This window comes from Ochotona princeps, chromosome 5, assembly GCF_030435755.1.
Source record: "Ochotona princeps isolate mOchPri1 chromosome 5, mOchPri1.hap1, whole genome shotgun sequence".
In the NCBI taxonomy this organism is placed as follows: domain Eukaryota; kingdom Metazoa; phylum Chordata; class Mammalia; order Lagomorpha; family Ochotonidae; genus Ochotona; species Ochotona princeps.
The window spans coordinates 89,362,166-89,432,583 of NC_080836.1; the positions used below are offsets into that span (position 1 = coordinate 89,362,166).

Sequence of the window (70,418 nt, forward strand, 5' to 3'; positions counted from 1 at the left end):
AGCAGAATAGCTCGGCTTGAATCACGCACCTCAAATGGAATCCAGGCATCCCACACGATGACTTCAGCACCTGGCCAAATGCCAGCCTCAGTATTTTCAAGTTCTGAATCTGTGGATTCAAACAAGTACAGAGCAAATGTATATGTGTACATATAAACTTTTGAAAGATCTTGCATCTGCTAGTTCACTCCTCAAATGGTCTCAATGGCTGGAGATAAACCAATCCAAAAACAGGAATCAGCAGCTTCCTTCAGGTCTCTCGTGAGAGTGCAGGGGCCCAAGGACTTGAGCCATCCTCTGCTACTTTCCCAGGCTGGGATCAGGAAGCTGGATTGGAAGTGGAGCAGCAGGGACTAGAACCGACGCCCATATATGGGATGCTGGTGCTGCAAGATGGGGGATTAACCTGTTAAATCACTACTCCAGCCTTGAAAATAATTTTCAAACTGCAATATGGGGCCCTGCGGTGTGGCCTAGCAGCTAAAGTCCTCACCTTGAATGCCCGGGATCCCATATGCCCACCGGTTCTAATCCCGGCAGCTCCACTTCCCATCCAACTCCCTGCTTGTGGCATGGGGAAGCAGTCGAGGATGGCCAAATGCGTTGGGACCCTGCACCCTCGTGGGAGACCTGAAAGAGGTTCCAGGTTCCCGGCTTCGGATCGGCACGCACCGGCCCGTTGCGGCTCACTTGGGGAGTGAATCATCGGACGGAAGATCTTCCTCTCTATCTCTCCTCCTCTCTGTATATCTGACTTTGTAATAAATAAAATAACTCTTTAAAAAAAAACTGCAATATGGATCCCTGGGAGGAAGCAGTTACGGAGCAAATAGTTGACTTCCTGTTACTCACAAGGCCAATTAGATTGAGTTTCCAGGTCCTAGTTCTGGCCCTGGCCCAGCCCTGATTGTTGTGGGGCATTGGGAGAATGAACGAATCAATCAATGAGAGAATCTGTCTCTCTCTTGCTCTTTCTTTCACTTTTGCTCTCCCTCAATAAGTAAACAATTAAAAGATGTCATTACTCACCAACACATAGAACCTTTTTTTATGTCAGGTTTCCCTAAAGAAGACAGCATAAAACCTATTTATACAGCAATCGAATTAGGTATTAAGCAATCTAGAGATTAAATTGAAGTATGCAGAGGAGCATGTGTGTGTGTTTTTGTAACACTGTACCGTTCCATAAAAGTGGCTTGAGTAACCCAAGGATTTTGAGCCAGGCATTCCAATACGGGATGCGGGCATCCTAAGCAGTGGTTTCACAAGCCCCATGCCAAATTCCCGCTGCAGTCATTCAATTCCGGATGGTCGCTGAGGGACAACTTTGTGAGTGAGTGAATGAATGAATGAAGCGCAATGCGTGATACTGGAGGAACAGGAAAAAGAAAGTGACATTTTTGCAAGTCTAAGAAAACTGGAGTAGGGTGTCGAGGGGGATGTTGTTGGCAAAAGACGTGCATACAAAATCATTCCAGCAGGAAATGTGCCACGTTTGAGAGGGAGGCTTGTGAAGTAAGCACAGCTACCGAGCCCAAACAGTTGAGAAATTCAGGCAGAGAACCCTCCCGCCAAATCCCTTAACACGCCTGGTAGCACTGGAGTGAGGACGGGCAGTCTGTCCTTACAGACATTCAGAGTCTGGGAGAGAGGAGGGAGTGGAGGGGGCAGGCAAGAGGAAGGAGGAAACGCCAGCTGTCAGACTCGGGGCAATTAAATCCATCAGAACGGAACCACCGCTAAAGAAGGTGAGTTTCCAGCGTGTAAACCTTCCCACTACTCCCAGTGCTTTGGGCTATGCAAATGCCTTTCCCCACTGGCAGAAGGGGGACGGGGTGGGGCTCGGAGGGAACTGCCTCCCTCTCCATTCAAAGTCTTACATCTGCCCTCCCCTCATGGTCCGATCCCACACATTCAAGGTGCAGTGAATCCTGACGGTGATGTGCCCTTGTGCGGACAGTCAAAAAGTCCCTCCCCAAAGGAGATCAGCCCAAGAGGGAGGAGGGAATTGCAGCACTATCTTCACCAGCTGGGAAGCTCCGGAAAGAGACTGAATCTGTTCTAGATGCCCAGACACTCGCAGTCCAGCAAGGGCATGGCCCATTTCATGCATTTGATTCAACTGCAGTAAGAGCCCAACTGCGGGATCCAGGCTCCTCCTTCTGGCCTGGTGTGCAGCATCAGGCACTGGGGACTTATCTAGGAGGAGATTAATGCTAAGATCCCCCATAATTTCCCTTTATAGATTAGGGGGAAAGAACAGGACACATTTTCCAGAAATGCATTAGTCACGCCATTGTTAGGCTTTGGGGACCTCCAGAGTACACAAGGTGGAAATTAATAAACAGCAAAGAGTATGTCTTAAATGCGGTTCTTGTGCTCCAGGGCCCACAGTCGGAGGCTACCAAAGAGATAATCCTGTGGAATCCTAAGGAATTTTATTTGAACATGAGAAGGACAAACTCATATAGTAGTGGAATCCTTTTGTAATCATTGCCATGTTATGCCCTGATTTTATAGCAGATTCTGAGCTAAGTGGCATTAGGAAGAAAGATGGTGGGATGGTGGGATGGTGGGATGGTGGGATGGTGGGATGGTGGAAGCAAAGGACCCTTCTGGCCCCTCAGAGTTCATTGGATGCAGCAACAAAGACTGACTTTGCTTAAACATGTTCCCATCCTATCCCAGCCCCCCATCCCCACCCTCAGAACAAAGACTTCTCTGGAAAGCCATAGACAGGTCACGAGATGCAGAATCAGGGCTTGGAGTGGCAGAGTCACAGGTCAGCTCTGGAAAGCTGGACAGGGGAGCTAAACAACAGTTTGCCCTTAAAGCCACGACTGGGCTACATCTGTCCAAAGACTACAAAACCCCAAAGGTGACAGGTCATAGTCTGATTGATTCCATTGCAATCCTGCAGCCACTGATTTACCAAGAGGACAAGATCCCTCCTGATTAACACTCTCCCAAAAATGTATGAAATGGGGAAGGACAGCTACTTCCAAAACAAGGTGGAAAAGCAGAGCCCTGGACCAATGTGGCGGTGGTGAAGTCACTGCGTGCCCCAGCTGCAACCCAAGTGAGCACCAGCTTGAGTCCCAGCTCCTGGCTTTGGATCTGGTCAGCTTTGGTCATTGCAGCCACTTGGGGAGTGAACCAGCAGATGGAAGGTCTTCCACTCTGTATCTCCTTCTCTCTGTATATCTGCCTTTACGATTAAAAAAAAAAAAATACACCAGAATGCTCTCTCTCTCTCCTTCTCCCTCTCTCTCTCTCTCTCTCTCTCTCTCTCTCTCTCCTTCTTCTCTCTATCATTCTCTTGCTCACTTTGTCAGAAGTCACACCCAGCAAGAGAACTCTCACAATGAACAAAATCTGAACTTGGACTCCTAGCCTCCAGAACTACTGGAGAAGAAATGCTGCCTAGTCTATAGTGTTTAGTTATAGCAGCCCCAACAAAGACAGGCAGGTGCCAGGTGGATGCGCAGCTGATCTGGCTCTGGTCCCCCATCTATGAAGCCAGATAGACACCAAAGGCTTTTTTAGATTTAAAATCTGGTATATTCATGTACCTGTGGGTCAGTTGTTTACCAATGCACATTTGTCCACAGCTCAACTTGGTCCTGAACCCTTGATGGTGGGAGCAGATGGTCTTTATGGCTGTCAGATAAAATACGGGATGTGCAGTTACATTTGAGTGTGTCTCGGGTGATATTTGGGACAAATATTTGCGACATTTGCTAAATCCGGCAATTCCAGATATTTATCTTCTGCTCTTCAAACATTAGCCCTATAGAAGGATAGGCCTTGACTTGCCTTGAAATGCCCCCAAAACAGTATTTGCTAAATGTTTTTTGGATTTCACAAAATAAACATTATTTGATTTTTAAAATAAGGATAAGTAACTTTTCATTTTTTGCAATTAAAGATATTTATAATCGTTATCTCATTACTAAAGAAAAGTCCTTAAACACTATAAAGACTACAAACCAGGCTTGTGGCGGTTTGAATCCAGCCCTTGAGCTCATGCAGTGATCTAAACCTGAAAGTCGTAAATCCATGGTCCTAGGAGGGTTGCCACTTGACCCAGTGACGTTGTACAGAGAATTCAATTGGATTAGGCCAAGGTGGAGGCCCCAGACTGAATCCTGGTGACTTTAGACAAGGAGATGCAGGCAGACACACTCCTTGTCCTTCATTTGTCCTGCATCATCTCATCACCGCCAGAGGAGGGCGCTGCACCTTGTGCCTCCAAGAGTGTGAGCTGAAACACATTTTTCACCTGAACAAATCAGCTGAAACAATGTCCCATCCCAGGCATTTCATTTTAAGTAGTGAAGAGCTAACTAACATAACATTCTCCAAATTTTGTGAATTCTAAAGATTCAGCTTGAGAAAAATGTTGATCACATTGTTGTTTTGTTTCTTAGGCAACCAAGTAAAGCTTCAAATCAGTCTGACACTGTCTGACTAACATATTTGGGAACTTTAGCAGGTTATTTTTAGTTGAAGGGTTTGTACAACTGCTTGACATTTTTGCTTTTGCTGCCAAGAATCTCAGGATTAAAACACAAGTCAACTGCTTCAAGCCTCTTCTCTGTGGTCATTCCTGGGCCCCTAGCCCTCTAAACCTTCTTAATTAGAGCATTTCCGCTGGAAGGTGCTTTAATAATTTCTAAAGAAAAATAAATTTAAAAATATAACAAGCTTGGCCCTAGTAAACGATGCTGTAGACGAAAGCCAAAGACGGGGCCGTTGAGTGGGATCTGACTAGTTGACTCTCTGAGGATGATTGTCACACTAAATGTTCATTTTAGCTTCCTACTCAGAATGTTAACATGTTAGGGCTGGAGAGACAATCATGTCTAGTCCAATTCTGGATGCACTGAAATAGGATTTGGAGACTCAGACGCCCTGAATTTGTAAGAATTCCTGGAGTCAAGACTAGGATCTTCAGGTCTTTCTGCAGAAGGAACGATGAGGCCCAGGAGAACCAAGTGGCTGTCGTGTGAGCTGGTGACAGACACGGGTGAGGTGCACAGTACTCAGCTTCCTTAGCCAGTCAACTTCCCTGCTGGGGGCCAGGGAGAGCCAAGACAGGTGCTCATATCCGACAGTAGGAAACGGGTGTGGGATGCTGGGAAATGAAAGACCTATAATCATTTGCCTCAAGTAATAGCAACATCCTCCCCCATCTGTTCTGGGACTTCACAGTTCACTGAACACTTCCCTCATACTTACCTCTTTCCAGTCTAACAGTGAGATTTATCAAAATGAGATTGTTTTCTGCCTTTACTTCAGACAAGAAAATGAAGGCATGGCCATTGTAGTTGCAAAGCCAATAAAGGGAGTTGGATTGTGATCAATTTTCTACTACTAAGCCTCACACACATACAGATTATGGTCAAAGGGCCTGTCATTTAAAAGCTGATTTATTCCTTTGAGTCACACAGCACTACATGATTACTAAGAGTCAAATAATTCAGGGAATACAGGCTTAAAAAAAAGGTCAGAGTGTATTGCACCCTGCCATGCTCCCAAATAATTTTGTCAGTTTTGTTTTTTAAGATTCATTTATTTTTATTGGAATGGCAGGTTTACAGAGAGAGAAGAGACGGAAAGAGAGAAGGAGATCTTCCATCCACTAGTTCACTCCCCAAATGGCTGCAACATCTGGAGCTGCTCTGGTCTGAAGTCAGGATCCAGGAGCTTCTTCCGCATCTTCCATGTGGATACAGGGGACTAATCGCTGAGCTGTTCTCTGCTGCGAAAGCAGGCACATCAGCAGGGAGCTGGATCAGAAGGACTTGACCCAGCGCCCGTGTAGGATGTTGGTGCTGTTGGTAGAGGCCTCAGTTTCATCTGTTTTCAAGTTTCCTTCTTGGATGTCTTTCTAAGTACTTTTCAGGCATGTATAGGTAAAAGGTTTTTTTTTTTTTTTTAATTATTTTTGTTGAACGGATCAAACTACACACATTGCTGGGCTTTTTTTCTCTTAATGTGTTTTGATCATGTTTACCTGTTTATTTTCAAAGGATCCACATTTGAAAACAGCACAATAGCTGCATGTGCTCATGCATTGATGGCAAGCATTGTCACATCTACCACAACTTCGACAGTGGAGAGCCACAGATGCCAGTGCCCAGGAACGGTGCCCACGGACCCTGCAAGTCCCAGATACCACTTTTCCTTTCAGAGCAGGTGGTTGTGATATGCACTACATGGTGTTACAATTTTTGTGGCTCTAAGCAAACTGCTATTTTAATTATGACTGGCTGTTACTGTACTTTTGATGTGGGTTGGGCAGGAAGTCAATGAGGGGCAAGGAACTAGGGATTTTTGACGTCAAAGCTCTCTGGACCATCCCAATCCCACCACCTTCTGGTTCCACATGGCTGAAGACCGGGCATGCCCACCACCATCAGCCTCACTTTCCCTCACACTCCAGACCCTGTGACAGCTTCATGAAGAATCCACCTCCAACTCTGCCTCCTTTGGATCTTCAATCTAGCCCTGCTCAGAGCATCATCCCTACCCTACGGGAAGGACAACTCCAGCCTTCTTGGGGGTTAGTGTCTCCCCTGAGGTCACCCGTACCCACTCTGTTTGTGTATTATCTCTTTACCATTTTTTTCTGACCTTCAGCTACATCTCCTGATTGTATTCTCTCAGCCTGGAAGACAAGAAACTGGACCAAGGCTACCTTGGAATCTGAGTAATTTTCTTTTACCTATTTCTTCGCCTACATTTTTTTTTCCATCTTTCACTTATTTTTGCTTATTTTGCTGTGGGCGCATTGCAACATTGCAAGTAACCAATTAATTCAGGAATCATTTGTGCCTCATAGGACTTGTTGATTGAAAGAGAAAAGGACTTGCCCAAGATCCTTTGGAAAAATCATGAAGCTTGAAGTTAAAATTGTCACCAGATATTGGTAAATTAGTCCACCTTGGTTGACCCAGGATGACCAAGCTTTGGAATCAGAATCAAAAACTAGCCTAGTCAGGACTCAATAAAGTTATTATCTATGAGCATTTGTTCAGTCCCCATCTGTAACGTGGGATATTCTGTGTTGAATGGATTGGAGTTAGGATTAGTGAGCTAACTCACATCAGTGCCCCGTACCATGATAACAACGGCAGGGCTGACAACCATAGGATGATGCTAAGAGAAGATGGGGATGTGACAGCAACTGCAAGGTTATCAAAACCAGGGATAGATGGCTGAGGGATACCTTCTATTAAGCGCTATCAAATCCGTATGGCTCTCTGGAATATGCCCTGGAGACAGCACTGATAGCGAGACTCCAGTTTTGGAAAGCTCAAGATCCCCGGCTTTCAGGCGCCAGTTTTCGGCTGAAGTTTTGTAGAGTGCGTACAGAAAACTACAACTCCCAAGATGCACGAGTCCAGCCCCCAGGCCAAGACATTCGGTCCTTCGTAACTCTTGCCGGTCTCCTAGTCAAAACTACAATCCCAGAGGGCTCTGCCGCGGCGGTCTTGCCTCCTCCGCCCCGTTTCGTCACGCCCACTTTTTTGAAGAAAAACTGCGTCCGCGTTGCCTACTGGGAAGTGTAGTTCGCCAGTGACCGGAGCCCTCCAGGCCTGGGAGCAGTGAAGCCGGAGAGCTGGCAGCGCTGCAGCACCCGCTCCCTTAACCGTCCGTCGGCAAGAGGCATCCGGCTCGGTGGGGTCTGCGCTCAGTCTCGGCTGCGCACGCGAGCTCGTCTTCTTGGGCCGCGCCAGCTTGGAAGGTGGCCGGCACCAAGCGCCAGCCTGGAGGAGGTAGCGGACCGAGCGGGAAGGGAGAATCCAAACGGTGATGGTAGGGCCCGGAAGTGGCGTGGATCGGAGGGTCCCCGCGGACCCGGGAAGAGAGGCGGCCAGGTGGTGGGACGGCCTTGTCGTTTGAGGCTGACGGTGGGAGTTCTTATCTCAGCGCCCTAGCTGGCGGAGGCAGCGCGGCTCACGGGACCCGAACCGGGATCGGCCTGGGGGAGCCAGCTGGAGGGCTTCCAGGGGCTCAGCCTTCCCTAGCGGCCCTCCCTGCAGGGTCTCCGAGGGGCAGGTGTGTTTGGGAGGTCTTTGCCGAAGACAGCTCTGTGGTCAGGAAGGTGCCGTTGAGTGTCCCCTCTGTGTACTGGCTCTTCACTCTGAACCACGTCAGGGAAATAGGGCCTCTGAGGCTGTGCTAAAAATAGCTCGGCTGCCGGGGGAACTAACTGGAAAGTTACCAGGATGAGCCTGTCGAGTAGTGTAGTAAATTCGTTTACGTGATAGAAGAAAAGAAAGAGAGAGAGAACTGAATTATTAGCTGTGGACATTGATGACTAGTGAGGTTACAGATGAATTGCAGTTTGTATCTTTTTGGAACTTGTGGTTTTATTTTACTCTCTTGGTGTGCCTGAGAGTTCTTGAATTGCGTCATGGTGTGGCGCTTTCGAGGCCAGGTGTTGGGGCTTGTGCAGGCTGATTTAGCAGACGGAAGGGGGGGTGACTAGGGTTCTGTGAGCTCATACCTGCTTCCTTCTTCCAGGTTGAGCAGAGGCTGTTTGGCAAGCATCATGCCATGGTACGTGGTTGTTTGGATCCATTGTCCTCCTGGCTTAAAATGTTCCCTTCTTCCTTATCTGATGGGTTTAGGTTGCACCGCAGGACTTCCTTGGCAATATCATAACTTAGCTTGGCTAGAGGATGGAAGAGAGGAAACTATTGCAACTGAAATGTATGCATTTACCAGAAAAAGGGAGTGAGAGATCTGCCATCTGCCGGTTCACTCTCCAAAGGCCAGACAAGGCTGGAGCTGGCTGGAGCCGACAGCCAGAACTCCGCTGGGGTCTCCCAGGCGGGTGGCAGGGACCGGGGCACTGGGCATCTTCTGTTGCCTTCCCAAGCACTTCAGCAGTGAGCTGGGACTGGAATCCACACTCATGGGCTGCAAGCTTAACCCCTGCCTCACAGCCCCATCCCTTGGAATACCTTTATGGCTTGGGGTTTGTTTTCTTTGTCCTTTATTAGGATCTGTATTTTAGCCTGTGCCACTTCTGTCCCCGTGTGCTTTCATTCTTTTCATTGCACAAGCAGCTCGAATGTATCCCTTAGGTTGGCTGCTTATGCATTTCCTGGGTCAAACGCTTGTTAAAATCAAGGCAGAAACATGACGAATAAATAATGTTTCTTTCGGCCTTTTCTTGTCTTCCCAGCTTTTGCCCACTTTCCAGGTAAAGGTTGAGGTTTCTGCGTAAGAACTTCCTTGTTACAATGTCTCTGCCCCTTACAGAGGAGCAGAGGAAGAAAATTGAAGAGAATCGGCAGAAGGCACTGGCTCGCAGAGCTGAGAAGCTGTCGGGGGAACAACCCCAGAGCTCCTCCATAGCTGCCTGCCAGTCCCCGGCCAAGCAGGGCCCTTCCCAGCATCCCCCACAGAAGCCTTCAAGGCCGCTGAGCCATGGGGTCTTTTCCAAGCAACAGAACTTCAGTGGTCCTAGCAGTGACCAAAGACCTCAGAATTCCCACTATTCTCATCTCAGCACACCCAAGCCATCACAGGCGACAGAGAAGAGGCAAGAAGAGGTCTCAACAGCCTGCCACAGCACCCCAAATCCGGTGACCCACACTGGGATCTCCCCTCCCTTGGCACAAAGTTCTCTGAAGGTCCAGTCAACTCCCTTTGCTGATACAACTCATGAGACCTTGACCAACACAGGAAGTTTTCCGAAAGCTCCAGGTTCTTCTTCCGGACAACCTCCCCAGGATCTTGGATTGGAGAGCAGTGCAGTGATACCATCCACGTCTTCCTCCTCCTCCTCACAGAATCTTTGCAGTACCCCTTGTGGGTCAGGGACTATGGCCCACAGGACAGAAAGACTGCCACAGACCTCAGGGACTCCAGTGCCAAAAGCAGTCAGCTCCCAGCAGGGGATTTGTGTGAGGAGCGGAGATCGGTTCCAGGTGAAGATTGGCTACAATGCAGAACTCATTGCAGTGTTCAAGAGCCTGCCCAGCAGAAGTTACGGTAATGAGTCCTTGGTGCTTCGGGCTAGCTTTTACTCTTCTAATTTTAGAATCTCTGAAGACTAACAATTTCTCATAAATATGAAGGGAGAACAGTTGCCGTGTCTTCTGTTGGAGCTGGGGTTTCCCTGTCTGATTGAGTCTCTCCAGTGGCCCTCAGACTTGGGAACTGCTGCCTGGTCATGCCAGGAGTGGATGAACATTTCCTGAGAAGCCGGCTCCTCTGCCAGGTGCCTCGTGCCCACAATAACAGTTTTTTTGTGTGACATAAGATTTTTAAAACACTGGCGCTAGGTCAGCGGGTTCAGTTAGCACAGTCAGGTTGACCCGTGTAGAGATCAGAGTGGGGATATGGCTGCTGCTGCCACTAGGTGGAATTTGAAAAATTCTCTCTGTTTAGTATTCTCCGTGGAATAAATCCGGGGCAGGGGGGTGGTGACTTAGTGCTCAATGGCTTTGAACATGGTGTCCATTGAGTGCTGACTCAGAAGACAAGCTCTTGTTGAGGACCTCAGTACCAGCGTTTATAGCACCTGCCACCTTTTCCTTGATTTCAGACCCTGCCAGCAAGACGTGGAGCTTCAGCATGTCCGACTACGGTGCCCTGAGTGAGTAGGCACACCATTGCCCGACGTGGAGGGGATCCTGGCTTTGGAAACTCCCTGGGGTAGCCGACGTCGTCTGGCTTAGATGAGCCTGGTTTAGTAGTGAGAGCTTTTGTGTTCACCATTCCCATGCTCCTTCCTGCTCTGCCAGCCTAGAAAGGTGGTTTCTTGGGGCAAATGTCACCGGGACTGCGAGCGAAAGATCAGACTCTGTGGTGCCCGTAGCTCATCCTGAGGCCTCAAGTTAGGCTTATATTGCTTGTAACAACCATTTTGCAAGCGGGCATACTGAGGCCCAAAGAGGACAGATAACTAACGTACTAACAGCTTGTCAAATTGCCTAGCAGTGGCATGCAGGCCCTGCTCCTGGGAAGGTAACAGGTCAGCAGACTATGCCAGTCCCTGCCACCATCTTGTGTGACGCAGAGTGCAGGGAGGTTCACTGCCCAGCCACCCGGGTGTGGTTCCTGCAACAGCAGCTCTATCCGGAGCCTCAGTAGCCCCCGGCCACCCCGCTCTGGCTTGTGAGATTTTGTTGACAGGTCAGCATCAAGGATTTCCTGTCCTGGTCCTGGTGCCTGGAGCTGAAATTATGTGCAGGGTTTTAGCCACACAAGGTCTCACTCAGCTCCCCCAGCAGCCATTTCCCTGTTTTCTCTTCCCTCTGCTAGTTCAAACAGGGAAGAATGAGGTTGCGTGTTGAGATCGCTGCTCTGTAGACGTGGAGCGTTGTGCGTTCTCCAGGGCGGGGCAGAAGAGGGGGACAGCTGACCAGCTGCCTCTGGAACTCGCTGGCTGTCTCTTTGATCTGTGCTGCCTGGAACGCAAGGCATCAGGGTGGTATCTCTTGTGGGGAACTGTCGTGCTTGTTTGCAAGGACTGCCGTAGCTCAGACTGAAGGCCTTGAACCAACGGCCCGAGCTGGAGGCTGGCAGTCCTTGGCAGGGCTTGGCAGGGCTTGGCAGGGCCTGGAAGGACTTGGCAGGGCCTAGCTCCTGTGCACCTGAATCCTTGATAGTCTCTCCTTGGAAGGCCATCAGATTGGATTAGGGCTACCTAATGGCCTCTTTTAACTTAGTAACCTCCTTAGAGGTCTCATTGCTGGGGTCAGTTGCATTCTGGGAATTTGAGACAGATATGATTCAGTTGGGGGCCTTTTTTGGAATACTCTTTTTTTTTTTTAATAATTTTTTTTTTTTTTTTTTAAAGATTTATTTTATTTTCATTACAAAGTCAGATATACTGAGAGGAGGAGAGATAGAGAGGAAGTGGAGCTGCTGGGATTAGAACCAGCGGCCATATGGGATCAAGGCAAAGACCTTAGCCACTAGGCCACGCTGCCGAGCCCTTAATAATTTATTTGTTTATTTCAAATATAGAGTTACAAAGAGAGAGAGAAAGAGGTATCTTTTCATTTACTGATTACTTCCCAAGTGGCTTCAGTGACCAAAGCTAGGTCAGCCTGCAGCCAGGAGCTTCTAATGTTGTTTTACTTTAGCTATATATGTGGATTTTACTCAAAACCTACCTCGTACTTATTACAGCGCAAAGGAAAATACAGAAACACATAACATGTTAAGAACAGAAACTATGTCACATAATCTGCCCACACAGTCACTGTTAACACCTCTTTCTAGTCTTCATGCGTTGAGATACACATTTTCTAAATTGTGATTCTTGCCTTTGTTAATTTTACATTAACAAAAATGTTAACAGTTAATTAACTTTGGGTGATGAAAGCATAGGTATTACAATGGGTCATTTTAAACTTCAAGAAGAATGGTATAGTGTTGAATCTAAAGCTGTTGGTACACATTTGTCTTTCCCAAAATTCTTAGTGAAAATAATTTGTGGTACGTAACATCCCATTGTATGGGTCATAAACTGCGTACACTGAGTTCCTGCTGTTTACCTGTGGCCTGCTGGTCTGTTTGAAAGCTGGCACCTTGGGGCATTCCTGCCTTTGGCTTGTTAGTTGGTCAGGTTCCCAGCAGTGGAGTCCTCGTGATCACGATCTACAGCTCCTGTTAGCGTGATCCCACGTGACGTCCCAAAAGGTTTAATCCCAGCTCGCGATATGATGGCTTCTTTTTTTTTTAATCCCACAATCTTGGAGAAGTCAAAACAAAACAAAAACAACAACAACAAAACTGGCTTTCTGTTTCTCCATTCAGGAGGATGAGTGTTTCTCTCAGTATTTACAAATCATTTTTTCTCTTATTGCTTTTCATCCCTGGTCTTTGCAGCCGTTTGGGGAGTGAACCAGCTGGTGAAAGATCTCTGTCTCTCCCTCTCACCCTGTCTAGAAAGAAAAAAGTCCCCAAAGCTCCAGTTGTACCTACAAACGTCACTCTCCCTACCCCAGCACTCAGCGTCTCCTGGAAGTCAGTGTAAAGTCCTGTGCCTCCTCACTCCTGTCCTGTTCCTCTCCTGCAGTGAAAGCAGCCGGGCGCCTCCCTGCCGTCACCCTGCAGCCCCTGGAGGGGGCCGAGGGCAGCAGCACACAGACCAGCCTGCCCTCCGCCCCGTCACTCGCCTTCGTCAAGGGGCGATGCATGCTCATCTCCCGCGCCCGCTTCGAGGCCGACATTGGCTACTCCGAGGAGCTGATCACCCTGTTTAAGCAGATGGAGTCCAGAATTTATGGTAAGTAAAGGGTCTGATTCCCAGGATGCATTGTGGTCTGAGATCTCAGCACAGTGTTTTTAATCGGTCTTAGAATGACACTTAGTCATTCTTTTCCTGGCTTGCTTCTCTCACTATAGGAGCATTCCAGGGGTTCCAGAGAGTGAGTATAGAGTGGGGGGGTTCTTGGTCCCCAAGGCTTCCCAGAGAGAAGATTCCCACCATTTTCCTCAGTCACCTTGTCTTCACCATCCAAACCCGTCTGTTTTTCTTTTGGCCTTGCCAGAAAAATAGGTGGTGACCCTAAAAATAAATGCCTGAGACAGTGGTTTCCAACCTGAGCAGCAGCGGGACCCCGTCAGCAGCGAGTGTTGGCCCCACTCCGGGAGGTGGTGGAAGGACCACGTGACCTGCTGCTCTCTCCCTTATTTGCTTTTGTTTGAAAGGAAGAGAGGCAGAAAGAGAGTGGCATCTTCCATCCACCAGTTGACTGCCCAAGTGCCTGCAGTGGCTGGGGCTGGGCCCGGCCAAGGCCAGGAGCTGGGGACTCAACCTGAGTCGGCCACAGGGGCCCCAGTTCCCGGGCCTTTACCTGCTGCCTGGCAGGGTGTGCGTTAGCAGGAAGTTGGACTTGGAAGTGGAGCTGGTTCCCAGTCCTGGCCCCCCATTGGGAGAGTGATCTGTTTATCTGGTGGGCTCAGTGGCGCTGCCATCTGAGGAGTGTCAGCATGAGCCTTGTCGTCTGCTGCTCATGCGGGGAGGCTGGGGATGTGGGTGAGGCAGTGCCTGGCGTTTGGTATTATCAGATCCTCAGAGGAGACTAGTAGTTGAAGACCATCAGCCAAAGTCAAGCAGCTCTGTGCTATATGTTTGTGAGTTGCTTTCAATCCTGTCTGGTTGGAATACAGGTGAGAGAAGCTTTGGAATTCTGAGTGCATAGAGTGAGTCTAGCTTAGCGGTTAGGACACCAGTTGGGGTGCCCTGTAACCCATGCTAGAGGTCCTGGATTCTAGACCTTGCTGCTGACCCCAGCTTCCTGATCTTTCCAAACAATAGATGGCGAGAGGAGAAATTAACCACTGGTGGGTAGTGAGAGAATCCTGGCCCTTGGTTCATGTTGTACGTCATCTGTACTACACTCTCCCAGTTAGCAGACAGCGTGCTAACGACTGTAACAATAATTCACAAGAACTAGCCCTTTGCAATGCACTTTTCCCTGCAGTCCAGAACAAGCATTCTGTGTTGAAACTCCGTGAACTCCTTGCAGTAACCCTGTGAAGGAGGAACTGTTTAGTGTTCTCATTTTTCACAATGGGAAAACCAAAACCCTGAATTGCTCCATGATTCGAACGTAGGCGCAGCGACCAGCTGACCACACACAACTTGTTTCCCCATGTGTAAAACACAGTCCCCGCCCACCCCTAAGCCATGAAGGGCAGGAAGGGCCTCTCCTGACACAGTGCTTGGCCCAGCGGGGGTACCGAACCAGCATAAGCCAGGTTGTTACCGTGTCTCGGACATCCGGGGCATTCCCGGTCATGTATCCCCATAGCACCTTTTGTCACAGCCCTTGTGTCCTGCTGTTGTCCCCACCTCTGCTGGTCCGTTTTACCTGTTTGCTCTAGAAGCTTCAAGGGCAGGTGCTGTCATGATCACAGCATCCGCAGGGCCCAGTGCAGGACCGGTCTTTCTGAAGTTTGGAAACATAGCCAAGGGTAGTGGCAGGGTATCCTGTTTGTTTATTTCTTTTCTTCTCCTTGCAGATGTCAAGACCAGGAAGTGGAACTTTCTCTTGGAAGAGCACAATAAGCTAAGTAAGAAGCCTGCCTTGCTGCTTTGCTATCATGCTGTCCCTGAGCTTTCCTGGTCTGCCTTTAAACAAATGTGTGACGGGAGTCCCTCCTGCCTTTGCCGTGGTAACTGCAGGTGCGCAAGCCCAGGGCAGCCTTGTCTGTGCCTGCCGAGGTGGTGGCCTGAGGTGGCTTGAACAGGCATGGACCCTCTCCTTTGTCGGGGTGAGGTGGTGCTGGTGAAACACCACAGCCTGCAGAATCTCCTAGCGGCTTCCTGTCAGTGTTGGAAGCAAGGGCTGTGGGCTTGGCTAGAAGCCACTTTAGTCTGCTGCTGGGAACGGGCTGTCAGTTTACTTCTGTAACGAGGTGATCCAGGAAAGTGGTGCTTTATAGTGGGCCGATTTGTAATCAGGTGCAGGCATCAAGGCCATTGGACTTGAGCGTCTTCGCAAGCACTGTGGGCGTTGGTCAAGGGAAGGAGACTCTGTGCGGTCACCGCTGTGAGAGTGAGCAGCCGCTGTAGGCTTTTCGTTTGTTCTTTGCATCCTCTGCTTAGATGGACTGACTGCTTCTGATGCACCTGAGAAAGGGATGCAGTCACGCACAGCATGTCCTGCCATGCCCTCCCGCTCTGTCTTGCCAGCTTTACCTTGGGTGTGCAGCTGACACATGGCTCCTGCCACGTGACCCTCTGAGGCTCGGTGGGCCTTGCCCACAGTGCAGGGAGTTGCTTGCTGGCAGCGGGCAGGCCATGGAAGACCAGACACAGACCTGAGAGCTCCGAGTCATTGACCATCTTGACTGTGAGGCAGAAACTCTGAAGGAAGAAGGGAAAGCTGGCTTCGTCACCGCTGTCCCCTCCTCACATGACATACTGAATGTGTCAGGTAGATCAGTGGACATTCTGGGTCCCACTTGGTCATGTGGCCCTGGAGGGATTGTAAAACCTCTGTGTCCAGCTGACCCAGAAGTTAAACCTAAGGGATGAAATTTGACTCCTGGAGGAATCCTTGTGTGAAGTCCAAGGTGAAGTGCGAGCAGGAGGCGAGGCTCACGCAGTGTCTGTGTGCTCACCAACCTGAGACTCCGCTGCTGCTCTTTGGGGCTGAACCTTTCACAAGAAGGAAGATGGAGCTGCTTGCTCCCGCCTCTTTGTCTTTTGCTCAAGAAAACATCTAAGTACAATAGCTACAAAGGCTTTCTCATTCTGTAGAATGAGAAAAAGCAGGTTACCGACAGCATTAGCCAAGTAACATGGCTTTGGAATCCATGAGTTACAGTTGCTAGTCTTATGAGCCAGACTGTCTTTGAACAGTGGGTTCTTCCCTCCTCCCCGCTACACCTCCCAGAGGCATACAGTGACCATTTTGGTAGTAACAGTACTTGAATTAGGAATTTGTATCTTCTGCATTTTTTTAAGTGCTGCCTTTCCTTTGCCATGCTCTGGGGAAGAGAAGACTGATCACCCTGCTGTGTGGGTGAGGAAAAGCTCGGGCCCAGAAAAAGGAAGTAGCTGGTTTTCTGGTTCTGAGCATGGTGAGGTCACAGTAACGTCAGTGGCAGATGCAAGGCTGAAACCACACTCTGCCTGTCAGCTGACCCGTTAGGAAACGTGGCAGCGGGGAGGGGAGGCCTGGCAGAGTCTGGCACAGCACCCACTTGAGTTTCCAGTCTGTCTTCAGCACGCTGTAGGCCTGGGGGTTTCTGTGTTCTCACTTCACGCCAAGGTCTCCTGAGTGGGATAAGCTGCTGAGCCTGCGCAAGTACGCATGTGTGTGGGCCACTAGGCAGCAGCAGTGAGAGCCGAGAGGGTGAGCTGAGGGCTGGTTTGCCTGGCAAAGCCAGTCCAGGAGCCTCCGCTTTTCTCTCTCTGCTCCACTGACCAGAGAGGCCTTTGGCTTGCATGGGAACTGGCTCAAGGTCTTTTGTCTTTCCCTCACTGTCACAGTCCAGAAAGGGGCTCCACACTGTGGTCTTGGCAGCTGCTCTTTGAAAACAGTCACATCTCTTAGCTATGTGGCTGGTAACACCCCACCAAAGGGACTCCTCTCAGAACTCGGGGCTCGATGACTGACGGAGCCAGACAGCTGTGCCTGCCATCACCCATTCCAGGGAAGGCCAGTGGGGCCAGTGTTGGCAGAGTGGTGGCCTTCTCAGCAGCTCTTCCCACCGACCCACCCAGTGGTGTGCGAGCCTGGCGATCGTGGTTGGTAGCGTGCTGGACTGGTGCTGGTGGCTCCCTCATGAGCAGCTGGAGAAACACAGTGGTTGTGGGGCCTCACCTTCCCTGTTGGCTGCAGCCTCCACCCCGTCCCTACCCTCAACAGGTATTGGAGTTCCTCCAAAGATGACTGGGATCAAGATGAAAATGATTTCCCAGGGCTCCCCAGCCCCTGAAGTGTGAGAAAGTGAGCAGGCTTGGGTGGAATCTGGATGTCTAGAATGTATTTGTATGTCATCAGGGTGGTCCAGCCCTGCCTAGTTTCCTATGGTGGGGAATCTGTTCATGGAAACTGTTTTTCAGAACAAGTGAAGGGCAGGGATGGATTTGAAACATTGGACACACAGAACAAGTGAACGTACCCAGCCAGCAGACGTTCCCACCTGTGTTTGTCAGGAGTTCGTCATGAGGATGTAAAAAAAACAGCGGTCACACAGGAGCACATGGAATGAAGGACCACCTGCTTCAGAGTTCTGAGTACACTGGGCAGGACTGCTTGGTTAGATACCAAGGACGATCTGCCCTTCAGCGGGTGACCCTGACTCCCAGGGAATCCTTGAAAGTATAAAAGATCAGAGCGAGTGATCTGTCAACGGTGGCTCTTCTGAGGAGATGTCTCACAGGCGTGCCGTGCAGGGCAAGGGGGTCGTGGAGAGTGTAGCCACCCGCGCAACAGGCCGTACCGCACAACTTAGGATTCTAACTGCAGGGATCTTTTTACTGGCTGCCTCTTCTCTTGCTGTTGTGTGTTTAACTTACTGTCCTGTCTGCTGTTAATTACATTTTTTTTTGACCTCTGATTGGTTTCTTCTCTGTTCCTCTATAGAATAAAGTTTGCTTTTTCTCAACTTTAAAACCAGGTCAGATTTTCAATTCTTTCAAGAGGAAATGTCAGTAGAGTTTGCCTTCATTTTCATGTCAGTCCCAAGTATTTAATTTTCCCACTAAATCAGGTGAACAGGGCACACTAGAAGACACGCTTGCATGCATCATGAGGTTCAGACAAGTGTCTGGGGCCCTGAATCCACACGGAAGGTCAGAGCAGTGGTCAGTGAGTTCCTGTGTAGACCCTAAACTCAGTGGGGACTCTAAGGGGCCAGGCAGTTGGCATCTCACGTTCTGGGCCTCAGGGGTCCCATGGGAGAGTCAAAGTGGCTGTCAGCCCTCCCAGAAGCAAATGGCACAGCTGTGTTGCAGGAAAACTTCAACAATCCAAAATAGGCAGCAGGCCCACTGGCACACAGGCCCTCACCTGCTGCCACCAGCTATAGGGAATAGGTGACGAGCCAAGTCATCACGGATTGACCAGTGTGAAACCTGCCTCACTCGCCATTGCGCCGGGGTCAGAATCGTGCGGGTTCCTTGGTTTCTGGCCACACAGATCCTGCCTGTGGTGCTGTCCCCAGTCTTTACCAGGAATACCTGGGTGCTTCTCCAGACAGAGCATAGGGGACCCTGCCTTGACCGGTGGCTGCCCCACAGTCACAGAAACCACTGGCAGTGGCTATCGGGAGAAGGGAACAGGGCAAGGTGTGTCTCCCTGAAGACTTGCTTCCCTGAGCTCCTTCCTAGACTGACCTTGGAAGGAATCCTAGCCTTTTGTCTATCTGAATGGGAATTTTAAAAATACCACTTTAAAGGAGGTCATACGCATAGAACGGGGGGGACCCCAGAGTGGAGCAGGGGGACAGGAGGAGGCTTGTATCCCAACCCTGAAGACTCCCAGAGCCTCACCAAGGACTATTAGTACGAGCACCGAGGACTACATCCCTACTGCCAAGGAGACCACGGGGGAAATGGAGTGCCTTCAGAGGCCAAGAACTCTGAGGTCACCCACCCCCATTTGGATCTACAATGTGGGATGGAAGAAGCCCAATTCCTGCCTTGCAGGATCCAGGGTCATCAGAACAACAACCAGGATCCCTGAGCGGTCCGCAGAAACAGAAGAACAGTAAACTTCCTTCGGGACTAGGGAGAAGAGCTTTCTCTGGCCCTTGCCTGCTTCCAACTTTGGGTCCCCACCCTGTTTCGTAAGGACCATCAGGATCGCTCCAGAAACCCCTCAAAACAAACAAACAAATGAACAAACAAACTAGAATAGACAGACAGATAACAACTAGGAAAGCTTAGAAACAGACAGGAAACGGTCAGCCGGGATGCACTTATAACTCACTGGGTGGGACACAAAGATCAGTTACTACTCTCTGGGGTGATAAAGATTTCTCTGCACACCCCTCCCAAAAACGTTCACCTAAACTGTTGACATATGTCCTGTTAAAGTTATAGAGTTAGACTACCCGAAAAACAACCAGCTTCAGCAAAATCATGCTTCAATGCTATAAAATGCTAAATACTAACATTAAAATAGATAAGAGACAGCTGAATAGCAATCTATAGCCATTTTAAGGTGTATAGAACACGGTTGAATATAAACCAAAATTGAAATGTCTATGAAGAAGTCATAGGTTGTGGTTGAGAACCTGCATTTCCCTAGTAACATATTGATTAATCAATACCATGTCAATTAATGCCATAATGTTGTAAATGATTGTAAATATTATGTTGGGGTTTTTACTTGATTGGGATGATACTCTGCTGGCTCTACCTTCAGACCAGAGATGGTCTCACCAAGAAACCATTGATCTTACCAGGACAATAAGATGCTGGACTTTATGCTTGGTCAAAACCTCCAATGAAAGAATCTCAACTGAATTTGAACTATGGAAATGCAACAAGGTGGAGCAATCCACCGTGGGTGGAGGGAGGGTTTGGGGAGGGGCGGGGGGAATCCCAGTGCATAAAAAAATGTGTCACATAATCCAATGAAATTAATAAAAAAAAAAAAGGAAAAAAATACCACTTTAAGCTGGTATCTCCTTCCAGTGTCTGTGCAGCCAAGTAAGTTTACTTTGTGTCATCGAGTGCCCTGCTTCTTTTCAGAAATGAAGGGCTAATGGAGGGACTTCTCTGGGCTCCTGGGTGCAAGTGTGAGCACCCACTTTTCTCACCAGTTAGCCCTTTCTGAAGTCAGCCTGCTACAGCTAACTTATAGCTTTTGCTCCTTGTGTAGCAGAGCCCCTTCTCCCCCAGCTCTTGTGGGTGCTACTGGACACCCTGGCTCACTGGCCTCTGCTTTCTTCCAGTTGAAAGGGTGCGCTGCCTCCCGCAGGTCCAGCTGGATCCGCTGCCCAAGACTGTGGTCCTGGCTTTCGCCTCGCAGCTGGAGAAGACATCACTCCACCCCACGCCGGAAGTCCCCGAGGCTGACCTTTCCGGAGTGGACCCCAAGCTCGTGTCTAACCTGATGCCCTTTCAGAGAGCAGCAGTCAAGTAGGTTCTCTACTTCCCCCTCCCTCTGACTGGGTTTCATCACTCGCAGGTGACAGGGTTCAGACGCTTCCTCATCAAAACCCTCACGTTGCGCGGATGCCTGGAAGCATCTAGGCGTCACCCAGGTGTGCTGTTCCTCAGGCTTCATTGTGTAACCAGACTCTGGGTCACAGGTCTGCAGAAAGCCAGTGCAGCCCAGCTTCAGGGAAGGAGCCATTCCCAGCACACAGCAGAGAAAACAAGCCTCTGAAGAGCTTGGCAGGACTCTGGCATCTCTGCCAGCTTCTGAGCTTGCTCTGTTTTCAGCCCAGTGCTGCTCATGGGTGGTGACTAGAGCCCCTCCCCCATCAGACCCAGTGGAAGCAGCTCTTTTCTGATAAGTTTGACAGTGCAGTGGCTTAAGTCTGATACTGAGGTCTAAGCCCAGGGCCCATGGGCTTGGGGGCTGCCAGACTAGCTGGTGAGACCCGAGGACAGGACCAGCCACACCCTAGTTGGTTGGGCTGAGCGTGGGAAGTAGTGGTTCTGCAGAAGAAAAGTCGGGGTTGCTGCTAGAATTGATGGGGAGACGGATATAAATCTGTCCTAACCAGGCCTCCTCTGCAGCGTCTTGGGAGAAGCCAGGCAACCACTTTGAACTTGTCTTTTCTTTAAAAGGTGGGAATTCAAGAATGAGAGAAAGGAGATCTGGAAAGTCTATCCAAAAATACTAAGAATAACAGCTGTTGGGGCATGGCATTGATACATCCACTGATGCCCATAGTATCAGTGCAGCTGCGAAATCCAGGCAGCATTTCAGCCAGGCGCCTCACATGGAATTTGGTGGAAACTTGGCAATTGCCTCCTCTGGACTTTTGTTCCCTTCATGCCCTTTAGGGCCAGCCTCCCCTCACCACATTCCCATGGCCCCAGGCACACCCACCAGCCTTTTCTTTCTTGCCCTTCCTTCTCCCTTCTCTGCTGTCATCTTGTTTTGCCACACCAGCCCTGCATCTGTTGAGATTCTCTTTGGAACTCATTTCAGCTAGACTCCCCAGTGGCCTTTCCCTTTGCCCGCTCTCCTTCACTGAAGGGGAGACAGAAAAGGCCGAGCCCCAGCCCTTGGCTAGCCCCTGTTTGCTGTGTCCAGGATCTTCGTGTATGTCTGGGATGCATCTGCCTGCTGGTCTTGGCAGTTAACCCCAGTACATCCAAGGACCGTGTGGGAGGCCCGGGAAGGTGGGCCCAGGATACAGTAGTGGCAGAAGCAGAGCATGGTCACAGCTTTCTCCTCTCTCTGTGGCTCTGAAGCCGCACATGGCATTTGTAAAGCTTCCTTCAGAAGTGACTCACGAAATCCAGATCTGCACTTTGATCCTCTGAGGGAGTGGCAATCTGATGTTGGAGGGGCCGAGGGCAGGGAGTCGCATGCTGTGTTGCACACCCCCTTCAATGTGTGGAGCAGAATATCTCAGAAATGTCAGCTTCCTGTCAGATCTAAGTGGGCCCCTTCAGCAAGTGAACAAGGCAAGGATTAGAAAGGCATTGTCGGGCCTGGCGGTGTGGCCTAGCAGCTAAAGTCCTCGCCTTGAAAGCTCCGGGATCCCATATGGACGCCGGTTCGAATCCCGGCAGCTCCACTTCCCATCCAGCTCCCTGCTTGTGGCCTGGGAAAGCAGTTGAGGATGGCCCAAAGCATTGGGACACTGCACCCGCGTGGGAGACCCGGAGGAGGTTCCAGGTTCCTGGCATCAGATTGGCGCGCACCGGCCCGTTGCGGCTCACTTGGGGAGTGGATCATCGGAGGGAAGATCTTTCCTCTCTGTCTCTCCTCCTCTCTGTGTATATCTGGCTGTAGTAGAATGAATAAATCTCAAAAAAAAAAAAAAAAAAAAAGAAAGAAAGAAAGAAAGGCATTGTCTTGTGCCCAAAGTCACCCAGCTTGCAAGGTGAAGGGGGCTTGGGTCAATGATTCCTGATCATGAGTGCAATGTTTTTCCCTGTAATTCTCTTGGGAATGTCCTTGAGCTGTTTGTATTATTTCTGTTTTACCCAACCTTCTCTTTTCTTTGTTATCAATTTCTGGCCACTTTGCTCCCTAGTGGGCTAACTCAAGGCAAGGACAAAGGGAGAGAAAGTGACATTCGGTGTGTGTGGGAGGATGATGTTCATTATGCTTGCTCTCTAGAAGTGGTGGGTGGGAAAGTTGAGGCAGGAGGCTGAGACAAAGCCACTTCAAGGATGTGGCTTCTCCATGGATGCATTGCCTTGGTGACCAGTCCTGCAGGTCGGAAAAGTGGGGGAGCAAAGGGCATCTGTCCACACCTGTCCTTTCGATCTGTCTCTCCAGAGCAGAGCCACAATATCACGCCCGCCTTCTCCACATCCTGAGATCCACTGCTGAGTTCTCCTTCTCTCACGCAGTGTTTGCAGGCAGTGAAACAGGCAGCCTAGAATTCTCCCAGGGAAGCAAAAGAGCTATTCAGGCAGCATATTGCTGGGAGGTTTCTGAGTAGATTCTCCATGTTTTTGGAGTCAGTTTGTAGGAGGACTGGTGTGGGAGCAGAGGCCCAGGTGTCTAGCACTTGGGATCCTTCTGATTTCTCCCATGACCCAAGCAAGTCATGTTTACTATCTGTGTCTTGGTTCTTTTCTCCTTTACACAGAATAAGAGTCACAATTGAAACACGTGCTTAGTATTTGCGGTGACGCGGGTACTGGCTCACATGCATTTAAGCCCTCCCTGCAAGACCCTGGGGTGGGTACAATTTGTCTGTCCCGTTTTAGTATGTGTTTAAGAGAGGGAGAGAGCCCCTATCCTGTGGTTTGTTCCCCAGATGTGTACTTCAGCTGAGATTGGGCCATGCTGGAGTTGAGAGCCCAGACGGCACTCAGTCCATGTGTCCCTCAGGGTTGGCAGGAACACGGGGACTTGAGCCCTCACCTGCTGCTCCCAGGGTCCACATGAGCAGAAGGCTGGAGGCAGCAGCTGGAGCCAGCCATGGTGCCAGCCACTCCAGAGTGGGACACTTGTCATAACCAACCTATGTTGTAAAAAATTCTCTATCCTTCACTTTTTAAAAAGGTTTATTTTTATTTATGTGAAAGGAAGTGAGGCAGAGAGGACGAGAGAGAGAACAAGAGATCTTCAGTCTGCTGGTTTATCCCTCAAATGGCTACAGTGGCCAGGGCTGGGCTGGTCTGTAACCAGAAAACTGGGGCTTTTTCGGAGCCTCCCTTGTGGGAACAGTGGCTCCAAGATCTGGGTCATCCTCTGCAGGTTTCCCAGGTGTGTTAGCAGAGGGCTGGATTTATAAACAGAGCAGCTGGGACACAAACCTGCACCCATATGGGATGTCAGCCTTAACTCGGTGCACCACAATGCCAACCCTTTAACTGTGGGGAACGAGGTGCTAAAGCCGCTCCTGGGATTGAGAGGGACCTTTGCAAGATGGCAGCTGGCCCAGGGCCAGGAGGTGGAGTTGGTCTCACAAGCAGGTAGACAGGAAGTCACAGGGATAGGCTAATGCCCTCGCTGTGATTACTGGCCTATCACGTAGTGCCAAGTGGACCCATGGGGAGAAGTGATTGGTGGAGAACAATATAAAAGTAGCCGGTAAAAGCTAGGCTGGGGCGGGGGGCAGACGGATGGATGGTAGATGACGGTCGGAAAAAGGACGAGGGAGAAGAAGTATGGGCGGGAAGAAGGGTGGCCCAAAGAGGGCCAGAGAAGAGGGATATAGACAGAAGCAGTAAAAGCAGTACGGAGAGACGGGGACAAGAACGGAGAAATGCAGCAGAAAGTACGGGAGGAAATATGGGAAGAAGGGTGGCGGAAAGAGGGCTGGAAAAGCGGCAGAGGAAAGCTTAGACCAATGGGGACAGGAGCAGCAGAGATAAGGATTTAAACGCAGCCCCTTTTGGCAGTGAGGGGTCTGGTTGCGGTTCCGGCTTTTCTCGAACCCTCAAGAGTGTGCCTCGTCGTTTTAGTGTCCCCGCTGCTGGGCGGCGGTGACATGCAGCTAGTATTTTAACTGTGCAGTTGAACACCCAGCCCTGCTTCCTCTTTATGTATTTTGCCCTAGTTGTCTCTCCTGCTCTTTCCTGCTTGGGGAGCCGGTGTTGTGAGTAGGGCTCTCACAGCACAGTGCTCATCTGCTTTGCTGGAGCCAGATTAACTGCCACTCCTGGTGAAAGGACTGTGCTGCTAACTGCCCCTCATCTGTTCTCAGTTTTGCCATAGCCAAGAGAGGCCGCCTGCTGTTGGCCGACGACATGGGCCTAGGCAAGACCATCCAAGCCATCTGCATTGCTGCCTTTTACCGGAAGGAGTGGCCACTGCTGGTGGTGGTGCCATCCTCCGTGCGCTTCACCTGGGAGCAGGTTCGTTCTCTCTGGCTTGGGCTTTGAACAGGGGTTGTCCTCACTGTTCAAGGAATCAGATAGTCATGGTCTGAGGGCAGGCACAGGGCACATTAAAGGTCCTGCAGCAAGAAGACCGGAAGATCAGTGTAACAGCTTCTGGAGGGCAGCAGGTGGTTCCTGAATTAAGCGTCCAGTTGTGCTTTTAGAGAGGAAAGCCAAGGAGTGACTGTCTTAGAGACTTGGGTCACGACGTCAGAAGATTTTGCCTCCGTTAGCTCCCGTGCTCCATTCATAGCCATGTGTGGTGGACACAGTGAGCAGTGACCCCCACAGATGAGAAGACTGGCTCCCATGGGGCTCCCTCCCCATTTCCTGATGCTGGGGAAGCAGGTGGAACCTTGATGTCCCCTTGGCCAACACTGTGCTCCAAGTTTGCTGCTGCTCCGTGTCCACTGGCCACCTGGTGACTTTGGCAGTGAAAAGTCCAATGTAAACAGTGCCTTGTCACTCACCCTGGAGCTTTTTCCAGCTATAAATCATGAGTCAGAGTGCTTCTGTGTATCCTCAACGGAGCAGGGAGATCTTAAATCTTGCTCACCAGCTGGAGCCGTTCCTAGCCCCATGCAGCTGTTCATTGGCCGGTGGCTGCCCCCCACGCTGGCTTCCTCCTGACGCCTCCCGTGGTCAGTGTAGGGAGGAGACAGCTCCCGCTTCTGCTGCTGCTGGACGTCATGCCCACACGTGCCACTCTGCCTGAAGAGGTGGCAGGCAGCTGGACAAGTGTAGGCGTAGGAACAGGTGCCATGTTCTTTTCCTGAGTTCCGTCACTACACGCTGAAGGCAGACACTTCAAAATGCACGCTGTGTGTGTTCGATTCCTTGTGTACCCTCGCAGGTGCTGCAGGAGAGTCAGATAGTCAAATGGTTATGAGCAGGCCTGGGACTACAGCGAAGGCCCGCGCTCCTCATATTGGAGTGATGGCATTGGGCAAGGCCAGGGAGTAGCTGGCTTCTGGGTGCTGACATAGAGGCAACTGGAAGGCTTCCACCTGCCCCAGGCCCTGGGTTTGGCTCAAGAGGGTAAGATTGCTGGGGTCAACAGGTGGCTTGGTAGGAAATACTGCCATAAATATTTTCATCATCATCAAAAAATTTTCAGTTTGCCTTCATTGGATAGGCACCACAAAGGCCTTTTGTAAAACTCTTCTGTGGTCATGTTCTTTGACCACAGAAAGCTGCTGTGTAGTCAAAGACTACTTACGTGGCACTCACAGGCAGCACAAAGCGCCGACTAGCAGAGGGAAATGTTGCATCCGTGGGCAGTGAGAGAGTGGGAGGTGGGGAGCAACACCTGCTCGTGGGGCAAGGTGCGAAAGATACAGGGCACGCACAAGGGGCACGGGGTTCATTCTGAGAATGCTGAAGTTGGCCCATGGTGAGAGTGCCACCGGGTGTTGGCAGCTGCACCACCATGTTCTCATTCTCTCCTGTCACCAACCCTGTCCCCTCCAGGCCTTCTTGCGGTGGCTGCCATCTCTGAGCCCAGACAAGGTCAACGTTGTGGTGACCGGGAAGGATTGTCTGACAGCCGGCTTGGTCAACATTGTCAGTTTTGACCTTCTCAGCAGGTTGGACAAACAGCTGAAAACTGCCTCCTTTAAAGTCATTATCATTGTAAGTGATTTCACAAGGATTGTTTTGCTTTCTCTTGTTTTATTTTTTTCTTATCACAGAAGCAGAGAGAGAGAGAACCCATGCACTGATTGCCTCCCAAAATCCCCACGCCAGCTCGAGCTGGGCCAGGCTGAAGCTGGCAGCTCCTGTAGGTGAGGCAGGACCCAGTCTCTTGAGTCATCGCTGACACTTCTGAAAGTTTGCATTAGTAGGAAGCTGCAGTCAGGAGCCAGGGCTGGGAATTAAGATGCTGGGACACAGATATTGGGACCAGTGTCTCAGCTGATAGGCCACATGCCTGCACCTTGGCACAGGAATTTACCTGTGGAAACTTTGCTTGAAAACGCTGAGAATTTAGATGTCTCACTGAGCCTCAAGTCAGTTTCTAGGAGAATAAATACCCTTGTGTTTATTTTGCAGGGAACAGACATTTCTTCCTCTCCAGTATGGGAAGTTTTTAACAAAACATGGTGAATCAGCCACGCTGAGGGGTTCTAGCCCATCTCTGGCCAATGTGGGGTCGTGGGTGAAGCCCCGCACATGGCCTTCAGTCCACCTGAGACAGCAAGGGACAGCAGGGGCTTGAGCTGTGATGGTTAGACCTACAGGTCAACAGTCAACCAATTTTCTTCCACCCACTGTGGAACCATACTGTCTCACACCACTGGGAAGAAAAGAAGTTGTACATTAATGTTATAATTATTATGAATTTAAAGTGTCTCCCAGATCTGACAGCACATCTGTCAGTCCCTGTGTCACCTCCTGTTAGCTGCTCACACACTTCGTAAGGACAGCACAGGCAGCCTGGACAGCCGGCCAGCTCTGTCAACACTTGAGTGTGTCGACCCAGCTCACACAAGAGTATTGTGGGAGAAGACACAGTTGCCCGTGGGGAAGGGAGCGGGTGTCTGTTCTGTTTTCACTTGAGAGCACCACCACGTTCGTAGCACCGGAACTCTCAGCCATGAGTGTTTTTACAAAGCTCTAAAGTCTGATTTCTGATTTGGCACCAATTCAGGTGTGGCTTTGAACAAATTGTCAGCTTCCGTGTGAAATGAAACCCGTTGGAAGACGTGTGCCAGGATGATGACAATGGCGAAGGGTGTGTGGGAAAAGGATGCCTGCCTTTCTTGTGTATTACCTTGGGATCCTCCCATTGTCTCGCCCCGCCCCACACAGCCAGGTGTCCTGTGTTTCAGTGTTGTTTTGCTTTATTATTATTATTTTTTAATGTGTTTGAAAGAGAGGGAAAAGAGAGAGACTGCCCAGGTGACCCCAGCAGCCAGAGCTGAGCCAAGATGAAGTCAGGTGCCAGGAACTTCATTCCAGATCTCCCAAGTGGGTTGCAGGGGCTCTTTCCTAGAAAGTCAGCAGGGAGCTGGATTGCAAGTGGAACAGCCAGGAGTTGAATCAGTGTCCATACGGGATGGCAGTGTTGTAGGCAGCAGCTTGACACACTGCCACAGCACTTGGTCCTACCCTGTGTATGAGGTGACTCTGGCAGTGAGCATGGCTGCAGGCAGAAGCTAGCAAGTTGGAGAATCCTGATGACAGCCTCATCGCACCTGGCCTCAGCATCGTTGCCTGTCTGGCTCTGCCCTGACCTAACTTGCTGCCTGAGTTTGGGCCGCTGTTGGTTATTTCTGCAGCTGAGTGAGAGCCCAGGTCTCTTTGGAGGAATGAGGCGGTGCCTCTGAGATGCCCTGTCCCTAGGAGCACGCTGCAGCTCCAGCCGCTGCTGTGATCCATTTCTGTCTTGCTACGCTTGCACCCATTGGCTGGAAGAGTCTGCTGTCTTCCCATAGCCCTTGGATTTCCCCTACTTGCTGCAGTTTCTTTTTGTGAGCACATTTCTCACAGTTGTCGTGAAATTGGAGGACAGATGTTACTGGGGCTGGAACCTGCCCTGATGGTCAGTGCTTGTCATCTTACCTACCCCTCTATGATGCTTTTGAGACTGCTTTTGTTCTCTGTAGCTGAAATGGAGCTGGGATTTCTTGTCCAACTTCAGCCATGGCAGCCACAGGCCGTATGATGCCATAGAGTGCTTTCTGAGGGTCAGGACTTGCCTTCTGTCAGCCCACTGAAGACTTACCACAGTCACAGGCATTAGGAACAGTTACACCCACTTTACAGATGGAAAAATTGATATCACAGAGAGGCAAGAGTCGCACGTCACTCAGAGTCCTTCAACAAGGAATCTCTGTACCCACCTGTGACCTTGTCCCCAGTCAATAGTAAGGTATAGACACTTGAACGTAGAGACCACAGCAGACTTCATGTTGGCTTGTGCATGGAATGGAGCTCTAGATAATAAGCCTCTGGGCTCCAAGCATCCCAGGCAGTCCCTGGAGGCCAGCAGCACCCTAATTGTCCCCCTGGGTCTGAGTTCCACGGTGCTGTGTCCACACCCATCTTTGTGCCTGTGTGTGTCCTGGCTTAGCTATTGGTGTGTCTGACATCCTTGCACTGTGAGCTGCAGAGGGGGCGACCAGGCCTCTTCCCTGCTGCCCTCTCTGCCCCAGGCCTTACCCAGAGCAAGGTACTCAGTGGGTCTGCGTACTTCATGCCCATGCCCCTCACAAAGCAGGAAACAAGCAGAGGGCCCTGGAGCCCAGTTCGTTGCTGGCAGAGCCTCCCCAGAAGCTAAAGTGTTTGTTCCAGAATGCAGCAGCAGAGACACTGCCTCCAGAACCCTGGATCCTTCCTGGATGAATATAGCCCCAGGGAGGCGTCCGACACTTGGCAGGCAGCAGGCCAGAGCCAGGCAGGAGGTGTGCGTTCTGTCTACTCTGGAAGGTCTTGTTCACCTCCATGGCTGTTTGCTTTTCAGGATGAATCTCACTTCCTCAAGAATAGTAAGACGGCCCGCTGCCGCGCAGCCATGCCCCTCCTGAAGGTGAGTACTGCCAAGCAGAGGTTGGGAGCCCAGGGCTGGGTCCGCCGCAGGATCGGCAGCATCTGCTGGGGCTTCCCTTGGGTCCTGGAGAGCGAGCAGGGCTGCGGCCAGGCCTGGGGTTGGCGATAGGTCTCGACATCAAGTCACTCACTGCACCCAGTTCATTTTCCTCCTGAGACCCTGCAGTGGAGCCAGCAGCCCGCGCTGTCATACCTGTCTTGGAAGTTGAAGAGCTACCAAGTCTGGACCCCAGGCTCCTCCTCCGGCTTCCTTCTGGTCTAGCAGGAGCCACCAGCAGCTAGTCTACTAAGCAGCTTAGGAGATATCTCCTATTGCTAAGTCACTGATAGTGGCAAAGCCAGTAGGGTACTGGGAGCCACGGAGATGAGTTACCCGGGTTTAGAACCAGACTACAGCTGGTTCTTAACTGCTGGCCATGCTGGGCCTTGTCTTAGAAGCCAAGGCCTTTCCTATGCTACACTATGCCTGTTCTGTCAACCGGAGGCCCAGCTCCCCACGTTCCTTTCTGCGATGGTGGGCACGCATGGGAATGCACTATGAACTCACATCTTTGTCTGAATGTTGTCCCGCATGTACTCTACAGTGCGTTCTGGCCTCCTTCCTGTGTCTGTTCCTTGTTGTAGGCCCTACCCTGACAGTGTTGGCTCCCAGGTTTTCTTTTTTCTGTTTTTAATTTTTTTAAAATCTTTACTTATTTATTTATTTGAAAGGCAGATCTTTCCATCCATTTGGTTCATTCCCCAAGTTTTTCCAGTGGTCAGAGCTGGGGGGATCCAAAGTAAGATGCCGAGCTTCTTCCTGGTCTCCCACACAGGTGCAGGGCCCAAGCACTTGGGCCATTTCCACTGTCTTCCCAGGTGCATTAGCAGGGAGCTGGATTGGAAGTGGAACAGCTGGGATTCAAACCATCGCCCATATGGGATGCCAGCATTCAGAAGGAGGCTTAACTGGCTATGCTGTAGTGCCTAACCTGGCAAATCCCTCCCCACGAATCCCCCTGCAACAGCCTGGGAAAAGGGAAAATATAATTAGAAAAGTCCCTTTTCCTCGTATGACAAGTTAGAAACCTCTCACAGGTGGCTGGAGATATCCACTCTGTTCTGTGTGAGCTGAGCAAGCCAAGAGCATCTATACGCTGTGCTGTATTAAGATACCGTTTGGGGCTTGGTAGCGTGGCCTAGTGGCTAAGGTCCTCGCCTTGATCCCATGTGGCCGCTGGTTCTAATCCCGGCAGCTCCACTTCCTCTCTGTCTCTCCTCCTCGGTATATTTGACTTTGTAATAAAAATAAAATAAATCCTTAAAAAAAAAAAAAAAGATACCATTTGTTGGTTGCGGCGCAGCAGCCCAGCAGCCAAAGTCCTTGCCTTGTGTGCACTGGGATCCTGTATGGGCACTGGTTCTAATCCTGGTGGCCCTGCTTCCTATCCAGCTCCCTGCTTGTAGTTTTGGAAGACAATCAAGGACGGCCCCAAAGCCTTGGGATCCTATACCAGCATGGGAGACCTGGAAGTTTCTGGCTTCAGATCAGCTCAGCTGTGGCTATTGTGGCCACTTGGGGAGTGAATCAGTGGATGGAAAATCTTCCTCTCTGTTTCTTCTCTCTGTATATCTGACTTTGCAATAAAAATAACTGGATCAAAAAAAAGCATTTGTGTTGTAGCAGCATTAAGAAAACCCAGCATTGTGGAGCAGTGCTTAAGCTGCTGCCGTAGCAGAGTGCCTGGGATTCAGTCCCGCCTCCACTCCCTGCCCAGCTTCCTGCTAATGTGCACCCTGAATAGCAGAGGTGGCCCAGCTCCCTGGGTTCCCAGCACTCACGTGGGAGACCTGGCTGGAGTTCTGGCTCCTGTGGGTGTTTAGGGAGTGAACCAGCAAATGGAAGATCTCTCTCTCTCTCTGTCTCTCACACTTTGCCTTCAAATAAATAAATTAAATCTTTGAGGGAAAAGAAGCAATAAGAAGGTTTAACTTTTTATCCAAACTCAGCAGAACAAATATGCTAAATGTCGGTGTGGTTTGGTGCTTGTGTTTTACAATAAAAGTTTAATTTTTTTTTAGGACCAGGCAGTACTATGATACATTTTCCAGGACAGGTTTGTGTCACAGGACCCACATCTAAAAGCAAAGTCCTTTCCTCAAAAAGCTTGATGCTCTGCCAGTATAACCTATAAATACTTGTGTATCATTAGCCACTTGGGGACCCAACTTAAATGAACTGGTTTTCCTAGAATGGTGACCCTTCTTTGTATGCTTTCTTTAGACAAAAATGTTAGTAGGTCTTTGTACTGTGGACCTGATATTACAGCCATAACTAAAAGGAAATCTGCACCCCTGATTGTTGAGACAAAAGAAATTGCTCAATAAATAGATTGTATCGTTAACAGTAGACTACAGAAGCTTTGCAGTGTCAGATGGCTGCCTGTGTGTTGGGGCCTGAGATCCACCCTTCCCAGCCGGTTCCTCTTTATCTTGGCCGTATTTCAGAGTGGCAAGTTTAAAACATACCTTCACACTACTAACTGGTGTGTTGGAGTCTGCAGTTGCTGTAGAATCTGAGTGCATTGATATTTTAAAGTCGGACCCTGTAAGCCTGGCCTGCTGCTGTCACCGGTCTTGAGGCCACTGTCTTCTGTCCAGTTGACTGCACCGAATGCCGGACTGGGGCAGGACTGTGGTGAAGGCGTGAGGTGGGGCAGCTTATGCTGTTCCGTTAGCTGAACCTCTCATCTCTCAGCTCTGTTTTCCATCTAGATTGGAATGTCCCAGCCTTAGCCTTAGTGACATTTCGGGCCAGAGGATTCCTCGTTAAGGGGAGCTGTCTGGCCCCTGTAGGATGTCTGATAGCATCCTTGGCCTCTATCCACCGAATGCCCATAGTTCCTCCCAGTTGTGCTTACCCAAGCTGTCTCCACATGTTGCCAATGTGCCCTGGAGACGACCTGTTACTCCCCAGCCCATCTCCTACTGTCCCGCCCATCTGGAGAGACACTGATCCAAGTACAAGTACACTGGGGAAAGTAAGCTGAATGTTTTTGGAATAAGAGGATAATTGGAGGAAGTCAAGGATGTCTTTGAAAAGCCGCGTCAGGGCCTAATTTCATAGCACTTGATCGTTCCTCTAATACATACATCTTTTAGAACTGTGTTCTGATACTTTCAGAAAGATGCCTAATGAGCCTGTTAAACTTTGTGGTGCACTCTGGGAGAGCAGGGCCTCAGTCCTCTGCAGAATCTGGGTGTTGCATTTGGCCACAACAGTTAGCATCTAAAGGACGTGGTTGTAAGAAACTGGTGCCATTATCACCTGGGAAGCGACATCTTTCTTGTCCCCACAAGATGCTTGCTTGGGCTGCTGAGCAAGGCGTTCGTATTTTTATATGTGAATGTATGCAAACAAGCAAGACCAGAAGCTGTAAAGAACGAGGTTAAATCTCCCTGCAATTGAAGAAACCCTGGGCAACAGATATTTTTCTAACCTGTCAGTTACAATGCAGGATCACACTGTTTCATGAGCATGGAGCGCTCTGCCAGACTTAGCTCATTCTTCAGCCCCGGGAACAGGCACTAGGCTGCTTCCCATTTTTCCAATTGTAAAAAATACAAGCGAAGAACTGTACACTGAGGTGTACCTTGCACCATCAGAACGGATTTCTGCATCTGGAACTGCTGTGTCAGTTTTCCTTATTTTTTATTTTAAAGTCAGATATACAGAGAGGAGGAGAGAGAGGAAGATCTTCTGTGTGATGATTTACTCCCCAAGTGGCCGCAACGGCTGGAACTGAGCCAATCCAAAGCCAGGAGCCTGGAGTCTCTTCCAAGGCTTTGGACTGTCCTCAACTGCTTTCCTAGGCCTCAAGCAGGGAGCTGGTTGGGAAGTGGGGCCCCGGGACATGAAACGGTGCCCATATGGAATCCTGGCACGTACAAGGCGAGGACTTTAGCCACTAGGCTGCTGCATCAGGTCCGTCGACTTTCTTTTTTAGAAGTTTTATTTATTTATTTTTAAAATATGTATTTATTTTTATTGGAACGGCAGATACACAGAAAGAAGGAGCAGCAAAGAGAAAGATCTCCCATCTGTTGGCTCGTTCCCCATGAAGCCACAATGGCCGGAGTTGAGCCAATCCAAAGCCAGGAGCCTCCTCTGGGTCACCCATGTGTGTGCAAGGCCCCAAGTCCCTGGGCCGTCCTCAACCACAAGCAGGCCACAAGCAGGGAGCCGGATGCGGACTGGACCAGCAGGGATTAGTACCAGCACCCATATGGGATCCTGGTGCCTGCAAGGCAAGGACTTTAGCTACTAAGCTACTGTGCTGGGCCCTGTATCAGTTTTCATTTTGTGCTTTGCTAGAAGCCCGTGATGTCCAGTCTGGACAGTCCTGATACCCACTTTGCTCCCCTCCTCCATCCCCCGGCGGCTGTGTCGGGAACTCTTTCTTTTCCATGTGATTCCAGCAGCACGCTCTTGACCACTGAATTTGGTTTGGTTGGTGAGTTTCGGTTGGTTGGTTTGTTTAGTGTGTGTTTTGCTTACCTAGATTTACTGTACTGTTACCACAGTATAATGACAAATTAAGTCATTTTTAAAAGAGAGAGATCCCAAGGTCTTGCCTCTCTTCATAATACTAGCGGGTTCTGTTTCTGTGAAAAGGAGTACTTTTTGTATGTGTATTGCCTGGCTAGATGAAGTAGTGGCGCATGGCATGAGCTTTCTCCGTTTCCTTTTTCTTAAATAGATGATAAAAGGTGACCAGCCAATGGCAGGCCTTTGTCTCACCCCTGGGCCCCAGAGCTGTGCTGTCTGTCCCCAAGGCGCGTTTTCGGGTTTAGTTCTGTAAAGTAGCTCACTCCCCTGTAAGTATAGTTCTGTGTGTTTCCTTTTGCTTCTGTAGAATGTTCTGTACATCTGTCCTTTTTCCTTCAGGTATTTTGAAAGTCACTCCATTTCTTTCCAAATGACTCCCCCTTCATTCTTACAAATAGCATTCCAAAGTCATCTGTTGTAGTGCAGCCGGTTAAGACGCCACTTGAGATGCTTACATCCAAGTGCCTAGAAATGAGTGCTTCATGGTGGGTTTTCCTTCCTGCTAGTTGGCACCTGGGAATGCAGCACGTGATGGTTCAGAGACTTAAGTCCCTCCCACCTAGGTAGGAGAGGGAATTCCCAGCTCCTGGGTTTGGTCTGGCCTTTGTGGGCATTTGGGTAGTGAGCTAGCAGGTGGAAATGTGTTCTATGTCTTTCTGCCTCAAGTAAACTTTAAAAGTAGCATTCTGTTTTATAATTATTCAAATCTGTGTGGTCCATTTCCTGTTGGTGGATTGTAACCCGGCTTTGAACAATACCTCCAACGTGGGCATGTCTTCATGCCGGTGGAAGCATGGAGCAGAAAGCCCGGCCCTGCTGCCGCTGAGACATGTCAGCCTGTGGACTCTGCCTGCTTCCCTGGTGTGATGAGGCGGTGAGAGAAGTGCCCCGCATCCAGTCATTCTGAATTAGTGCCCATTTTCATTGCAGAGTCCAACGTGAAAAAGAAATTACTGGCACTAAAATACGTACAGTAAAAGAATCTATCTTTTCCACATAAAGAAACCCACCTCGGTATTTCATTTTAGGATTTCTGCTATGTTAACTATGTGTGTCCACAGGTGTTTTTGCATGCTTTGAAGTTGAAAATAGCAGTACTTTAATCAACTATGATTATATCATTTGGGATGTTCTCGTGTACGATTTTGATTTTTTTTTTTTTTTTAAGAAATTTTTTTGAAAGGCAATGCAAGAGAGAAAAATCCATTCACTGATTTCACTGCCCACATGGCCACAGTAACCAAGACTGGGCTGAGCCAAAGCCAGGGGCCTAGAACTCTCTCTGCATCTCCCACTTGGGTTGTGGGGCCCAAGCCTTTGGGTCATCTTCCACTGCTTTCCCAGGCTCAATAACAGGGAGCTGGATCAGAGCTAGAACAGCAGCACCCTGATATGGGATTCTGACTTTAGGAGCAGAGGCCTGACTTGCTGCATGAGGCAGGCCCCTACATTTTGATATTTTTCAATCAAAAAAGTCATGCTCTTCTCTCTGTTTCTTCTTCTTCTTCTTTTTTTTTTTTAAGTTTTATCTATTTTTATTGGAAAGGCAGATATACAGAGAGGAGGAGAGAGAGAGAGAGAGAGAGAGGAAGATCTTCCGTCCGATGGTTCATTCCCCAAGTGAACGCAACAGCTAGAGCTAAGCCAATCCGAAGCCAGGAACCAGGAGCTCTTCCGGGTCTCCCACATGGTTGCAGGGTCCCAAGGCTTTGGGACGTCCTGAACTGCCTTCCCAGTCACAAGCAGGGAGCTGGATGGGAAGCAGGTTGGCTGGGATTAGAACTGGTGACCATATGGGATTCTGGGGCGTGCAAGGTGAGGACTTTAACCTCTACACTATCGTGCCGGCCTCTTCTTCTTTTTTTTTTTTTTTTTTAAGATTTATTTATTTTTATTGGAAAAGCAGATATAGAGAGAGGAGGAGACACAGTGAGGAAGATCCTCCACCCAATTGATTCACTCCCCAAGCGGCCGCAACAGCCAAAGCTGCGCCATTCCAAAGCCAGGAGCCAGGAACTTCCTCCAGGTCTCCCACACTGGTGCAGGATCCCAAAGCCTTGGACTGTCCTTGACTGCTTTCCCAGGCCACAAGCAGGGAGCTGGACAGGAAGCGGGGCTGCTGGGATTACAACCAGTGTCCATGTGGATCCCGGCACATTCAAGGCGAGAACTTTAGTGTCCTGACTTCAAAACAGGTTATAACAGAGAGCCCCAGTGTTGTTAGATCATGGGCATTGGGTGCTGGAACACCTGGGTGGTGTGGACTTGGCCTTCTCTTTGATGTCACCGCCTTCTGCATGTCTTGCTGAATTGGATATAGTCCCTTAAATCTGTTTAACGTACCACTAGGAATAATACTCGGTATAAGAACTGGGACTGAGTTAAATGTAACTTGGGTTTTTTCTTAGTCTGAAGGTCTTGGTCAGATACGGCCTATCAGAATAATTCAGTAAAGCTCTGTTGAGGGAAAATAATGACAATGGAAACTAGCGGAACATTCCTGGACTAGCTCTACTGTGACCTTAAAACAACTTAACAACTTCACCCTTTCTCTAGCAGGCCTTCTCTGGATTCAGATTTTAAAATCCGTGGAGATTATCTGCTCGGAATTAGCACCTTGGATTCTCCCTGACACATTATGTACGCCAGCTTATCCTGCAGTGGGCCATTCAGCAGGACTGCTCCACAGCCAGCCATGGGCCAACTGCTCTGCTGCCAGCAGTGTCTGCCCCATCAGTCATATAGTTTATATACATATATAATATATTAAAATATTTATATATTATATATATAAAACATTATAATATATAATAAAGAATATATATATATATATAAAAGATTATTGTGCTTGAAAGACAGTGTCAGAGAGAGAAGGAGAAAAGGAGAAAAAGAAAGATCCTTCATGTGCTGGTTCACTCCCCGAATAGCCTCAGCAGCCAGAGCTGGGCTGGTCCAAAGCCATGAGCTTCTTCTGGGTCTTCCGTGTGGGTGTAGGAGCCCACAGCCTTGAGCCATCCTCCACTGTTTCAGCAAGCCATAAGCAGCGAGCTGGATGAGAAGTGGAGCAGCTGAGACCAGAACCGATGCCCGTGTGGGATGCCAGTGCCACAGGTGGAGGATTAACTTGCTAAGCACTGACTCCAGCCCCATGAATCACATTCTTTCCAACACCAAATAAAAGTAATTTCCTTACACTGGCCCATGGTGGCTGTCTTGAATGTCCCTTTTGTTTTCTTAGCCAGAGAAGCCAACTGTAAAGTGTTCTGCTTAGTATTGATTTGAGTCGTCATATGGATTCATGTTTTCTGGACCTGAAAATTCTCAGATGTGGAGACAAAGAAGTCACGTGACTTGTGTGGGCTGGTCATGGATTAGAGGTCTTGGAGATGACAGAGGTGACAATTCAGACATGTTGTGGCTGAGCAGGGAACCGTCTAAATCACTCCATAATGGATGGGATGCCATTCTGGTTTCTTTTCAGTGCTGGCCTACTCCTGTAATGCCATCTCTGCTTTGTTCATTTGCAATTCTCCTCTCACTGTCTAGCCTGGGCGGGGATGGGAGAACTGACATACTATTAACTGCATCCTGTAAATATTTAGCACAAGTCCCCAGCTAACTTCCATCCCCTGGTCCATGTGCTGATTTGGCCCAAGCTCCGTTCCCAGGCATGCACAGTGATGCAGGGAACAGGTTGGGGGTGACAGGCGTATCATCTCTTGTTGATTGGTGCTCAGTCAACGCAAGAGATGCTACAGACTTCGTTCAAGAAGCTCATTGTTATTGTAATGACTGCGTGAAACCTGCAGGAAATTAGAAGGCCTGGGTAATTGGACTGCGGGAAATTACAGCTGGAGAAATTCACAGCTCTCCCATGATAGTGGAATTCGGAATTGGGGGTGCTGACAGGGCAGGAGCGCTGTATGTTGTATATTCATGAGGAATCATTTTTCTTCCCACTGCTACATATTTATTTATTTTTATGAGGCAATGTAAACATCTGAAAGCCTAATTTTCTCTCCTAGGTGATTTACTTCCAATGATTTGCTTCTATTACTGTCATTAAGTCAAGGTTACAGTGGTTAACAAGCTGTTTCTAGACAGCCGAGCTCTGTGGTAGGATCGCTCCTCAGAGCTGGCGGGAATTTGACCTCCAGTAATTTATGATGGTTTCATGTTCTGTGACAGCAGGCACGTCTCCTTTTAAGTTTTCACTTCCTGTTCTCTCCTAATGAGAGGTGGCGAGTTCCGGCTGGAAGCTCTTGGTTGAGGTTGGTGACCAGGTAGTCAGGAACGTGGAGTTCATCGTCATTGGAGTTGACCATTTCCCCCTGACTTCCTGATTGCTGATCCAAGTGGAGGGCAAATGGAGGCCTAAACTGCTTCAAGTCCTTATAGGCTGCAAAATAGGCTTGTGTTGGGGTTCCCTAGGCCCAAGACCATTTGAAGCTGAGTCAGTGAAGGCCCTATTTTTCATTAAAAGAAAATCGGGTCCCGGTGCGATAATGTAGCAGCTAAAGTCCTCGCCTTGAACGCCCTGGGATCCCATATGGGTGCCGATTCTAATCCCAGCAGATCCACTTCCCATCCAGCTCCCTGCTTGCGGCTTGGGAAAGCAGTCGAGGATGGCCCAAAGCTTTGGGACCCTGCACCCATGTGGGAGACCTGGAAGAGGTTTCTGGTTCCTGGCTTCGGATTGGCTCAGCTCCAGTCGTTGCAGCTCACTTGGGGAGTGAATCATCGGACAGAAGATCTTCCTCACTGTCTCTCCTCGTCTGTATATCTGCCTTTCCAATAAAAATAAATAAATCATTTAAAAAAAAAAAGAAAGAAAGAAAATGAACCCTGGCTTCTGTGCAGACAGTCGCTGGCCCTTCCACGTGGGCGTGTGATTGGGTGTCGCTCTCAGGTGTAGAGTTCAGCTGGATGTCAGAATCTGTTCTGTGGGAAGTCTGCACCTGTTACTCCCTCATCCCCACTTCATGGTGCAGTCCACGTCCTTTGAGTTTGTCCCATGTTCCCTGAATTGTTTTCTGCTTACAAGGAGCATTTATGGATTACTTAATCCACTCCAGACAGCTAGGGCTGCAAAAAAGAAATGTGAGCTCATCCCAGCCCAGTCCTTGATCTCTGATAATCTGTAATCTTGTGGGGAAACCAGGAAAGATAGAATTTAGTTTCTTTGTCTTACATGCCAGGATACAGACTGGCAGAGGGTATCATGAAAGCAGCAGAGACTTGAAGAAAAATGCTTGACTTTTTTTTTTTAAGATTTATTTTTATTTGAAAGGCGGAGTTATAGAGAGAGACAGAGAGATCTTCCTTCGGCTGGTTCATTCCTCAAATGGCCACAATGGCCAGGTTTAAGCCAGTCCAAAGCCAGCAGCTAGGAGCTTCTTCCAGATCTCCCACGTGAGCACTGGGTCCTGTGGACTTGGGCCGTTCTCCACTGCATCAGCCCCAGGCAACAACTCAGCAGCACCACTTGGTTCTTGCCACAGGCAGTCATTTCTCTGGTTTTCTGTGTGTAGGGAGAGCCAGGTTGCCAAGCACACAGAGCTCTGGAATGAGGCCTGCCTCCAGTACCTAGAGAATTGGTATCTGCCTTGAATTTAAAGGTGGTTTTACCTTGAGAAATGGCAATGCTGACAGTGCCCAAGTACGTGTGAGGTGGCTGTGCCACATGCCAGGAGATTCTGCCATTCCTGGGCGGGGGGGGGTTGAGTTCACTCCCTTTGTCCCTCCCAATTCAGAGCACCAGTGGCTGTTTGTCTTCCAGGTGGCCAAGAGGGTGATCCTACTGTCGGGCACACCAGCCATGTCCCGGCCAGCAGAACTCTACACGCAGATAATCGCGGTCAAGCCGACTTTCTTCCCTCAGTTTCATGCCTTCGGACTTCGCTATTGTGACGCCAAGCGGGTATTCATTCTTTTTTCCCTGCTTCATTCCCCTGTTCCTCCCTTGGATTTTGACACCTGTCTCGTGGCCTCTGCTCTGGCCATAATGCTATCAGAAGGACACTGGTCAGGAAAATGGGCCAAGGTCAGTTGTAGTTTGTCTCCAACTCTTGCCCAGGGAATTCTCAAAGGTATAAAGGAAATTGGCTGCCTAGCCTGCACCCCGCCACCTGCCTGCCAGTCTGTTTGTGATGATCCCAGGAAAGGGACCAGAGGCTAATGCTGGGTGTGTTGAGCTCCCCAAGCTGGCACTCCTGCCCGGGGTCCCAGCTCTGGAAGCAAAGTTGAGCTGCCATCCGGCGAGAAGGGCTCTGGGGGTGAGGCCGAGGCATGGGAGGGCCCAGATGGGGTGAGTAAGGGTAGCTGGGCATTGGAGGCCCCTGAGGTCAGAGTAGAAGAAGCCCTCTCTATGGATATAAAGGCAAAGCAGAGCCTTGGGGAGCCCTGGCCCCAAGCACCAGTCCCAAAGCCAGGTGAGCCCACAGGCTATTTGTGTACCCAGGGTGCCGCTGGACCGGCCAGCCACACAGCCTCACTTCTAAACAAGCAGGTTCATGATGTCAGCAAATTGTCTGCCTTCTTTTGAAGTACTTGTTAAAAGACAAGTCAACTACTTTTCAAGCACTTTAAAATTATCCACTAACATTCAAAGTACTTATAAATTGTAGTGCTTCGCGAAGTTAATTGCACATCATTTTTAGCTGGAGTTTGAGGTGCAGGCAGTTTCTTGACTGTTAAATGTACCTGAAAGGCACGCATTTCTTTAGCCACATCTGAGATTCACATTCCTACAGATTAGATTAATGACATGTCCCTGTCAGGATGCCTCAGGGTTCTTCATGTGGGATTTGTTCCCCATTCTATTTGCCGGTGATCCACTTCAGGAAAAGGATCAGCTCAGCCAGTGAGGGAAGGGGCTGGTGACTGAAGGCACAGCCTTACTGCCCCCCTCGTCTTGTGTTTCCAGTCTTGGAGACCACCTCTCCCCAATTGTCTTCCACCAAGGGCACCGTCCCTGAGTTCTTTGCTGTGCTTATTACTACCCCTGCCCAACACCTGCCTTCACAGATAGTGCCTTTTCTGCTTCTTAGCATTCTCTCCTCCTGGCTGAGTGCCGGGACACACTGTGTTTTTAATCTGAGCTTGTTGAATTGCTGTTATGGCAGCATCCCATTTTAAATCTTTGGTATGACTGGGCTTTGAAGAACTGACTAGTCATCCTAGACTGTAGGGGCATGATATCCAAATTAATTACAATGCCCACTCGTTCCCAGCACGGTTTTTGTTTAATGCAGCCCCCAAGTCGGGGCTGCTTTGTGAAAATTTCTCTTTGCGTTGAGGGAAGCTGCTGCAGAAGGCGCCCCTGCTGAGCTCGTTGGCAGCCCTCTGGCCGAGAGCCTCTGAGGAGCGGCAGGTCGGTTTCAGGGATGTGGTTCGAAAGAACCAGCATTGGGTCGTCGTCCTCTCTGCCTTTGATCATCCTGTTCTCAAGGCAGTGCAGGTCTGTGGGACATGGGCCCTTCTCCAGGGCCAGGCTAGGCCTCCGGCCCTCCAAAATAGCCCCTGCCTGCCCTCGAGGTGAGGCAGCCAAAAAGGCACAGCCACAGGTGTGCTGGGCCCCCACTGCTTCTGTAGGACTCCAGAAACCACGGAGGTTACCTACCAGCCTTGGCCATCAGCAGCAGCACTGCAGTTGGCAGTTACGGCATGGCACTTGGCCGTGCTAGTGGGACCCATGCTGTGAGTTGGGTCTGTGAGTTCCCCTGTAAACCTCATCAAGTTAAGGCATCTCTGATGCTATTCTTCAAGCAATAAGCGACACCTTGGGGGAAAATTCATTTATTTGTATGGCATATAGGAAGAGTCCAGCAAGTTTGTGAATTTAATAGCCACCGCATTGCGCTCCTTTTGACACGTGCTCTTGGAAAGCGTATTACCAACCTGTAGAATGCTAGGCTAAGTGATGCTCTGATTCTGTTCTATCCCCCAGTTTTATTCCTGGCTTCCTTCCCTTTTGCTTCCTTATCTGGGGATGCATGTCCTTGTAAAGTCACTCAGAGCCCTGTGAACCAGGGCGTGGGGGAGGGTGTGAGAACAGAACCCAGCCCAGATCCCAGTGCCCGGCCAGCCTTGACCCTGCGGGGAGAGTAACAGGGCTGCGTCTTTGCTCCCCGCAGCTGCCATGGGGCTGGGATTACTCCGGCTCCTCCAACCTAGGAGAGCTGAAGCTGCTGCTGGAAGAGGCCATCATGCTGCGGCGCCTCAAGGCCGACGTCCTGTCCCAGCTCCCCGCCAAGCAGCGCAAGATGGTGCTGGTTGTCCCGGGACGGATCAACGCCAAGGCCAAGGCTGCCCTGGATGCTGCAGCCCAAGAAATGACCACCAGGAACAAAACTGTGAGTCTGTGCCTGGAGTGAGCCCTGGAAGGTGTTCTTCCTGTGAGGGACCCCGCAGAAATGATGCGGGTTACTGAGACCTGCCCACCTGTAGCCTTTCTCCCGATTCCCTGGGCAGTGGTGGCAGTGGCAGGCCCATTTCTGTCCCTGAGCCCCCGTGCTACATTTCAGATGCCTTTGGTTCGGGTGTTAGCTTGTCCAGAGCATTGCTGGCAAGTGACCATGCCAGGAGCCCTAGGACAGGCACAGGATGGTAATGGATAGTATAAGCCCCACGAGGGATATTAAAATGCCTAGTGTATGGTTAAGAACTCCCCAGGCTAGGGCCCGGCGGTGTGGCCTAGCGGCTAAAGTCCTCGCCTTGAAAGCCCCGGGATCCCATATGGGCGCCGGTTCTAATCCCGGCCAACCTGCTTCCCATCCAGCTCCCTGCTTGTGGCCTGGGAAAGCAGTCGAGGACGGCCCAATGCATTGGGACCCTGCACCCACATGGGAGACCTGGAAGAGGTTCCTGGTTCCCAGCTTCGGATCGGCACGCATCGGCCCGTTGTGGCTCACTTGGGGAGTGAATCATCGGACGGAAGATCTTCCTCTCTGTCTCTCCTCCTCTCTGTATATCTGGCTGTAATAAAATGAATAAATCTTTAAAAAAAAAAAAAAAAAAGAACTCCCCAGGCTAGTAACCGCTATTAGGAAATCAGTCCTGGACATATCCAGTACATTTGAGAACCCTCAAAGCGTGCCATGTCATTTATGTCAGCCACAAGGGCAAGTGGACACTGATGAAGCAACACAGACCCTCAGGCCCTCTTCAGCCTCTCTGTAACCATTTGTGATGGGCACCGTCACTTTTCAGAGAGGGGGACTCAGGCCCACTGCAGGGGCACATAGCCGAGGGTCTTCCAGCTCCACAAAAGAGCTGAGGCTGGAGCTGGGTCCCATGCTCTTCTAGTTCAGGCTGTCTACTTCCAAAACCCTTCAGTGGCGGACTGTACGTAGTGCTATAAAGGTAAAGCACACTACCTCCATTTCTGACCCCATGGGATCAATTTTATGATTTTTCTCTGCTAAGAAAATAAGAGTCATCAGTATTTTTTGACATTATGATAAAGCATTATCTGGGCTTGATATTATCCCATATAAAAAATTTAGCTAGAAATGACATTTCAACCTTCTGGGAGATTATAAAATAAATAACTGCCAAGAGACAGAATGTGTGGTGGTTCTCGTGGTTGTTTTTGTTTTTTGTTTTTTTTTAATTTTATTGGAAAGGCAGATATACAGAGAGGAGGAGAGACAGAGAGGAAGATCTTCCGTCCAATGATTCACTCCCCAAGTGAGTGCAACGGCCGGTGCTGCGCCGATCCGAAGCTGGGAACCAGGAACCTCTTCCAGGTCTCCCACGCAGGTGCAGGGTCCCAATGCATTGGGCCGTCCTCGACTGCTTTCCCAGGCCACAAGCAGGGAGCTGGATGGGAAGCAGGTTGGCCGGGATTAGAACCGGTGCCCACATGGGATCCCGGGGCTTTCAAGGCGAGGACTTCAGCCGCTAGGCCACGCCGCCGGGCCCATCATGTTGTTTTATCATCAACGGTTGGTAACTTTGAAGAAGCAGGGGTAGGATGGAGGATGTCCCAGCCGATTGTCAGCCCATGTTTCATTTCTATAGAATAATCTGGAAAGCTGGACGCAGCACAGCTATCAGGCATGATGCATTTGCCACGGAGTGCTCCCAGTTATACAGTGAGGGTGTAATGGAATTGGGTTTCACTGCAGCCCTGAGCAGAGGCAGCGTACTCGGTCACTCCAGTCACCCTTGATTAGCTGCTTCTGACTTCCAGGATGAAGATGAAAAGAATGAGGGATTTTTTTTTTCTTGTTTTAACTTCTCTTTAATGCTTTTTTCAGTGTTTGCAGATTTGATTGTTTTTTTAGATTTATTTCATATTTTTATTGGAAAGGCAGATATACAGAGAGGAGCTAGACAGTGAAAGATATCCTGCTGGTTCACTCCCCAAGTGACATGGTGGTGCGACTGTCCTGCTGAAGCCAGATGCTAACTTTTTTCTCTTAGTAGGTCCTCACACACTTGATGTCCTTCTGTGTTGTAAGGAACGATCTAGTGGAAGGAGCACGTGTGACCATGGGCCGTCAGGACCTCTGTCCTGCCAAGGCCCTGGGGGGCTGCGTTTATGAGTCATGGGTCTGACCACAAGCATCGCTGCCATACCTGCTTGGAGGTGGACAGGGTGACTGCTGGTACCCCTTCCAGACTACCCAGCTGAGGAATTCCAGATGGACAGGGTTACAATGAGGAGTCTTGGTTTCTGTTAGCTAAGGAGACCATGTGTTTATTATTTAATCTACAGGGAGTTACCCTCCATCTCGATTTTAGGTTTTTTTGTTTTTGTTTTTGTTTTAAGAATTACATATTGGAAAGACAGATTTACTGAGAGGTGAGACAGAGAGAAAGGTCTTCTATCTGCTGGTTCACCCCCAGCCCCAATTCCTCACAAACCCTCAATGGCTGGAGCTGAGTTCATCTGAAGCCAGGAGCCAGGATCCCCCTCAGGGTCTCCCATGCTGGTACTTGGGTCATCCTGCACTGCTTTCCCAGACCATAACCAGTGAACAGGATGGGAAGCAAAGCAGCCAAACATGAACCGGTACCCATATGAAATTAGCCAGTTGGGCCATGGTACCAGCCCCTCCCCTCAGTTTCTGGTTGTTTTTTAGTTCCTGATTTCCCTACAGTTTGGCATGTTATAGCACCAGCCAAGCTCTCCTGACCCACCTGGCAAGAATTGACTCTTTGTCCCTTCGCACCTTTCCACCGGGAGGAAGACATTTGAAAGAAAAAAATATGTTTTGTGCCTCGAAAGCCAAGGTGAAGCTGCCAATTTATAAAATAAAACCTATAATGAGAACTTATTTTTTTTTCCTCATTTTTAACCGAAATAATAGATGGCTCTTCACAGGCTGAGGACAGCAGCCTATGATCATCTTTTGACTACAGATGGTTTTGATCAGCAAGACCAGGAGCGGAACAATGGAGCAAGCCCATGCAGACCTCCTGGCGGCAGCGTCAGTTCCCCCTTGCCGTTGATAGTCTGCCATTTTCCAGCACATGGAAGTAAATTTGAAAATTCCAGTGGCTCTAATTTAATAAAAGTCTAGGGAGGTAGAGACAAAGAATTCAGGTTATTTAAAAATTTCCTGTACTCCAACCAGCAAAAGAAGCAAGATCATTCCTGAATGATAATATGTCTACCAGTATGTTTGAGGGAGGTTTTTTAATTTTATTTTTTCTAGGATAAAACTTTTCATTTTTTCCCCCACTTTAAAAATACAATAGATTTCTACTGAATAAAATCTGAAAAGCAAGCAGAAATACTTCTAATGAGTAATAGCTACAGAATGCATGCTTAGTGCAGGCATGGCGGTTTTTATGTGTGAAGTCATTTAATCCCGCCATTGTGGGCTAGGCTCAGATGCTTGGGTTCCACAGACTACACTTGTTTTTGTTTTTTTAATTTTAAAACAATAATTATTTTATTTATTTGAAAGCCAGAGTTACAGAGGAAAAGGAGTAGGGGAGGTTAGAGGGATGGAAGGAGCGGGGGAGAAAGAGAGAGAGCAGGAGCAAGCTCTTCCATCAGTTGATTTACTCTCTAGATGGCTGCAACGCATGGGCTGAGTCAGGCCAAAGCCAGGAGCTTCTTCCTCTCACATGGATGGCAGGGGTCCAGATACCCAGGCCATCCTCCACTGCCTTTCCCAAGCCATTAGCAGGGAGTTGTATGAGAAGTAGAGCAGCCACAGCCTACACTTGTAAATGCTACCAGCTCTGCTTCTGCTGTTTGGTGCAAGCAGTGAGATAAGTAAAAACACTTGGCTTTTTTTTTTTCCCCTCAGTTTTCTCATCCATGTCATGGGGATAATGGTACCTTCCTCATAGCAGTCTTGCTTGTTAAATGAGAAAATGGACATGTGAATTCCAGGCTCCTGGCTTCAGGCTAGCCTGGTTGCTGTGACCATGTGGAGAGTGAACCAACACAGAAAAGGTTTTTCTCTTTATCTCTCTCTCTTTCTGTATCTCTTATTCTGCCTTTGAAGTAAATAAATATCTCTTTTTTTAAAAAAAAAGTAGAAAAAAAAAGGGGCAAAAAAATCAAGTTGGACAGAGGTTTTGTTTGTATAGAATATGGATTTGGTGTGCGCAGTGAAGTTGTTCCCAGATGCCTGACCAGAGAGTGCTCCTGTGTCCTGGGTCTTTCAGCAGTCCTCAGCACTGACGGAGTGGACTGGATGCTACCTCTGAGGACAGGAGCAGAGTCCAGCGTGCAGGTGGCCCAGCCGGAGTGAGCAGAAGAATCGGTTGCTGGAGCAGGGCCTCCTGACGCTCGTGGTTCGTGGTTAGGATTTGTGAAGCTCCCGGCTGCAGTGGGATCAGCTCACCCCCGCACTGGGAGACTGGCAGCCAGCAATGCTTCTGCTTTTCTTTCAACAGAAGCGGGAGCAGAAAGAGGCCCTCATTCTCTTCTTCAACAGAACAGCTGAAGCTAAAATCCCTTCCGTCATGTAAGTAGTCACCAAGTGTTACCCTGTCTCATCTTCAGAAAAACTGCCACAGTGTGAGCCTGCCAGAATATTGCTCTCTGTGGTTGGAGATTAGAATTACAACTGCCTCAAAAATAAAGGCTTGGGTCCTGTGGCCTCACGACCCACCAGTCACCATAAGTTGGCCTGGAATGAGAGCCACTACTATGATGGGTCTGGGGTCCCCAAGGGATCGTGTCTTATGTCCCATGTGGGCTGGAGCTGCTGCTGTTCAGAAGGAGAGCAAAAGGGGCCATGTGGTAGAGGGAGAAGTCAGCATGGCGGGATGCTGTGGCACCCCTAAGACTTAAGGTTGCAACCATTGCTTACATAAACAAGAAGGCAAATCCCAGCATATATATAGAAAACACAGCAAGCGCCCATTGTCTCTCTTGTCTTTCCACCATATCAACTAAAGTTAAAGTAATGATTTCTATTCCTAGAACTAGTCACTGCCTTAAGACTCCTCAGTTGTCTGCCTTTCTTAAAGAAAAGCCCACACATGTTCAAGGATCAGTGCAGAAGGCACCAGAGGCGACAGCGTTGACATGCACACTGCCTAATTCTTCCCCATTGAGCGTTGCTGTGTGGCTCTGGCAGGATAATGGGCTGTGTGATTACACTGCCATGGAAATGGATTTTGTGTGGGTGAAGTTGTGCTAGACTGGGGCCCGAGATCTGTGGATGAATTGAGCAGCCTGCTGGCCCCACACCCTCCCTCATCTCCTAGGTCCCTAGACTTAACCTGCCTCAGCCCTGCACTGCTTAGTCCACCATGCCACACGGAAAGACTGTGGAGTGGGTCCCACCCTCCATCCTCCTGCACTGCCGTCTTCCTTACAATGGGGACCCACAAATTCCGTCCTAGAAACTTGGCTTTCAGAAACGCATCCAAGCTTCCCTCGGCAATCTGCTTCCCTGTGGGCTCGACACTGACAGGTGTTGAGGCTGTGGTTCTTGCCCAGGTGTCTCAGTGCCTTTCTTTTTGGGTGTTGGGCCCAGGCCACCCATCTTCCCTTAGACATTGGAAATCTAGCCTCTTTGCCACCTTACAGATTCTTGGTTGTACCTCAGATAGTGATGCTTCGTCACCACTCCGTAATGGATGCTTTCGTGCTTTGTAGTTGCCCAGCAGTTTGGAGATCTAGTCATTCCTCACACATCAGCATCTTGGGAGATCAGGAGAATGAGCTCTGTGGGCCCCATGTTGGACCCTACATGCATAACAAGGCACGTGAGTAAATCTCCGTGTGTCCAAGTCTCATGGCTTGTCAGGTAGAAATTAGATTAAATACATTTTTTTTTAAGATTTATTTATTTTTATTGCAAAGTCAGATATACAAAGAGAAGGAGAGACAGGAAGCTCCAAGTGAGCGCAACGGCCGGATCAGAGCTGATCCAAAGCTAGGAACCTCTTCCAGGTCTCCCATGTGGGTGCAGGGTCCAAAGGCTTTGGGCCATCCTTGACTGCTTTCCCAGGCCACAGGCAGGGAGCTGGATGGGAAGTGGAGCTGCCGGGACTAGAACCAGCACCCATATGGGATCCTGGTGTGTTCAAGGTGAGGACTTTAGCTGCTAAGCTACCGGGCTGAGCCTTAGATTATAAATCCTAAGAACTTCAAATTCCTCTGCTGGTTGTTTCCTTCCCTTTTTGGTGCTGCTTATTTTCATGCTAATGAACATCTGTTAACATAAAGGCCAAGGTCATTGTGGCGGGCACCCCTGTCCAGCTTGCTGACTTAGGAAGCTGTATGAGAGTAAAGCTGTAGAAGGGAAGGAGGCCTGCAGGAGATTGGGGCCTCTGGCTTTTCTGAGGTCACCCAGTTGATTTTTGTGACCTTGTATGACTTTCTCGATGCCCAGCCAGTGAACTTTTTCACTTATGCCAGGGCAAATTTTATGTCTTTCAAAATAATGAAAGTATTTTACACATTTAACTCAAGTGTGGCACCATGGTCAGTCATTGTGTTGTGTTGGAAATAACTGACATTCAGAGGACAGTCACCTTGCCTTCCCATCACCCAGGTGTGACAGGAAGCTGCTGAGATTCGCTGTTCTTTAAGGAAGAGGTTGTGTAAGGGTAGCTTCATGCTCAGCAAGAACTGCTTGTGTCTGGGGGAGCTCACGTTAGTTGCCCAGGTGTAGCAATCACCTGTCCAGGCTGCCACATCTCTTCGGGATGTAACTCCTCCCCAGCCTGCTAACCCAAGGATGTGCTGCCTGGGCACCTCGCTGTCCTCCAGCTCCCTTAGTGTGCCTGCTGTTCTTGAGGTTCGGGGTTAACAGTAAAGAGGTGGACGCTAAGGAAAAGAAAAAATAATGGAGTGGGAGGAGTAAATGAAAGGCAACCCAGATAAATGACTTCCTTCACATCCTGTTCCTTTTCCCTGCAAAGTAATTCAGTTCCTGCTGACTTCCTGGGCGCCTTCCCTGGCTCTCTAAACAGTTGCTCCAAAAGCACACCTTCATGATGACAGCAGCTAAAGGGAAAACCATTTATCACCTACAATCCCACATAAAAAGTGTTTCCATAGGCACCAGAGACACACAGCAAGCATTTTGTGGCCTTGTGCCTGTCCACACATGGCACAACATGATACTCTCTCAGCTCCCAGAGGAGGGAGGGCAACCCCCAGGGGACGGTGTCTGTCACAGGTGTGGCTGTTTCTCAGGATGACCCTTACCTGCCTAAGTGTGTGTTCCATCTGTGTCGTCTCTGCCAAATGTAGCGAGTACATCCTGGACCTTCTGGAAAGTGGAAGAGAGAAGTTCCTGGTGTTTGCCCACCATAAGGTGGTTCTGGATGCGATTACCAAAGAGCTGGAGAGGAAGGTAAGCACAGGGTACCGGGGCTGTGTGTGCGCTCGGTGTCTGTGCAGGCTCGGGGTGACCTCAGCAAGCAAGAGGACAGTGTTTCTGCAAATGTTGGCTGTGGCTCTCGAAGGAATTCTGGTTTGTAAGTTCCCCAGGGGTGGTGGAGTGGTGAGGGTAGGGGGTATCAAAATGTGTCCCAGCTGTGTCCTGTTACATTTCTCTGTGCCCAAAGAGCCATCTGAGGAGTGTGCTTCTGGAATCTCTCCCAGCAGCTCCTCAGCTCGTCAGCTCCTCCGTGACATAGTTGTAGAACAGGCCAGAGAGAAGGCAACCGTTGTTTTCTTGTGTGGAGACCAGTGTTGGTATGAGTGCCCTCATCCCTCCTTCCTTTTGTTCCTCATTACTGTTAGGAGGCCTTCGTCACCACACACCACAGTGTGCAGAGCTCAGTGCAAGATGATATGGCACTCGAGAAATTGAGCAAAATATATAGCCTGAAAGTTTTTTTTTTTTTTTTTTTTTTTTTTTTTTGAGGATGTTCATTGGAGTGGGTGGTGATTTCATCGCCTTATAACTTTGAGTTATGTTTAGGACCATAAGTAACATTTTGTCTGCCTTCCTCACATATATTTATGTAGCAGTTATTTATTTTAAATATTGATTGATTTTCTGGAGCGGCTGAGAGGGCACTCTCATTCACTGGTTGGCTCCATGGATACTGTCTGGGATCGGGCGGCCCAAAGCCTGGAGGTGGGCCGCAGTCTGGCCGTGCCCTGTGAATGGTCGGAAACCAAGTACTTGAGCCGTCACTGCTGCTCCGGGAGTCTGCACCGGCAGGAAGCTGGAGCCAAGGGGGCCGGAATCAGGTTTTTAACCCAGGCATCTTAACTGTTGCGTTAAATACCCACACTCATACAATATGAAACACATAGAAACTTTTAAAGATTTATTTTTTTTTATTGGAAAGGCAGATCAGATTTTACAGAAAAACAAAGTTATTCCATCCACTGGTTCACTCCCCAGATGCCTGCAACAGTCAGAGCTAAGCCAGTCTGAAACCAGGAATCAGGAGTCTCCTCCAGGTCTTCCATGCAAGTGCAGGGTCCGGAGGCATTGAGCCATCCCCCACTGCTTTTCCAGGCCGCAGGCAGGGCGGTGGATGGGAAATGGAGCAGCTGAGACATAAACTGGTGCCTAAATAGTATCCCAGCACTTACCAAGTGAAGAATTAGCCATTGAGCCAACACACAGGGCCCCAGGACACATAGAAGATTAAAACCTGTGTGTCCTTCAGCCAAATTTAATGAATGAAAAACTTCACTGTCCATCTTCTGCCTCTGCAGGGATTACCTTATTATCCTGAAGCTGTTATTTGCCCTTGCCCTTGACGCTGTCAACCCAGTCGTCCTTCACAGATGAACTTAAACATGATGCATAAGAGATTGAACTAGTGATACAGGCAAAACCTGGGTGAACCTCTATATAGTGATGCAGAAAACCCCAAAATGTTACATGCTTGTAACGTCAGGGTTCTAACATTATTTAAATATATATATATATATACACACACACATAGAGAGAGAGAATGGCAGACTCACAGAGGAGAGGGAGAAGCAGCGAGAAAAAAATATTCCACCCACTGGTTCACTCCCCAAATGACCACAACAGATAGGGCTGGGCCGGGCTGAAGCCAGGAGCTTCTTCCGGTTCTACCATGGGGGTGCAGAGGCCCAAGGACTTGGGTCATGCTCCACTGCTTTTCCAGGCACATTGACAGGGAAGTGGATTGGAAGTGTAACAGCTGGAACTTAAACCAACACCCATAGGGGATGCCAGCTTAGCCCAGTATACCCCAGGACCAGCCCTGGATCTAAAATTTTTGAAACAGTTTAGAATTTCAGGAGAGATTCGTGGCTCAAGAAGTTAGGAATGGGGGAAGGAAAGGAAGGTGAGGGTGATTTTAAATGGGCTGTAAGACGATCCATGCAGTGTTGGGACTGCAAAGGTGAGTATGCACAAACCAACATGGGTGATAAACCCATCATTGAGTAACATGGGAGATCTGAATGGGATGAGTGGATTGAATCACAGTTAGTATCCCAATTATATTGTGCCATACTTTTACAAAACATTGTGAAACTAGGCACAGTATGCAAAGGATCTCTATATTTTTTAAATATTCGCTTATTTTAAAAATGTATCTATTTATTTGAAAGGCAGAGTTACAGAGAGAAAAGAGACGTGTCTTCTTGTTTACTCCCCAGATGGTGGCAAAGGCCAGGGCTGGTCAAGCGGAAGCTGACCCTGGAGTACCATCTGAGTCTGTCTTCGGGGTCCGGGCCCAAGCAGCTGGGCCATCCTCCACCACCTTCCCAGGCTCATCAGCCAGGAAAGGGATCAGAAGCGGAGCAGCCGCTACTTGTCCCAGAGCTCATATGAGTTGCCAGTGGCATCACAAGCTGTAACTTGACCTGCTGCAGCGCAGCACCGGCCGCACTGTGTCATTTGTTAAGAAACCATGTGAACAGTCATCTCAGTGTCCACTTCAGTTAACGGGGCGAAGGAAGCAGCAAGAAGAAAAGCTGCGAGGCCAGCGGGCCTCTTCCGGCACTCGGCTCTGCCCGAGGGGCCATGGCCAGGTGTGGCGTGCCCGGCAGCCCCTGGCCGCGACTGTGGCTCACCTCCTTGCCCTCACTTGTTGTTGCAGCACGTGCAGCACATTCGCATCGATGGCTCGACGTCCTCCGCGGACCGAGACGCCCTGTGCCAGCAGTTCCAGCTGTCGGAGAGGCACACCGTGGCAGTGCTGTCCATCACGGCCGCCAACATGGGCCTCACCTTCTCCTCGGCTGACCTGGTGGTGTTCGCAGAACTGTTCTGGAACCCAGGGGTAAGGGACACTCGGACTTCCCTGGGCGTGCTGCTGGCTGGGGGGAGGGCTGAGAGGCCGCGGGTTCCATGAGCTTTCCCGAGGACTGCTGGCGGTTAGTTCTGTCGGCGTCCATCAGGCTCATAAACATGTTGATCCCTCACTCTGTCGGACTGCACAGCTCTCGTGTGCTTGTTCCAGGTCTGCACTGCAGCCTGTGGGATTATTGATGCCTTTTAGGAGTGGAGAAGCTGGAGTTCCGGAGGCTGGGAGGGACCCTGGTCTTCAGCTGTCACGGGAGAGCTCAGTGTGGAGCCGGGGCTGCATGGCCGTCTGCTAAAGGTGTCACACTGACGCCCTGTCACCTTGAGCCGTGTTAGCCTGGGGACCTCAGAAAGCAGCAGGTGTTCCCCGCACATGATCATCATGGTGCCCTCTGGCCCTGCCTGCTCAGCTGAGGCCTGTGACAACAGACAGAAGACACGTGTTTCCTCCCACAAAATGTCCTCAGCTTCACACGGCTATTGGCATCTTGATGTCCTGACGTCGTGATGTCGTGTGGCTTTCTTTGACCACACGTCAGAAACTGATTTAATGATAGGTGGATCTCAAGGCCGCAGCCCTTTTTACAATAGAAACAGTGTCCTTGATCTTGGTTATTTATCAGAGCTTACTGCCCTGACCCCGAGTGGCGATGGATGCCTTGGTTTGTTTTGGAGGCAGCTGTCTCACAGAGAGAGGAGGTGGACGCCTGCCAGGTCTTGGTCGTCTGCCCGAGCGCATACAGCGTGCAGGCGGGGCCCTTGGGCGTTCTCCATTCACAGCTCCTCTCACGGTGCTGGGTGCCCATCCACACAATCCAGTTCCCTCACTGGGGCTTTGTTTGGCTCTCATTAAAATAGCGGGTCATTGGCTGGTCCCACGGGCAGTGGGCTGCTCTGACAAGGAAGAGCAGTGCAGGGCGGGGGGTGTGGGCCCTGCGGACACGCAGCTTCCTGTTTTAGTGGCTGGAACTGCAGTGGGTCTCTAGCTGTCTTCTGATCCCTGGGCCATACAGGTGCTGATCCAGGCTGAGGACCGGGTGCACCGCATCGGACAGACCAACTCCGTGGGCATTCACTACCTCGTGGCAAAAGGCACTGCTGATGACTACCTCTGGTATGGCCTGGCTGTGCGGCCTGACCCTTGGAGTTGATCCAGGCTGGCCACAGATCTTGTGTTTGCTTTGCTCCCTGGGCACTTTTGCTTTTGCAGAAAGGAGCCTGGAAGACTCATTGGTGATACCCTTCCACTTACATCATCACTGTGTTTGATTCCTTTGTCTAGCATTCCTGGTGGGTGTGGAAAGAAAGCTTACAGGAATGGGGGGGTGTGGCTCCTTTCCTCTGGCCTGAGACAGGGAAGGGAAAGGACTGTGCTAAAATAGGGAGATTTCATTTGTGAAATACTGTTCACAGCCATGAGGGCACTTGTTGGGTCAGGAGACTTTCTCCTTCGGTCCTCCTGTGATGGGTGTTGGTGGGATAAGGCCACGTGTCATAATACCATGACTGGACCCAGGGAAGGGAGCTCACCCTGCCAGGCACTGCTCCATCAGCACAGTTGCCATAGACTTGAACCCTGGGAATATGTGTGTATCACATAAGCAAAAATTCCCCCAAGGACTCTCCCCCCCAACCTTTTTTTTATTGCAAAATCAGATATATATAGAGAGGAAGAGAGACAGAGAGCTCTTCTGTCCGGTGATTCACTCACCAAGTGACTGCAACGGCCAGTGCTGCTCCAATCCAAAGCCAGGATCCAGGAACTCTTCCAGGTCTCCCACACAGGTGCAGGGTCACAAGACTTTGGGCCGTCCTCAACTGCTTTCCCAGGCCACAAGCAGGGAGCAGGATGGGAAACGGGGCTGCCGGGATTAGAACCGGTGCCCATATGGGATCCCGGGCGTTCAAGGCGAGGACTTTAGCCATTAGGCCACCACGCCGGGTCTTTTTCCCTGCCTACCCCCTTCTTAATTCTCAGTTTCTTAATTATCTCATTAGTTTCCACCATCCATCTGCTTCCAGCCTTACAGCTAAGGGGCCTATCTTTACAGCATGCGTGGGCCGCCCCTGTTTACCTCTGTTAAGGTGATTTGCTGATTGAGCAGCTTATAACATTACTAAGTTCAAAATTTTACCATAAGGAGACGGCAGTTTATTTTATGTGCTTCTTCCATTAGGAAGAACTTTGAACCTAATGTCAGAAACCCCAAACTGGAGCTGCTTTACGATGCAGAGGGGAAACATCTCTGAATGGGTGTGTGTGAGCCTCGGCAGGTGCAAAGATGTGAAACAGTCCAAACACCCTCATTTCCACCTGCCTGCTGGTTCTGTGCCAGTTGTGTTCACTGCAGCTCTTTCTCCCCCCTCCAACAGGCCCCTGATTCAAGAGAAGATTAAAGTTCTGGGGGCAGCTGGGCTTTCTGAGACCAACTTCTCAGAAATGACAGAAGACACCGATTACTTCCACAAGGTAATGGCAGCGTGCAGCTCTCCATCATGGGGCAGGGAGGCAGCAGGCCGTCTGCTGTGCCGGTGGGTCCTGAGTGGGCAGGTGTAAGTCATCCCCGGGGCCTTCCCCCGGCCCCCAGAGCTGACAACAACAGGCCTGCCATCTCTCTCCTGTCCCTTTATGGGGGAGAGGCAGCACTGACTCCCACCGCCACTTGTCATGTTTCCCCATAGAGTGTGCTAGCACGAGGGTGAGCAGACAGTGCTGCTTCATGAGATCATTAGACACTGAAGGAAAACAACCCCTGGCAGCTGCTGGATTGTTGCAAAGTGTAGATAGCAACACCCCCAGCCGGTCAACAGCAAGAACAGGCTCCCTGCACGGAGTGGAGATTGTGTGAAGCAGAGTGTTGCTTTCATAGGACAAAATTTCCCCTCATGTCATTTCATTGTGTTCCCATTTTCTGGAGGGTAAACTGAGACATGGGATAGCAATAAGATTTCCATGGAGTCACTGGTCGTCTTCCCATCTCAGCCCAGCGTTCCTCCCCATGGCATCAGTCCCTGATCATAAAAGGAATGAAAAGAGCAGGGGGCATCCTTCTCTTGAGCAGGGGGCCCTCCCCTTCCCAAGGGGGCCTGGTCCCAGATGCTGAGAGGCTGGTGTGCCTCTGGAAAGGACAGCCCCAGGTAGACCGCACCTGCCAAGGCCTCTTCAGCCAACGTTTTGTTGGAACGCAGTGGCCCAGACTCCCCAAGACCTGTGTGTGCCTTCCGCTGCTCTGTGGTTGCCAAGGCAAGTGGGCAGCTGGGAGCTGCTGCCCGCACAGTGGGATGCATGGGTGTGCTCCCTCTGGAGTCTGGTGGAAGAGTGCAAGGGTCTGCTGGCCAGTGACTCGGCGGCAAGCAGCCACCTTCTTTTCTTGCGGGATTGCTGAGCCTTAGATGATGAATTAAAGTCACAAACTCTTGCAGGTGACACCAGGAGTTAAGATTGTGGATCTAATCTCTCATTTACATTTGCTTAACCAATAAATCCTTTCTGCCTAATAGAATTGTCGGGACAAGGAAGACGCAGGTCGTGCTTTTAAATGTAGACTATAAATTATCCTTTTCAGAATGAACAGTAGGCCAGTTTTCAGACTCTCTTGTTAAGCCTTTGAAAGAGCTCTGTAGTTCAGCTGAATAACCAATACATTGAGAGAAGCCTAGGTAGTAATGCAGCTGTATATGTGGGTTTCAGAAATTTTTTGCTTCCAAATAAGTTTCATCTTTAATTTTATCTTCATGAAATTTTTTCAAGTATCCTCTGATGCCCTTTGAAAAGAAAACCTTATTTTTTAAGATTCTCATTTGAACTCATGAATTCAGCTAGTCCTCTCCTCAGTTACTCTGAATTAGTTAAGAATGTATTCCCAAAGTATGAATGCAAGATAACAGAAATGAGATTTATTCATATTTATTGAGTATTCACTTTCAGTTAATTTTTTTTATTAAACTAGGCCTGAAAAAAAAACTTGTAAGCACTGGAAAAAGAGAACGCTGCCTCCTGTATGGGAGACAGAAGGAGAAAAGCCAGGTCACTGAGACAGCCTGCCTTCCGAGAGCGGAAATGAAATCTCAGTCTCATCTTGGAACTTGCTTCCAGTTCATTATGCATGCTCCACCGTATCCTCCAGTGCTGCAGACGCATGCTAGCAGGTGTTTCCACTTGGAATTATCTGCCTTGTAGGATGGCTTTTCCTTGGCCTTGCATTTGGCCAGAAAGAAGCCGATGAGGGTATCCAAGAGGGGACCAGGAGATGGCATGGGTTCAGTCTTCATGCTCAGGTCACTTCCCACTGCCACAGGCCAGGCGATATGTGGTGCAGGTTAGCTGAGTTACCTGAACTCTTTACCATGGTATGCCCCTCTGATCAGTGGCCAGGGAACTGGAGTTCACTGACGAGGAGGAATTTTGTTAGGGAACAGGGGAGAAATCGTAGCCAGTTGAGGAATTGACTCAAGGCTTGTGAGGTGGACCCAGGGGAACCCAATGACAGGACCCAGAGAATCTTGCTGAAGGATAGCCTAGGGGCTGCAGGTGAGGGTTGGAGGAAGGTCATTGTGGGCCAACGGGAAGAGGAAGGAGCCAGAGGTAGGAGCTGCACCTGTATCATTGCAAATCCTTGCATTGGGCCAAGTCAGCAGAGTTCCTGACAAGAATGGCTGATGTGAGGCACTCACATGTGACGTGATGTGATGTGACGTGACATGATGTGAGGCACTCATGTGACGTGACTTGATGTGAGGCACTCATGTGACGTGATGTGATGTGACGTGACGTGATGTGAGGCACTCATGTGACGTGACGTGATGTGACGTGACGTGATGTGAGGCACTCATGTGACGTGACGTGATGTGACGTGACGTGATGTGAGGCACTCATGTGACGTGACGTGATGTGAGGCACTCATGTGACGTGACGTGACGTGATGTGATGTGAGGCACTCACATGTGACGTGACGTGACGTGATGTGAGGCACTCAGGACTTGGGCATGTTGGCAGGCTGGCAACAACAGCCCTGTAGGGAGGAGAAGCTGCTTCGGGACGTAGGCATTAGATGAGAAAGAGGGTTTTGATTGTAAGCAAGTTTAGTTATATGGACCTGTGGAGTACCGCTAGGGACATTGAAAATGCACCTCCAGATGGAAAGATGATCAGAGTTGGAAATAGAGCCTTCAGATTGGCATGATTCTAACACTAAACTGCTAACAGCAGATGGATGTTGAAGTAGTTGGTAGTCATTTTAATCATTTGTAGCTTCACATAGCATCAGGAACAGGCACAAGCATCTAACCTTTCAATATATTGAGCACTAGTGTAAGTCGTGGCTAGCCACACCGCTGTGGGAGTCAGGTGACAGCCTAACTGATCATTCATAGAGGAAAGCTTAGGAAGAAGTGAGCTGGAGCGAGCCGAGTCCTGATATGCTGGTTCAGAGAGTGAGAAGGGAGAAAATATGTTGAGCCTGAGTTACAGAGTGAGAGTAGTCACTGTGTTGCTTGGATGCCGTTCCCTTTCCTCCTTGGTAACTCAGCGAGCCGCAGGGAAGATGCCAGGCCCAGCGAGGCCTCATCAGGGATACACCATGCGCTCAAGTCTGCACGCCCACCCTCACACAGTGTGGGACGATGCCACGGGCGTTTGGGCTCGCACTTCCTGCTCCTTGACAGCCACAGAGGAGAGTCGCGCTGAAGTCGGCGTTCTTCTTACCTTCTCCTGTCCGTCCTCCAATGCAGGACCCCAAGCAGCAAAAGATCTACGACCTATTCCAGAAGTCCTTCGAGGAAGATGGGAGTGATACCGAGCTGCTAGAGGCAGCAGAGTCCTTTGACCCCGGTTCCCTGGACACAGGAGACACCCTGGATGAAGGCGCACTGACCGACAGTCCACCCAAGAAGAGGAGATTTGATTTTTTTGATAGCTGGGACAGTTTTACCTCTCCTTTGTGAGAGAACCAACAACAAAAATTAAAAATCATGGAATTCATTAAAATAAGGTCTTTGTTTTTGAAAGCCTGTGCTACTGTGTCTGCCACAGTGACTGTGTCTGAACATCCGGGGCAGCTCCAGCGTCTCCAGTCCCGTGCGTGGCATGCAGGCCTGCTGGGCTCTCAGTTAAGCTTGGCTTTTCTGGCTTCGAAGTGGAGCTGTGGGTCTTAATTCATGTTCTTTAAACAATGAAATGCTTCCCACACATCTCTTGAAATCTAGATTTTAAAAAAATTTAGTGACTCAATAAATATTTACAGAGCACCTAGTATGTGTTCATCACCCATCCTAGGTGTTAGCAGTAATTTTGATAAACAACAACAACAACAACAAAACGGTCCCAACACAGTAACCTAATAGCGAAAGTCCTCACCTTGCATGCGCCAGGATCTCAAATGGGCACTGGTTCATATCCCAACTGCTCCACTTCCCATCCAGCTCCCTGCTTGTGACCAGGGAAAGCAGTCAAGGCCTTGGGACCCTATACCCACATGGGAGACCCAGAAGAAGTTCCTGGCTCCTGGCTCCTGGCTTCAGATTGGCTCAGCTCCAGCCATTGTGGCCACTTAGGGAGTGAACCAGCAGGTGGAAGATCTTTCTCTCTGTCTCTCTGTAAATTTGACTTTCTAATAAAAAATAAATTTTTTTAATGAAAAAGAAAACATGGCATTGCAAAGCTGATTCAGTGGGAAAGCAGTAGTTATACAGCCTCTTTTCCAATAAACCTGTTAATAGACAATGAAATTTAAATTTCTCACTGGTTGTTCTGATTTTTTTCCTGACCATTTAAAAATCTGAAGCCACTCTAGCTCCCTGTACAGGAAGGCAAGGCAGGGGGGTTTTGCGTTTGCCCAGTGTCTAAGTGATGTTTTAGAGTGATTGCCACGTCTGATTTTAACTTTTTTGTTCCCCTTTAAGATGTATTTATTTATTTATTTGAAAGGTAGAGTTAGTGAGCAAGAGATATATTTTCCATTTGCTGGTTCACTCCCCCATGGCTACAGTGGCTGGGGCTGAGTGGGCAGAAGCAGGACCCCCAATTCCTTTTTTTTATTATTATTATATTTTTGACAATCTTTACATAGTTAATTACGGTAAAAAAAGGTTCAAGGGCTATAGGGAAGTGGGTAAAACTATTATTTCCATATTGTTTCCTTCATGTATCTGAGGTAAAGGGGGATATTGAGGGAGAAACCCCACCCAGTTTCCCACCCACCCCAAGTCCTGGATGTGGGGCATGCTCTGAGATACTTGCTTAAGTGGTTTTGATAGTTCACCAGTTATGAATCGCTGCCAATCTCGCCACTCCAAGCACGATGAGGTCATTGAAGAATCCACTGACATAGTCCATCACAGAGTCTCTGTTTGCCTAGTATTTTTCTGCCAACATATAGCTGAGGTGGTTGATTGACTTGTTCTTTCTTCTGTCTTTTCTTGGCTAGGGTTCTGAGTCCGGCAGTTCGATTGGGGAGATCCCCAAAGAAACTTTGTCTGAGGTGTTCCCAGACCAGATTCTTGTATGTCCTAGCAAGCACACGTCCTGGCACAGTCCATCACCCCGATCAGCTGGTGGTTGCAATTGCTGGGTTGATTCTGTGTTCAGTCCTGACTTCCACTGGAACCAGTGGGTGTTGCAGTCCAGCCTGGTTCTGCCCAGCACATGCTTGGCCCTCACATAAACCAGTGGGAGCTGCAGCCTAGTCAGAACTACCCGCAATAACCCCCACCAGGGCCACCCCTACCCTGGTTTGCCAGTATGTGTAGCAGACTAGTCTGTCCCACATCCCGTTTGGCTCTCGTACATGTCAATGGGCATTAAAGCTTAGTTCCATCTAACCAGCTCAACTATCCAGCCCTCACAGATGTTATTGAGTACCTCTCTGTCTAGCCACCCCAACCCCTGTCCTAGTTTTCATGCCCTCCCACGGGAGTGGTAACCCAAGAGGGGGTAACCCACTATTTCCCTCCCAGGTCTCTCTCAATCCCGGTTTATGCACTCTCCAGATAGTTCTGTGGTTTGACTTGACAGAATTAGCTCCTAGTGCCAGCTTCTGCCAGCCAAGCCCAACCAACCCTCACCCACGCTAGTTTTAGTTTGTACCAGTAGGAATAATCCGCCCATCCTGGCTTTTCCCTGATCTAGTCCACATGAGGCCCACAGGTGTTGTAGCCCTGCTTAGTCTGGTCTGGTCTGCCCCCATCCCGGCTCACACTCTCCAGTGGTTGTAGCTGTCCGGTGAGGGGACCACCCCTTAATCCCCCTGCCAGCTCTGTCCCCTCCCTTCCTGGTTCTCACGCGTGCTGATTGGGTGCTGCAGTCACATCCAGTACAGGCAACCTCACCCTGGCATTCCATGTTGTGCACTGGTTTTTGTTGCGACCAAACCTAGCTCGACCCACACTCTGTTCTGGTGTTCAGATTTGCCAGTGGATGACATGAACTGATTCAGCCTGGTCTGCCCCGACCCATGCCAAATATATGCCTGTGGGAAACTTTCCATGGCCAGGACCCCCAATTCCATCCAGGTCTCCTTTGTGGGTGGCAGGGACCCAGGTGTGGGGGGCAGCTTCTGCTGCTTTCCCATGCCCATCAGCAGGGAGCTGGATTGGAAATGGAACAGCGAGAACTTGAACTGATGCTCATGTGAGATGCTAACATTGCAGGTAATGGCTATATCCGCTGAACTATTTACGCCTACCTTAATTTTAATGTTTCTGATATGACAGTTGAAAGATTAAGATAAAATTTACAGGACCTGGCACATTGGCTTAGCTGGTTAACCTCCCCTTTAAGCACTGAGGTCCCACATGGTCACCCATTCATGTCCCAGCTACTCCACTTCCTGTCCTTGTTAGCCTGAAAAAGTAGAGGAGGATGGCCCAAAACGTTGGGACCCTGCACTCATGTGAGACAATCAAAAGAAGCTCCCGGTTCCTGTCTTTGGATCAGCTCAGCTTTAGCCTTTGTGGCCATTTAGGAAGTAAACCAGCAGATGAAAAATCTTTCTGTCTCTCCTTCTCTCTAAAATCTGCCTTTCCAATAAAAATAAATCTTTATTTAATCTAATGTATATAACATAGGAGGAGACTTAAAGAACTTAATGGAAATTTCTCATTTTCTTTCTCCAGGTGTGTTCTTAAACATATAACAGGCTCTAGGACAGCACTTCATCATGGCTGTCAGAGACAGAAGACTCCATCATGGGCCACTCTCGACTCAGGGCCACCCAGCAGCTTCCTGGGTGTCGCCTTGCACAATTGCACCTCTGGCCCAGGGTCTTCTCACGGCCTTTGCTTTCAGCTCATGCAGTTTCTACCACTGCTGAAAGCCACACTTCCTCCACCAGCCTTATGTGCTGAATCAGGGCTGCTGCTTGCCGCCTTCATGGCTGGACATAGTGTGTTGCACCCGCAGTAGCTTTTAATTCCATTTTCCTATGATCTTTCTGAAGTCTCTTCCTGTTATCTCAACATGGAAATTATATATATATATATATATATATATATATATATATACACACATATATGTGTATATATATCATATAAGAATTATTTATTTTTATTAAATTTACAGAGAGAAGGACAAAAAGATTTTCATCTCGTGGTTTACTCCCCAGATACCTACAATGGCCAGAGCTGAGCTAATCAGAAGCCAGGAGGTTCCTCCAGGTCTCTCACACAGGTGCAGGGTCCCAAGGACTTGGGCCATCCTCTGCTGCTTTTCCAGTCCACAGGCAGGGAGCTGGTTGGCAAGCGAAACAGTTAGGACACAAACCAGTGCCCATATAGGATGCCAAAATTTGTGGGCAGAAGATGAGCCAATGAGCCAGCCTCGAAACAATGGTTTTTTTGGTTTTTTTTTTTTTAAGTATTGATGAGGAGTTGACTTTTCTAGGGACTAGGTAATTTTTTTTTTAATGATTTATTCATTTTATTACAGCCAGATAAACACAGAGGAGGAGAGACAGAGAGGAAGATCTTCCGTCCGATGATTCACTCCCCAAGTGAGTGCAACGGCCGGTGCTGCGCCGATCCGAAGCCTGGAACCTGGAACCTCTTCTGGGTCTCCCATGTGGGTGCAGTGTCCCAATGCATTGGGCCGTCCTCAACTGCTTTCCCAGGCCACAAGCAGGGAGCTGGATGGGAAGTGGAGCTGCCGGGACTAGAACCAACTCCCATATGGGATCCCGGTGCTTTCAAGGCGAGGACTTTTAGCCGCTAGGCCACACCGCCGGGCCCAGGACTAGGTAATTAAAAAAACAAAAACAGCTAGGACTGGGAATTCTATCTTGATCTCCCACGTGGGTGTCAGGAACTCGAGTACCTGAGCCATCATCTGCTTCTCCCCAGGGTGAACATGAGCAGGAAGCTAGGTCATAGGCAGAGGAGTTGGGCTCAAAACTCAAACCAGGCATTGTGGTGCAGGAAGTGAGTGTCCCAGGGGGCATCTTCACCTGTGCGCCCACCACTAAGCTAGATATATATATGGCTTATATACATATATACATATATATATGATAAAAAGATCTCATACGGGCTAGTGTGTGGAAGACTGAAAGGATGAGCAGAGAGGATGATCAGCTAAGATGCTGCCAGGGCCTTGGCAGTATCCTGACTGGAGTTGGTGAAGGGAAACAAGAGTGGTGGATGGATTGACCTGGCAGACCTTTGAAAACATGCCTGGGATGTAGATTTTTTTTCTCTGAGCAGAGCAGTAAGAGATAAGAAAGAGGAAGGGCCAGTTGGGTGCAAAATGAAATCAAGAATTTGGCAAGGGGGCCAGCATTGTGGCACAGCATGAGCAGGTGCAGCTGCTGCCTGGGATGCTGGCATCTCGTGCCACAGTGCTAGTTGGAATTCCTGTTCTGTTTTCTATCCAGCTCCCGCTGCTGCACCTGAGAAAGCAGTGGAAGATGACCCAAGTGCTTAGGCCCCTGCCAGCCACATGGGACACCTGAATGAAGTTCTTGGCTCCTTGGCTTCAGCCTGGCCCAACCCTGGCTGTTGCAGTCATGTGGAGCATAAACTAGCAGATGGAAGATCTTAAGCTCTGTCTCTCCCCACTCCTCTCTGTTGCCTTTCAAATAAATAAGCCTTTGTTTTATTTAAAGAGTTCAAATAAGACTTGCAGAGATTAGGGGTGGGACGCAGATCTTCAGCCAATGAGATGCATACCCATCATGCCAGTGCAAAGTCACCCTGTTCGGGAAATATCTTGGATGATTTAAAGCCCAGACTTTTGTACAGTTGGACTTTGAGGACATTACAGAGAGAACTGTTTCTTCTCCCACCTGCCTCTGCCTACTCACAGCCTCTGCTCTGTGCTGGATATGTCACACGGCTGGAGAATAATGAGCCCTTGCTTATAATGTGTGCATGCCCAGGCCATGTCGCACTTTCTGCTGTACCCTCAGCCCTCTGTGAGAAGTTCTTCGGCTTTTCGGTGGGCTCCTCTGGACCAGGATCAAGTTCTTTATATTTGGCAGGCTGTCATTCCTGCTTCCCTTACTGGTTTCTCCCTACTCCCAGGATGTGATTAGGGACCCAACAGGTGGGGTTTGATTGTCCAAGAGAAATGTGCAGGTGACTTCAGAGACATTGGAAGGGCTTTGCCCTCATTCATGCAACATTATACTTTTTCCTGAAGCCCCCTTGCTTTGTGGGCTCAGTCAACATGAGATGTGGATCCTCCATCTGCACATTCTAGCTGAACCTCCTTTCAGCTATGTTGGAGAAAAACTTACCCTTCCTTCAAGATGTGCCTGGGGCCCTCCACGGCCAATGTTGTGTATACCATGTGGCTTGGATATGTTAAATCAAAACATCTCAATGTAACCATGGAAATTGCTCAGGGCCACCTACCTCACCATGTCTGTGTGATTCAGTAAGAGATGCTGGGACTTATCTATATAGAAATGAGCACCTTTAAAGACAGATTCTAGACTGCTTTATTTCACGGCTCAGTCCAGACTCCAAAACCGTGTTGTCCGGAAGAGTCCACTGGAGTGGAGGAAATCTGGGTCCAGCTCACTGCTGTCCCTGGCATCAGTTGTGCAACCCTTAAAGCATGCTACTAGAAGTGTCTCTTGGGCCCACGGGGCTTGTCCCTGCCTCCCCCGACCAGCGCCTCTAAGCGCCTCAAATGACCCCAATGATCAGGTAGGTCTCAGGGCTGTTATCAAGAAGCTGCTGAGAGGCACCAAGGACCCTGTAGCCCTGACCCACTGGGACTTGAATTCATGGCCTTTCCCTTCCAGACTTCCCATGAACCTGTTGCTACCATCAGTAGAAGAGCTGAAAAACAGAACCAGTGTTGCCATGCCCACCTGCTCAGCTCCTGGGGCTGCCTCAGTCCACTTTGTTTCCTCTTAGGACCTTGACTTTGTTTTTTGATGGTTTGTACCATTGTATTTTGTTGTTGTTGTTGCTTTTTTTTTTCTAACAGAGTGGATAGGAAGAAGTGCAATTGTATCCCAACCTCTCACTACCTGTTCAGGATTGTCAAAGGGCATGCAGCGTGTGCTTTGTTGGGGTTTTGTGTTTTCCTGTGGGGTCTCGGGGAAGAAAATGGATTCCTCATCATAGCACAAAGTACTGAGCAGCCTGTGAGTCATGGTCTTGCGGGGACTGTGACAGCCAGCAGCCATCTGATTTTGCAACATCCTCCACCCATATTCCACCCCCCCCCCGTACACTCCATTTAGCAGATTCAATCAAGTCCCAGCGTCTTCCTTTGTCAGCCCCTTCCCTTCTGAGAAAAATGTAAAATACGAAGGACATGGCAAAATAGTGTATGGCTTAACAATTAAAAACACATGCTTAGGTAGCCGTGACCCAAGGTCATGAAAATGATATCTTCTAGAAGCCTGGTTATTTCACCTTGAATATTTAGATCTACCATCCACCTGAAGTTTGTTTTCATACAGGGCCGAGGTCACCGTTTTCCATACAGAGGAGGAGTTAACCCAACATCACCACTTACAAAGATTGTCGTCTCATCCTTGCCCTGTACTGCATTATTTTCAATATTATGATGTTGATATACACTTAACTGACCCAGAAATGTGCAAGTGGAAACTCAGGCGTCTTCATTCTCCTCCCTGCCACCCCTAACTCTCCTTCCAGGAGGCGATCATTAACGTGAATGATCTGGAATGGAGCCATTTATAGACTAGTCCTAGTGCCTGCGTAGAATCTCTTTGAACAAAAGTCATATCAAACTCTTCACACAGAAAATGGCTCGTTTCCCCCCCCATTATCTGGGCATTGCTTCGCACCAGTGGGCATTCATCCCTGTGTAGGTTCCCAAGCAAGTGCCGACCGTGCTGATGGCTGCACGGCCTGTGTAAATGCTCCACTAATGCTCGTGACCCATTTCAGACATGCTGATGCTCTGTCCAGGCCCACGTCCTCTGCTGAGCCTGCCCCTCTGCACGCTTGGGCCCAGCGGCTTTTGGACCCTGTGTGCCAAGTTCGTTCTCATCAGCCACCTGGCACTTGCAGGAAGCATGAACGCACTTTAGATGTAGAGTCGAGGAGCCACACAGGGCCTGAGAGTCCAGGTGAAACCCTTCACGGTCCAGCATGAGATGCACTGGGGACAGTGCTTGCACCTCAGACTTTTCTTATTTTATAAGATTTTAAAAACTTCTATTGCAAAGGCAGATTTACCGAGAAATACATGTATATGTTATATATGAATGAAGTGAATGTGGCAAGATGTTAAAAACTATTAAAACTAAAGGCAAGCAGGGAATTTTGGCCCCTGAACAGTGAGAAGGGGTAAAACCTCGCTCGAGGTTTGGCCCGCACCTTCCCAGGAGCTGGGCTGCGGTGTAGACGCTCTGTGTCTCACGGTCTGCGTTGGGACTGGAGGCTTGCTGGCCCCGAGATACGACAATCGCAGGCTTGGCGAGACACATTTCTCCCGAGCTGCCCAGGGCTCATTTCCCGAGTGCTATTTGTATATCCTCCAGCTTACTGTTTAGAGAGAATTGTTCAGGTTTGACAAAATTGCTCTGAACAGGAGCAATTTCCTTTTATTCTGGAGCATCTCATTTTCAGCCACTGGGCGGCATTCTTACTCATGCACGCTCCCCTCGCCTGCTCTCCCTCTCCGAGCCCCTGAAGGCCAGAGATGTGGGCGGCTGTGCCAGGAGAAGGGATGCAACGAGGAAGCTAAATCACAAGCCTCCTTAGACTTCAGAGCCAGGCAGGAGAGTTCACCTCAGCTGGCCCAGGGCTACCCCAGCAGGGAGCTGGCTCTGTGCAACGGCTCTGCCCCCAAGGCCAGCTGAGAGCCATCCGTTCCTACCCGGCCAAGTGGCACAGCCTGAAACAGCGATGCCACTGAGAATGCGTGTTTCTCAGTCCTCCTGCCACCTACCCCATCTGTCAGCACCGACAGGAATCCATTTTTGTTCTAATGTGTCATTTTCTGGAGGCAGGCATGGTTTTCATGGAGAGCATTGCGAGGTCTCTTTCTCACACGCAAACACACATGTAGTGCGTCTCCCATCCAAGGGAGAAGGGCCTGTTCCCTCACCCTTGCCTGTCTCGCACCCAGCGATGCAGAGGGTGCTCCACGTGGAGCTGGTGATGACCCACCACTTGCATCTTGCGTGGGCCTCTGAGGCTGACGTTGGCTGTACCTAAGCTATGTATTCAGGAGAAAAGACGGGCACATTTCTAAGGAGGGCAGAAAGCAGCCCTGCTGTAGGTCCTCAGGTCTGGCAGAGCCTTTGCAATGGGCCAGCAGCAGCTCAGCGGTAACAAACACCATGGAGACAAGCCACAGGGGCTTCACAACACCGGTTTCAAACTCCCAGGACTCTGACATGGCACACTGCATTCACAGTTTGCAGCTGAAAAATCAGATTCAGAAACTGGCATCTGCTAATGCAACTAAAGAAGCAGAAAAAGGACCTGGTGCGGTAGCCTAGCAGCTAAAGTCCTTGCCTTGCATGTGCCTGGATCCCATATGCACACCGATTTTAATCCTGGCAGCCCTGCTTCCCATCCAGCTCCCTTCTTGTGGCCTGGGAAAGCAGTCGAGGATGGTCCAAAGCCTTAGGACCCTGCACCTGTGTGGGAGAACCCAAAGAGGTTCCAGGCTCCTGGCTTCGGATTGGCACAGCTCCGGGTATTGCAGCCACTTGAGTGAATCAACAGACAGAAGATCTTCCCCTCTGTCTCTCCTCCTCTCTGTATAGATGACTTTCCAATTAAAAAATGAGATAAATATTTTAAAAAGAAGAAGAGAAAAAGGAAACCACCACCAACTCCAGTCTAGAAGCCCCTTGCTGGCCATGTGACCTTGGACTAATCATTGACCTCCCAGGGTCTGGGGTCTCAGTTTCCATTTGGGGCTAGATGATCTCTAATGCCCTTTTCAGTTCTGACATACGTGGACTGACGTTGTACAGCAGAAAGCCCCAAGCACATAAAACAATCCTTCATACTGGTAGGAATTGCAGCAAAACAGGTTAAGCCATATCCCATGTCAGACTGCTGGTTCGAGTCCCCATGACTCCATTTCCCATCCAGCTTCCTGCTGTTTGGCCTTAAAGTCAAATATACAGAGAGGAAGATTTTCCATCCAATGATTCACTCCCTAAGTGACCACAATGGCTGGAGCTGAGCCAATCTGAAGCCAAGAGCCAGGAACTTCCTCCAGGTTTGCCACTGAGGTGCAGGGTCCCAAGGCTTTGGGCCGTCCTCGACTGCTTTCCTAGGCCACAAGCAGGGAGCTGGATGGGAAGCAGGGCTGCCGGGACTAGAGCCGGTGCACATATGGGATCCTGAAGCGTTCAAGGCAAGGACTTTAGCCGCTAGAGCACCACACTGGGCCCTGGTCTAAATTCTTGGCTAGAGTTCTGAGCACCCAGGCTTCTGCCTGGCCCAACACTAGCTAAGCATTCTCAGGCATTTGTGAGAAAAGAACCAACAGATAAAAGATCTCTCTCTCCTTCCCTGTCTTTGCCACTCTGCCTTTGTCACCATTATTGCAGCCTAGGCACCAATTCTCCCTCTACCCATCACCACAGATGTCCTAGGTTCCGTGCCGGCTGCTGGGATGCAGAGGCCAACCACAGAGGCCCTGTCTTGCTGGAGTTAACATGGCCTTGGGTGATGGTGGTGCTTGTCTTGCATCACTTCTGATTAAGCAGTTCTTTGCGATGCCTGTGCTGCATGTGCTTGCTGCTCATTGAAGTTCTAGCTGCTCCACTTCTAACCCAGCTCCTTGCTGAGGTGCCTGGAAAAGCAGTGGAGGATTCTCCAAGTTCTTGGGCCTGGCAACCCACATAGGAGACCCAGATGGCATTCTAGGCTCCTGGCTTTAGCCTGCCCTGTCCTGGATATTTAAGGAAGTGAACCAGCAGATTGAAGAATCTCTCTGTAACTCTGACTTGCAAATAAAATTGTAACATTTTTTAAGATTTATTTTATTTTTATTGGAAGGGTGGATACAGAGAGGAGGAGAGACAGAGAGGAAGATCTTCCATCCGATGATTCACTCCCCAAGTGGCCACAAGAGCTGGAGCTGAGCCAATCTGAAGTCAGGAGCCAGGAGCCTTTTCCAGGTCTCCCATGTGGTGCAGGGTCCCAAAGCCTTGGGCCATCCTTGACTGCTTTCCCAGACCACAAGCAGGGAGATGGATGGGAAGTAGAGTCCCCGGGTTTAGAACTGGCGCCCATATGGGATCCTGGCTCTTTCAAGGTAGGGACTTTAACTGCTACATTATCATGCTGGGCCCTATAAACTTCACTTTTAAAATGATTTTATTATTTAGAAGTTTTAAATTTCTAGATAAATCAAGATGGTATGATTTCTGTAGAACCCCGTTATTAACATCCTACATTAGACAAAAGTAGGCTGCATGTGGTCAGAATTGTTGAGACAATATGGTCACATTTTCGCGTACTGATGTCCATAGCGCATTTACATCTGAGGTTTTTTTTTTTTTAATATTAACTTATTTTTACTTGAAAGAGTTACAGAGAGAGGGAGGGAGAGAGAGACAGACACAGATCTTCCATCTGCCGGATCGCCCCCTAAATGGTCATAGCAGCTAGAGCTGAGCTGATCCGAAGCCAGGAGCCAGGAGCTTCTTCCGGGTCTCTCACACAGGTGCAGGGTCCCAAGGCCTTGGGCCGCCCTCTGCTGCTTTCCCAGCGCATCAACAGGGAGCTGGTAGAGCTGTGTGTGTTTCTGCCTAACGTCTTTCTTCTAAGGTCCCACCCACGTGACATTGCCTTCTCATGTCTCCTGGGGATTTTTTCAGTAGCGACAATTCCTGACTCCTCTTGTTTGGATGGCCTTGGACTCTTCGAGGAACACTGGTTGGGTGTTTTACAGACATGTTTAGGGTTTGGGGGAGGGAGACCAAGAGGGCGTGACGTCTTTATCCCATGGTCCCACGGACACACCTGACCAACACTCTTCCCTGAGGATGCTCCCTTGGTGACCTGGCTGAGGGGGCGTGTCTGCTGCAGCCCCAGGAACCTCACTCCTTCCCCCTGTGCAGGCTGAATTTTGGCAGGAAGTCCCTGGGCATGGCCCTCACTTAGGGAACGGTCATCTGTCCACCCCTTTCTGGAGGGCGGAGACTGCAAAGATTGGCTTGTCACTTACTCATTTCTG

The 70,418-nt window shown here is 49.5% G+C and overlaps 1 protein-coding gene across 2 annotated transcripts; it reads left to right on the top strand.

Moving 5' to 3' along the window:
- The first annotated feature begins 7,684 nt into the window (after window positions 1–7,684).
- SMARCAL1 (SWI/SNF related, matrix associated, actin dependent regulator of chromatin, subfamily a like 1) lies at window positions 7,685–58,796 on the top strand. Of its 2 annotated transcripts, none has more exons than XM_058664985.1 (18): window positions 7,685–7,784; window positions 8,536–8,571; window positions 9,203–10,014; window positions 10,571–10,621; window positions 13,055–13,264; window positions 15,007–15,057; window positions 20,401–20,587; window positions 24,799–24,949; window positions 26,444–26,605; window positions 29,439–29,504; window positions 39,892–40,032; window positions 42,248–42,466; window positions 46,977–47,047; window positions 49,795–49,897; window positions 52,587–52,769; window positions 53,806–53,906; window positions 55,166–55,262; window positions 58,523–58,796. In XM_058664985.1, exons 3-18 carry the CDS (start codon window positions 9,261–9,263, stop codon window positions 58,733–58,735), a joined length of 2,760 nt encoding a protein of 919 aa, XP_058520968.1. In that variant the 5' UTR covers window positions 7,685–7,784; window positions 8,536–8,571; window positions 9,203–9,260; the 3' UTR covers window positions 58,736–58,796. The 2 variants fall into 2 exon arrangements, with proteins under 2 accessions (XP_058520968.1, XP_058520967.1); XM_058664984.1 differs by lacking the exon at window positions 7,685–7,784 and adding an exon at window positions 7,942–8,067.
- Window positions 58,797–70,418: the final 11,622 nt, after the last annotated feature.

Bases quoted from the DNA above. Each gene is read 5' to 3' on its own strand.
- SMARCAL1 (XM_058664985.1), top strand. From the start codon at position 9,261: ATGTCTCTGCCCCTTACAGAGGAGCAGAGGAAGAAAATTGAAGAGAAT. The intron at 10,622-13,054 runs GTGAGTAGGCAC...CCTCTCCTGCAG, and splicing joins GTCCGACTACGGTGCCCTGA to TGAAAGCAGCCGGGCGCCTC. The intron at 42,467-46,976 runs GTGAGTCTGTGC...TTCTTTCAACAG, and splicing joins TGACCACCAGGAACAAAACT to AAGCGGGAGCAGAAAGAGGC.